The sequence below is a fragment of the Homo sapiens genome, chromosome 2, assembly GCF_000001405.40.
Source record: "Homo sapiens chromosome 2, GRCh38.p14 Primary Assembly".
Classification (NCBI taxonomy): domain Eukaryota; kingdom Metazoa; phylum Chordata; class Mammalia; order Primates; family Hominidae; genus Homo; species Homo sapiens.
The window spans coordinates 224,181,830-224,253,321 of NC_000002.12; the positions used below are offsets into that span (position 1 = coordinate 224,181,830).

The 71,492-nt window shown below is 40.5% G+C and overlaps 1 long non-coding RNA gene across 2 annotated transcripts, besides 9 other annotated features; it reads left to right on the forward strand.

The window, feature by feature from the left end:
* The first annotated feature begins 20,915 nt into the window (after positions 1-20,915).
* On the forward strand, positions 20,916-21,859 carry LOC105373908 (uncharacterized). Of its 2 annotated transcripts, XR_923954.2 has the most exons (4): positions 20,916-20,994; positions 21,133-21,189; positions 21,336-21,427; positions 21,692-21,859. It is a non-coding gene; the product is annotated as an uncharacterized LOC105373908 (long non-coding RNA). The 2 variants fall into 2 exon arrangements; XR_001739173.2 differs by lacking the exon at positions 21,133-21,189 and having other exon boundaries at positions 20,935-20,994.
* Positions 29,139-29,676: an enhancer, noted in NCBI's record as "NANOG-H3K27ac hESC enhancer chr2:225075685-225076222 (GRCh37/hg19 assembly coordinates)". NCBI's record gives its function as "activates a minimal SCP1, AML or CMV promoter by ChIP-STARR-seq in primed H9 embryonic stem cells {active_cell/tissue: H9 hESC(primed)}" and the evidence as "EXISTENCE:reporter gene assay evidence [ECO:0000049][PMID:30033119]".
* Positions 32,144-32,921: an enhancer, noted in NCBI's record as "H3K27ac hESC enhancer chr2:225078690-225079467 (GRCh37/hg19 assembly coordinates)". NCBI's record gives its function as "activates a minimal SCP1, AML or CMV promoter by ChIP-STARR-seq in naive H9 embryonic stem cells {active_cell/tissue: H9 hESC(naive)}" and the evidence as "EXISTENCE:reporter gene assay evidence [ECO:0000049][PMID:30033119]".
* Positions 32,922-33,698: an enhancer, noted in NCBI's record as "H3K27ac hESC enhancer chr2:225079468-225080244 (GRCh37/hg19 assembly coordinates)". NCBI's record gives its function as "activates a minimal SCP1, AML or CMV promoter by ChIP-STARR-seq in naive H9 embryonic stem cells {active_cell/tissue: H9 hESC(naive)}" and the evidence as "EXISTENCE:reporter gene assay evidence [ECO:0000049][PMID:30033119]".
* Positions 33,699-34,476: an enhancer, noted in NCBI's record as "NANOG-H3K27ac hESC enhancer chr2:225080245-225081022 (GRCh37/hg19 assembly coordinates)". NCBI's record gives its function as "activates a minimal SCP1, AML or CMV promoter by ChIP-STARR-seq in naive and primed H9 embryonic stem cells {active_cell/tissue: H9 hESC(naive and primed)}" and the evidence as "EXISTENCE:reporter gene assay evidence [ECO:0000049][PMID:30033119]".
* Positions 37,978-39,177: an enhancer, noted in NCBI's record as "MED14-independent group 3 enhancer chr2:225084524-225085723 (GRCh37/hg19 assembly coordinates)". NCBI's record gives its function as "activates an origin of replication core promoter dependent on BRD2, BRD4, P300/CBP and CDK7 cofactors, and independent of MED14, by STARR-seq in HCT116 cells {active_cell/tissue: HCT116}" and the evidence as "EXISTENCE:reporter gene assay evidence [ECO:0000049][PMID:35650434]".
* Positions 38,850-39,050: a silencer, noted in NCBI's record as "peak4049 fragment used in MPRA reporter construct". NCBI's record gives its function as "represses an SCP1 promoter by STARR-seq MPRAs in K562 erythroleukemia cells {active_cell/tissue: K562}" and the evidence as "EXISTENCE:reporter gene assay evidence [ECO:0000049][PMID:32103011]".
* Positions 43,363-43,985: an enhancer, noted in NCBI's record as "OCT4-NANOG-H3K27ac hESC enhancer chr2:225089909-225090531 (GRCh37/hg19 assembly coordinates)". NCBI's record gives its function as "activates a minimal SCP1, AML or CMV promoter by ChIP-STARR-seq in primed H9 embryonic stem cells {active_cell/tissue: H9 hESC(primed)}" and the evidence as "EXISTENCE:reporter gene assay evidence [ECO:0000049][PMID:30033119]".
* Positions 48,350-48,850: an enhancer, noted in NCBI's record as "OCT4-NANOG-H3K27ac-H3K4me1 hESC enhancer chr2:225094896-225095396 (GRCh37/hg19 assembly coordinates)". NCBI's record gives its function as "activates a minimal SCP1, AML or CMV promoter by ChIP-STARR-seq in primed H9 embryonic stem cells {active_cell/tissue: H9 hESC(primed)}" and the evidence as "EXISTENCE:reporter gene assay evidence [ECO:0000049][PMID:30033119]".
* Positions 48,851-49,351: an enhancer, noted in NCBI's record as "OCT4-NANOG-H3K27ac-H3K4me1 hESC enhancer chr2:225095397-225095897 (GRCh37/hg19 assembly coordinates)". NCBI's record gives its function as "activates a minimal SCP1, AML or CMV promoter by ChIP-STARR-seq in primed H9 embryonic stem cells {active_cell/tissue: H9 hESC(primed)}" and the evidence as "EXISTENCE:reporter gene assay evidence [ECO:0000049][PMID:30033119]".

A 71,492-nucleotide genomic window follows, 5' to 3' on the forward strand; every position in this document is an offset into this window, starting at 1 on the left:
AGTCTCACTGTGTCACTCAGGCTGGAGTGCAGTGGCATGATCACGGCTCACTACAGCCTCAACCTCCCAGGCTCAAGCAATACTCCCTCCTCCAGCCTCCCTTGTAGCTGGGACTACAGGCATGTACCATCATGCTCGGAAATATTTTTGTATGTTTTGTAGAGACAGGGTTTCGCCATGTAGCCCAGGCTTGTCTCTAACTCCTGGGCTCAAGGGATCACCTGCCTCAGCCTCCCGATGTGTAAAATTGTTTTCCGATGTTCATTGGGCATTTTGCCTACAAGAAGTGGTGCTGTCTTCCCTATTGAAGAATATTAGCCACTGCTTTCTATCTAAAAATCAGGAATCTGAATCTAGTTCTTGGTTCTAGTTGGGAGATAATAATTGAACACAATAAAAATAGCAACAGAAACTGCTAAAAAGAGACTGAGAAGGACCAGAGGAAGCTCTGTGGGCCCTTCTTGTCCTGTGTAGCCAGGACAAAAAGCATTCCATAGAATTCCTTGCACTGTAGTTCTTAACCCTGACCAAGCCCTCCCATCTGTCAGTCATCCTACAGAGGAGAAGGGAAGAGTACAGAGAGAAAAGGGGGAAAGAGAATTTGATGGGTTTGGTAGGTGGGCCATGGGGTGCCTAGATCTGGGGTCAGCCAGTCTGGGTTCAACTCCTGCTTTTGATATTCACCAAGATTGTGATCTCGGACAAATCATCTAACTGTTCTCATTTCCTCCTGTTCTGTATAATGTGACAATAATCAGACCTGCATCTTGACCTTGCAAGATTAAAGAGATAATATACCCAAAACAAATATAACAGTACCTGGAACACGCTAAGGACAAAGTAAATATTAGCCATTATAATGTGTCCATTCAGCACACATGGCCCCTTTCCTGGCAACAGACTCTGCCTTCCTGAACAGAGATGAGGGTTGGGGGATGAGACCACAGGATACCTTGGTGTCCCCTCCATCCCGCTCAGGGAGGGGCCTGTGACACAAATGGCCCAGAGTTTTTACTGGGGTTTTCCTGCTGGAGGTGAGCTCTTCTCTCAAACCTGGAATCAATGTCAGCCTGGGGTGGATAGCTGCTACGTCCCTGCCACATGGAGAAGGCCTATCTGTGTTGCCAAGGATGAAGCCTTGAAGAACACATAGAATAAAAGCAGTGCATGCTGGATGCAAACCGTGAGGTCCCCTAGTATTTCGTAGGTCCTCAGCTCTTCATTGCATTTGAGCTTCTATACCCTTCTTTCTTGTAATAAGCCCCATTTTTGCTTAAGCTAGTGTTGAACTGGGTTGTGGTCAGACCTAAAGAGTCCTAACTGGTGTGAAGGGGCAAAGGAAGGGCCCAAGAGAGATAGGAGATGCCCCCAAACAGCTCGGCTGTTAGAAGAGGGTCAGGAAGGTGAAGCCCATGTAAACGAGGAGTGAAGCAACGTGAAGCAACATTCCCCAACCTCCTGGGCTGATGACCAAGGAAAACAGGAGATTTAGGTTGATGGTTAGTATTTCATAAAGTGTTCACAATGCTGTTCTACTTAAGGTTTTTACAGTCACAGAGACCATTTTAAATCCTGGATTTGGAATTTCTATCTTAGCAAGTCTTCCCTTTTGGCATGTGGTCTGTGGACCACTTGTTCTGAGAATTTAGGTTGGTTATGCTTATGATGAAGTTTTCCCAATGTATCAGATATAGAATGATTATTTCATAAGCCCTATATTTTGGTTCCAGTTCAGTCAACACTTAACAGTCTATCTAGTTCATACTGTATATTAAACACATTATGCAAAAGTATAGCAAAGTATTAACAGAATAATTATTAGGCAACCTAATACCTTTATTATATTTTCTTTAAAAAATTATTAAAGATGTGATTCCATTGATGTTCATTGTTGATTTAGCTTCGTTTGCCTTTTGTCTTTTGAAACTAATAAATGCATTTGTAATAACAACAAGATTTGCTTTTGTAAGACTTTAGCTTCTCCTCTTTGCACAGTCTCGCTTAAGCCGAGAACCTTCTGACCACTATAAGGATAAATGACCTAAGCCCACTGGAGGCCTAATTAACTCTACCAAGTTACCAATGAGTGAAATGCCCTAAGGACATGCACTCAGGGGTGAGCAATGAGGCCTCAAAATGAAGACAATTCCAATCAATCCATGGGGTTAGTGAGTGGGTATACAGGAGCTGAGCCTCAGCACATCTGCCCACAAAGCTAGGCAAAATGAAATAGAAATTATTCTGACCATTCATAAATGCTATCAGTTTGATTTTTTTTGTTTGTTTGTTTGTTTTGAGACAGGGTCTCACTCTGTTGCCTAGGCTGGAGTACAGTGGTGCAATCACAGCTCACTGCAGGCTCAACCTCCTGAGCTGAAGTGATCCAACCACCTGAGCTGAAGTGAGCCTCCCCAGTAGCTGGGATTATAGGTGCATGCCACCACATCGGGGTAATTTTTGTATTTTTTGTAGACATAGGATTTTGCCATGTTGTCCAGGCTGGTCTTGAACTCCTGTGTCCAAATGATCTTCCCGCATTGGTCTCCCAAGTGCTGGGATTATAGGCGTGAGCTACCATGCCTGGCCTTCAGTTTGAATTTTTGAAAAGGCACGGCATGTGTGACCTTTTCCAAAATGTAATTTTTAAGATTTAAAACAGCTATCATTATAATGTCATTAGAACTACACACAAAAAAAAATAACAATATCTACTCATGTGTTGGCATCTTCTCATAAAAATGGGGACAATTAAATTGCTTCAGGACTAAAATTAATTACTTCAAGGCTAAAATTATTCATTTCATCCATGCAGAGAAGTCACCATGTAGAGATGGTTTTAATCTGATTAATGACTAATTTTCTAGTTCTAAAGATTAAAATAAAGCTAAGTTGTTGGAAAATATAAGACTTGAAAGGTCTGAGTAAAGCAAGAACAAGGTTTTTTCTTCTTTTTTTTTTTTTTTTTGAGACAGGGTCTTGCTTTGTTGCCCAGGCTGGAGTGCAGTAGCACAATCATAGCTGACTGCAACCCTGCCTCCCAGGCTCAATCAATCCTCCACCTCAGCCTCCCAAGTAACTGGGACTACAGGCATACACCACCACACCCAGCTAATTTTTGTATTTTTTGTAGAGATAGGAATTAGTCATGTTGCCCAGGCTGGGCTTGAACTCCTGGGCTCAAGCCATCCACCCTCCTCTGCCTCACAAAGTGTTGGATTAAAGTGTGAGCCACCAAGCCCAGCCAAGAACAAGTTTTCTTACTGCTTCTGTTGCCCTGGGTACTGTCTAGGAGGAAGGCTCTGCCACTATCACAAGCAGGCTGCACTGAATGCTGAAACCAAGGGAGGGATTTAGAGTGGCGAATATCTTAGTCCATTTAGTGCTGATATAACAAAATACCTAAAGCTAGGTAGTTTATAAAGAAAAGAGGTTTACTTGGCTCATGATATATGGTGGCTGGAAAATTCACAATTGGGCTTCTGCATCTGGTGAGGGCCTCAGGCTGCTTCAACTCACAGTGGAAAATGAAAGGGGAGCCGACATGCACAGAGATCACATGGCCAGAAAGGAAGCAAGAGAGAGAGAAGGGGGAGGTGCCAGGCTCTTTATAACAACCAGCTCTCAGGAGAACTGATGGAGTGGTGACTCCCCTCACCCCCAAAGGAGGGCATTAATTCATTCATGAGGGAGCCACTTCCATGGCCCAAACACCTCGTGGTGGGCCTCTCCTTCAACATTGCGGATCAAATTTCAACATGAGATTTGGAGAGGACAAACATCCAAACCATAGCAGGGGAGAAGGAGTTATCTGGGCAACTCATGGGTCCCTTAAGAATAATGATTTTGCCTTGTCCAATTAAAGGAGAGGCACCAATTTCATTATTGTACAGATAGGATTTTGCCATGTTGGTTAGGTATTTTATTACAGCAACCTGAACAGCCTAACAAAGCATGCTTGGGGTTACTTGCTCTAGGTTACTCTTTGGGGTTTCATTTCATCAGGCTGTCCAGAGAAATAACTAAGGGCCTCCTCCTTGGTGACTGACTCTCTCCATCTGCTGAGATTTGAAGGGTTCCTAGGATGTGAAACTTTTGGTGATAAAACCAGGACAGTATCTGTGACAGTTGTCCATGCTAGTTCCTCTTTTGACCTTTGCCAGGGATAACCAGATATTCTCTTATTTCTGAATCCAAAAGGTCAGACTTTCATAAGTGAGGACTTACTTCACAATAACCCATACATTGGCTTACACTGCATTTAAGAAAATTCTAACCACATTCTTAAAACTCAACATGGTGTTTGAATCCACATACAAATTACTGATTGTCCCAAAGTCACACCAGCATGTTCATGCCTGGGGTTCTATCCGAAAGGGCAGAGGGTTATATTAGAGAGGAAAGAAATTATGCAGGATGGTGAGAGGAAGGGGCAAGAGAGAAAAGGCAACATGGCTTGGGATTTGGGAGATGGGGATGGTAGGAGTTTTGAGAGAGGAAAGAGGACATTAGGGGCTGCTGTTCTGATGTGAGAGAAAAATTGGAGATGATGTTAAGTCGTTTTTCCATGTGTACTGAGTGGAATTTTTCCTGGTGTCTCTTTGAGAGACTTCTTTAAAGATATTGTCTGCTTGTCAGTATTCTGTTGGGTACCAACATGGGCCTTGAAGGGTTGGTGACACTTTCATTTCCTCATATCATGATCCACTGCAGTAGGTATTTGAATTTCCTATTCTTCAATTGTCATTATTAGTTGTTTCCCAGAGTACATCTGCATAATGTTGTAATGAACATGGTGCATCAGATACATTTAAAAAATGTATGACAACCTCATTTCAAATATTGCCTGCCCTGACCAAGAAAACCAGACTGAAAACTCAAACCTGCTTTGTTCTACTCTATGTAATCTCTGTGAGCTAATTAACAGTGCCTTGCTGAAACACCAAGTGGAATTTCCAGCTGAGAGTTTGCTTTAAAGTGATAGAGACTGCTTCGATTGTTCAAAGAAAGGAAACACTCTCATACAAAAATGTGAGAAAGGAAAGAAAATTTCCCCAGCAAAGGAAGAAGGCCAGAGGGGGCTAGAAATGAAAGAAAATAACATTTTTTAAAAGACCAAATCTATATCCAAAATAACTTATAAATGCCCAGGCTGCTGCTTTTTTATTAAATTTATTTCCTTGAAACTCATGACCATCTATGTTGAGGTTTAGAATTTACTCTGACCTTATCTTTTATGCAAGTCATATATTTTTAATCCCTAAGCATATCAAACACACTGAGGAAAGCCAAGAAAGAATTTTTAAACTTTATGATTTTTAAAGTTAACAGAATTATCCTATTATATTGAAAGTACCACAGAGTTATAATGAGAGTTAGTGTGAGGAGATTTTAACAATTTCAAACTCACAGTTGATGAGATTCAAACAACATTAATAATGTAAAATGCACTGTGTAAACTGCATTTCAGTCTATGGCGCATATGAACAAGCATGCTTTGTTAGACTGTTCAGGCTGCTATAATACAATACCATAAACTGGGTAGCTTATAAACAACAGAAATGTATTTCTCATGGTTCTGGAGGCTGGGAAGTCCAAGGTCAAGGCACCTGCAGATTTGGTGTCTGCTTCCTGGTTCATAGACTGATATGGTTTGATCTGTGTCCCTACCCAAATCTCATGTCTACCTGTAATACCCAATGTTGGAGGTGGGGCCTGGTGGGAGGTTATTTGATCATAGGAGTGGTTTCTTATGATTTAACACCATCCCCCTTGGTGTTGTCATGGCAATAGTGAGTGAGTTATTGCAAGATCTGGTTGTTTAAAAGTGTATAGCATCTCCTGCTCTCTTTCTTCCTCCTGCTCCAGCCATGTAAGACATTCCTGCTTCCCCTTTGCCATCCACCATGACTGTGAGTTCCTGAGGCCTCCCCAATCATGGTTCCTGTACAGCCTATGGAATCATGAGACAATTAAACCTCTTTTCTTTACAAATTACCCAGTGTCAGCTAGTTCTTTATAGCAGTGCGAGAACAGACTAATACACAGAACTCACCTCCTCACTGTATCCTCATGTGATATAGGGATGAGGCAGCTCTCTAGCGCCTCTTTCATACAGGCTCTTCTTCATGATCTAATCACCTCCCCAAAGGCCTCACCTCACCTTGTGATTAGGTTTCCATTTGTGAATTTGGAGGCGGGGACATAAACATTCAGACCATAGCCCACGCCTTGGACTGAGAACCTCAGATGTTTAGGAGAAAGGGGTGAAGAGGCCAAAGAGTACTTGAGTGTGAGCTGTATTCCATTTTCAACAAATGTAAACCTTTGGAGACAATGCATGTTTATAATAAAAAAACAAGGGGTAACCCATGGCTTGATGAGTCTGAGCCAAACTGCTAATTTTATCAACTAAGGATAGTACCTGTCACACTTTGAGATATCAAAACTAGGTGTGCATAAGCATAACCTGAGCAATGTAAACTGTGAAAATGTGGATTCCCAGGCAGCATGCACAGGGATTCTAATCCAGTACATCATAGGTGGCTCCAGGCAAGCTGCATTCAAAACAAGTGCCAACTCCCTCCAGTTAAATGAGGTAAGGCAGGGGATCTGAGGCTGAACTTTGGGAGACATTTAATTCTTTCATAAAGGCCACACAATGGGACCAACATTCAGAATATTAATATAAAATGGATTACTTTATGATTACATTTATTTGCCATTCTAAAATAATGAGTTAGATCCTACACACTTGATCAGAGGATGCTAGTGTGGGAAGAAGAGGGAATATGAGGGGGGAGCCATGACACAGGCCTCCCAAGTATTTGTATCATTGGCCCTGAAATATCTTTAGGGGCTCTTGAGTGCAGCTCATGGCTTGATTTTCCACAACAGATTTATTTTTTCATTTCTCTTTCTAATGCTGAAAGAGGTTCATGGAGCCCTCTTTCTACAAGTCCTGATCTCCCCTCAGTCTGCCGATCATCTTCCTCATTCATTTTCCTAGTCTGCTCTGAGAACATGTGTGACCTTGCTTCAAACACCAACTTTCCTGACTCTTATATGTGTTCTTTACCTCAAATAAAAACTGGTTTCCATGGCTCACTAACCTCTTCCCCCGAATTGTCATTTCCACAAGACACACCAGCACTGCCCTCTTACCTAATTATTCTGAACAACATTCTCTTGACATCAAAGGGATTCTCTGAACGTCCCTGTGAGACTTAAAACTCACTAACCATGAATTTAAGACTCACTTTTGGCTTATTGCACTCAATGAAGGAAATAAAGACAGTGGTGAGGTAGCATTGAGCTACTATGATCAATTCTTTTGTTTGTTACTTAAAAGCAGTTCTTAGTGTAAAAGGGCTGTGGGGACTTATAAGATGGAAGACGTTGAATCCTCTTGGCATTCTGGCCCAGCACCACTATTCTTATCATCTATTTCTATCAAAGTGAGTTAAAGAATCTCTTCTTTAATGTGTAAATAACTGGCTAAGGCTTCTGAGCTCCCACTGCTCACTCTGGAGCTAGCAGAAGCTAGATGACGTAACTCAGGGTGTCCTGAATCTCTAACTTCCTGATAGCTGGGACATGAATTCATATCATCTTCTCATCCTAGAGAATCATACAGAGATGTTTCCTGGAGGATCTCTGAAGTATAATAAAAATTGATTACGATTAAGAGTTTAAAACATTGCCCATATAATCACTGAGAAAACCCCTCTCTGTCCCATATGGAAATAAGTTTCTGTGTTGGCAGATTATTAAGTTAGCTTCTTTCCACAGTAATAGAACATAACAGAAAATTAAAACCAAACCTTAAATCTGATGAGTGAGCGGTCAGGTAGGGGGATGGCCATACTTTAAGAGAAAGCTTGTTTCAAAATTTTACAATTTATCTAGAAATCAGACAGAAATGGGAAAATACCCAATTTCAGCAACCCATTTAAGAACTTTATAACTGGACTTCCTCTCCGGTCTTCCTAATATCGATTTTACTGTGACATTAAGAAACTGAGTCATTTAAGATGATGGATATGCTAATCACCCTGATATGATCACTACACATTACATGTATTGCAACATCACTATGTGCCCCATAAATATTTATAATTATTTTGTATCAATTAAAAATTTTTTTAAAGAAACTGAAGTTTTTAAACTGATCTATAGGTATATTTCATATATAGTCTATAGCCTTTTGTTCAGACTTCCTGGATTGAGATCCTGTATCCACCCTAATGGCTGTACATTACTAGGGCAAATTACTTGGCTGTGCATATGGACAAATTACTTTTCTCTTTCCCTCACTTTTCTTCCTAACTCTGTAAGGTACTCATCTTACAGAAACGTTGTGAGGAATGAATGAATAACTGTAGTTTATTTAAAATGCCTGGTTATCTAGTAGGCTTTCAATAGTTAACCGAGATTATTGTGTGCAAATGTGGATATACAATGCAGAGGGAGACAGAGGCTCTGCCCTTGGAGATTACAATCCAAATGAGGAGATGTGTGTTAAACAGTCACTCAGTGATAATTTCCTTACAATGTTCATTTGTGCTGTGAAAGAGGACTGCAGAGAGAGTGCTGTGAATCTGGTCAACAAGGGGGCCCTTAGGAGACAGGAAGGATTTTCCCCAATGAAGAGATTTTAGACTGAGGCTTGAAGAAAGGGGAGAAGATTCACCCAAGGAGAAGGCAGACCCTGAGTGGAAGGGTTTGGGGAATATAAGAAAAACTTATACTCACAGGAGAAATATAAATAGATAAATCAATAAGGTTTTAAGGAATGACATTAATCTTCATTGGGCAAAATGCTTTCTGGTTTTTTTTTTTTTTTTTTTGGCTTATTTTTGGGTTTCTGTTTGTTTTATAGATTTATGGAGAAAGCTACAAAATGTAATCCAGATGTTTTTCCTCTCCAACTCTGAGGACCTGAACCTGACCTTTCCCCACCCCCAGGAACAGAAAAGACAATGGTCTTGACTTTCTGCAGACCTTGGAAGTTTCAAAAACAGAATCACACAGAGACCTAAGACTCACTGACTTCTGAAGGAAGACAGTGTACCGAGGAAAGTGGGGAAGCAGAGATTTCCAGAAAAAGGAGAAAGGTGAAACCAGAAAGGCAGAAAGACAGATGGAAAAGGAGGAACAATGTTAGAGGGTGTATTCGGGACTACACTCTGAAGTCTGGGTGGGGAGTGCCCTGGCTCTTTGATTGGGCTAAGGGGGTGAGGTGCCTGGGATAGGAGAATAACTCAGCACTCAAAATTCCAGTCTTCCCCACTGTCAGCTATCTTTGGAGTTATTACTGAAGTCCTTGAGTGAAGAATGACTCAGACTTACCCTGGGTTCCTCTGTGCGTTTGCCTCTAAAATAAAGGCCAAGGTGATGTCCAGAATAGAGAAAGAAATAGTCACTGCAAGTACAAGACACACCTCTGTTAGGAGCTATATTATGGGCAAAGTGTCCCCCTGTGGACATATCTGGCTGGAGGAACCATAAGTTAATGCCCCAAATGTCCCCTTTCCTAAAAGTTTAGCTAGAGACATTGTTTTGCCTTCCACCCTCACCCTACTGTGAGACAAAGGAAGAGAGCTCTGACTGCTGTGCAATGGGTTGGCTGAAAAATGATGGTGGTTTGGACCAGGCTGATGGCAGCGGAAATGTGGAGATATAGATGGACTTGTGTATGTTTAGGAATCAAATAAACAGCTTGGTAACTGCATGTGGAGGAAGCTGTGGTGTGCACATCATGACAGCATCCACTTGGTGATACAGGTTGTCATGGAGCAACCACAAGAATTGATTGGGGATGTCGTTTACTGAAACAAGAACCACTGTAGGAGGAGCAGAGTTCTGGGAAGATGACAGGAGCAGTTTAGAAGGTGTGGAACAGATGTGCTGATGGGCCAGCCCACAGCATGTAGAGTAGGCAGTTAAATACAAGCATCTAGAACTTGCTAGAGAGGTCTGATCTGGGCATATAAATGAGGCTTGCCGGCATATAAGTTGATGCCCAAGAACAATGTAAAGGTGAAAAGAAGATGGCCCAGCAGTGATCCTCTGCAGGCAACACAACATTTGAAGGTTGAATGGAGTAAAATGAATCAGCAAGGGATTGGAGGAATGGCCAGAGAAATAGTATAAAGACCAGGAGATTGGGATGACACTTTTATCAAGGGAAGAGAAGGTTTCAAGAATTTCCAGCATACTGCCATACACGTAGCAGATCTTCCATAAATCTTTGTTGAATGAAAGAAGAAAGGAAGGAGGGTCGATATATCAAAAGTCAATGAGAGGCCAATGTTTATAGCGTTCATTCACCTTAAACTCATTAGAGAGCAGTTGGGTGGCTTGGTGGCTCTGAAAACCAGGCTGTAAGTAGGTGTGGAGAGAACAGGAAGTAAGCCTGTGAAGACAAGAGTGTATAGACATCACCATGGCAAAGTTTGGGTGTGACTTGGAAGAACGAGGGAAACATCTCCATGGGGTCTATTTTTCTCTTAGTTTGCTTGTGTAGGTTGGGAGACTTTTGCACCTATGTGAACAGGATCAGTAGAGAGGTAGAGGTCAAAAGAGAATTGAAAGCAAAGATGGTGGTCCTAAGAAGAGAGGGGCTAGTGTTCAGAAGTGTGGGGTTTGGCCTCTGATTGAAAGGTTAGCAGGCCCCCATTGACATGGGAGGAGATGGAGATGGGAGCAGATGCTGATGCTTTGAGGTTCTTTATGCTGGTATCTCAGGGTTTCTTGTTTCTCTGTGGAGTTTGAGGCAAGCCCATCCACTAAGAATGAAAGTCATAGAGAGAAGTTCACAAGCTAAGGAAAGATGTTTTGAAAATGGTATGAAATGATGTTTTTGGAGAGTGGGAGATGATGATAAACAGAAAATCATAATGAGATTATCTATGCTATTGGATGTCCATTGATCATCTATTCAGAAGGATGTGGATCTGTTCAGGTAATTTTCTCCAGTGGTTCTCTCTCTCTCTCTCTTTTTTTTCTGGGACTAATACAAAGAAAAGGGACAATTGGCTTCATTAAGAGTGAAGGTTTCATCAGATGACTAGAACAAAGTGTGCCTCTGAATAGCAGAGACTTAACACCAACTCTTCCTCCCATGGATATTTTTGTGGTATCTTCGGGGACTTTGTCACTAAGTCCCTCCAACTGTAATCCCTTCCAGCTTAGGCTCAGATTTCTGGGGGGGATCCATTCCATACAGAATCCTTCCCAGGTGGTTTACTCAGGCAGGTGACATGGTTTGGCTGTATCCCCACCCAAATCTCATCTTGAATTGTAATGTCCACAATTCTCATGTGTCATGGGAGGAACCTGGTGAGAGGTGATTGAATTACGGGGGCGAGTCTTTTCTGCACTCTTCTCATGATAGTGAATGAGTCTTGTGATATCTGATGGTTTTAAAAAGCGGAGTTTCCCTGCACAAGCTCTTTTTTTGTTTGCTGCCATCCTTGTAAGATGTGACTTGCTCCTCCTTGCCTTCCACCATGATTGTGAGGTCTCCCCAGCCAGGTGGAACTGTAAGTCCATTCAACCTCTTTTTTTGTAAATTGCCCAGTCTTGGGTATTGTATTGGTTCATTTTCATGCTGCTGTTAAAGACATACCCACGACTGGGCAATTTACAAAAGAAAGAAGTTTAATTGGGCTCACAGTTCCATATGGCTGGGGAAGCCTCACAATCATGGCAGAAGGGGAGGGGAAGCAAGTCATGTCTTACATGGATGACAGCAGGCAAAGAGAGAGCTTGTGCAGGGAAACTCTCATTTTTAAAATCATCAGATCTCATGAGACCCATTCACCATCATGAGAACAGCATGGGAAAGGCCTGCTCCCATGATCCAATCATCTCCCACTGGGTACCTTCCATAACACATGGAAATTATGGGAGTACAAGATGAGATTTGGGTGGGCACACAGAACTAAACCATATCAGGTATGTCTTTATCAACAGTGTGAAAATGGACTAATACAGCAGGTGGTAAATGGCTCTTGCACTCCTTTTTCACTTTCATGGCTCATATTCAACCCACAGAAAACTCACCAGGTGATTGCTTTTGTGCTAAAATGTTCCAGAAGTGTAGGCTGATCCTAGCATGGTGCCATTGAAGGGGAGTGCTATTCTTTTCTAAAGGCAGCCCTCTTCCTTGCTTCCTTTAGTTTTCCTGTAAGTAATACAGTTACTATCTTCTATATTTTCCAATGGCAAGAAATACACTTCAAGTTCTCTTCATGGCATTCTAGAAGCACCCCTCACTAGGCTTAAGGTGATGAAGGTAACATTCCTGTACCCTGTCTAGATTGGGGGTACTCAGCATAGCAACTACTCCTTCCAAAAAGCCACCCCACACAATATTCTCTTCTCATTTTCAGTTCTTCCTTGGAGGGTATATGGGACTTTAAAAGTCATGCAATCAGTTCTTGAAGAGTCCTACAATGTTGTCTGTCTTACTCTTTTTGCCTCATACTATGACTGGATGCCTCCCTGGGAGCATCTGATTCAATGTCCTGCCCACAGGGATGGATTGTGAAATCCAGTCCTGATAAAGAGCATAGTGAAGACTGGCAGAGACCTAGGGAGAAAGAAAGAAGTCACGCCAATGGCTCAGCAGTCACAATGTGGTCAAAGAATGGCCCCAGTGGGGCTATTTGAACAAGCACTAAGAAATGATACAGGGTGGGATTGAAAAGGTGTCTGCTGCTGACACAATCTGGTTTTGACTTTAAGAGCAGGTGGCTGAGGTAGAGTAGTGAAAAAAAGATCACTGATGTAGATGAAGATGAGTGTCTTGGCTGGATCTTCCAAGAGGATGTTGGAGATAAGAAGGAGTGACCTGGAGCTTGGTAGTTGACTCCCTGGTGAAGGGAAAAAGTGCTTAAGCAAGATTATTTGCATTTCAAAGGAAGAGGGGATTGAACAAGAAGGGACTGGGAACAAGCAGCTGGAAGTAGTAGCATTTGCAGGTAAGGAAGAGTTCCATCCTGCCTTCCTGCACTTGTGATATGTGGGGCTGGAAGAGATAAAAGGACATCAGCCTGAGGCAGCCACATTGGAAGCTGTGTCCTCAAAGGATACCCAGGCTTCATTTACAGGCAAGAAGCCAGAGGGAATCTTTGGGGAAGAGATTAGGATTAGAAGGAGCTGGCTGATCAGCATATTGGTTTAGACAAAAGGGTTTGGGAGCGGAGAAGAAAGAGAAGGGTCAGGAAGTAATGGAAGACAAGGGAGACACAGTAGGTACTTGAGTCCTACAAGGTTCTTTGTGGCTGGAAATTGATGCCTATGGTCAAAGCATGGGGCTCAACTTCCTCACGGTCAACTGATACCAGCTGCTCCACTGGGTCTAGCAAGCAAGTCACCTGGTTTTTCAAACCCTAATCTGACTATGTCATATATGCTACTTCCCCTAGCTTGAAGTCATAAAGACAGGACTGGTTAGTGTGATTTAGAGGGTTCTACACAGTCATCTCCATGCCTGCTATTCCACACCACCCTTTCTGGCCATCTTCTATCCCTTAAACTTTCATCCCTCTCATGTTCTGTCTGTTGCTGCAGGGCCTTTGCATATGCTGTTTGTCTGGCTGGAATACTACCCCCTCCACTTATCATTTAGTTAAACACTATTCAGCTTATCTGAAAGCTCAGCTCAAATTTCTCTTACTCCAAGCTGACTCACCTGCCCTCACTGACTGGTCAAATCCCCTTTATACAGTTGGTCATTTAGTGTCTTTTTAACACTTATCACAGTTACAACTATATGTTGTTTAAGGGATTGTTTGATTAATATTTCTCTCTTCCAAAAGACTGTAAGTACCATGAGGGCAGGAACCATGTGTCTTCTTTATACTAACTCTATTCCCCAGAGCATAGCACAATGTCTGGCATCTAGTCCTGCTTTTGGTGAATATTTACTTGCCGAAAGGATGAAGAATGGTTTTCACTGGCTGGCATTGGGGGGCTGGTGTGCAACTGGCCCCTGAAAGACCCAGCTGGTGAGCTCAGAATCACAGCACTGGTGCCTCCCAGGTCCTCTATTGGCAATGGATGTCCCGGCAGAAATGGGAGCTGAGCTCTAAAAACTCCAATGTCTCTTGAATTGCATTTACTTATTTTTTTAAAAAAAGATTTTTCTGAGGCTATTTTAGCAGTTGATTTTTGTAGTTTGGCTATGATTCAGTAATTTCCCTGAAAGACAGGGGCCCTGGACTGTTTCCCTGAAAAGAGGCAATCTCATCCCTCTTGGATAAGAGCACATTGTCTGTTCACAAGGGACCTTCAGAGCTCTGCTTCTTGGGGGAGAGCCCAGGAGATGCAGCAGCTGCAGACTCAGTATTCCCAGGGGGTCAAAGGTCAAAAGGTCAAGGGTGTCTTTCTGCAGGATACCCCAATCAACGAAGTCTAGCCAAAGAACTGTTTGCCTCCCAGTTCCTAAATTCAACTTCCTGCCCTAGGCTATGGGCACTGCCATTCTGAAGTTTCACTGTATTATGATTTGTAATATGAATAAACATGAGTTTTGATGTTGACTTGGGAGAAGGGCTCTCCTAGCTTAATGACCAGTGAGTGGTTTTGTGTTTGTTTTTTTTTTTTTTTTAATGTGCTGTTCAATCTCCAAAGGACCAATTGACTTGGAGAAACAGAATCCAAAAGTAGTTTGTTCTTTTACTGGGAACGTAAGTTCCCCATAAGCAGGACTCTTGTCATTTCCAGCCCTCTGTGTTGAATACACATAAATATGACACGAACAAATACCATATACTTCCCTCGTTGGGTCACTTTCAGCTCTTCCATCCAAATAACTGGACTCCAAAGTGGTACAAAACAATCATGAAAAGTGAATTTACTCACAGGAAAAAAAGTGAGCCATTTCTTGTCTGAATTATCATGTGGCCAGCAGGACCTCCAGAGAAGAGGCAGCACCGAAAAGGAAATATGGTACATGATATGGAGAAGGGCGGCTTCCAGGAAGAGCCATTTTCTTTGTAAGAGATGGAGTTCTGGCAGAGACAGGCATTCTGATCTTCATAAAGCCATGCCACAGAGTCATGGATTCTGAGACAAATACATGTTTACTAGTTGCCACCCCAGGGGTCATCTGTCAAAAGGCCAGATGAATCATCAAAAGCGTCAGATGAATTAATTGTGAAAAATAGAGTAGATAAAGTGAATCACACACAGAACTACTGAGTTGCAAAACTCTCAGTTTACTTAGAGAAGACCTTTCACTTATTCATTCACTGTTTTGTTTGTTTATTCAATGATAATTCATTGAGTACCTAAAATTGTGTTGAACCCTATGCTGGGGCTACAAGACAAATTAGGTAGACCGTTTCCATTTCTTCATATTTGCTCTTCCCAGCCATTTCAGATTTGTTTACATTATTGATGGATTCAAGGATAACATTAATAAATTTTCTAATTTATTCTAAGAGCAGCCAAGGTTAATTAAAGAAAAAAGTCATGAAAGAGAAAGAGGGAATCCTGGATGGCTGCTTGGCTCTTTAAACCTCAGTTTTCTTATCTGTGAAATATGGGGATCCATTACATGACATTACATAAAGTCTGTTCTGTTTTATAAACATACAGTGAAACCAACATTTTCTTAGAGATCTGATTGGACACTGATCCAGTCTTTACTGTTTTGTAATAAATTACCTTAAAACGTAGTGAGTTAAAACAACCTCCATTTTATTATATCTCATACCTTTTATCAATGGAGAATTCAGCCGAGACTTACAGGGGTGTATGGCCTATTCCACGTGGTGTCTAAGTTCACTGTGACATATTCAACTGACAGATGGGCTGGTCTGGAAGTACCGAGATAAAATCCCATGTTCAGAGGCTTGTTTGGGACGCCTGGGACACTGGGCTCAGCTGAACGGTCATTGTGGTATCTAGAGGTGGCTTTTCCAGCATGACAATCTCAGGGTAGCTGGAGTTCTTACACAGTAGGTAGCTCAGAGCTCCCAGAGTGTTCCAGGAGAATTAGGCAAGAGATGCAAGATTTCTTTTGAACTAGCCTTCAAATTCCCAGAACACCACTTCTGCCACATTCCATTGGTCAAACCAGCCCAGATTCAAGGGAAGGGGAGAAATAGACTCAACCTCACAATGGAAGAATTGCATGGGCCACAAGGAAGAAAGTCATTGATGGCAGCCAGCTTGGAGGTAAGCTACCATAGTCACCAGGAGCGTTTAAATGCTACAGTGCCTGAGCCCTGGCAATTAAAAATATAAGTCTCTCTGTGATCTTTGATTTCTCCTTCTCTTCCTATAAGCTAAATCATGGAAAGTTCGGTAAAATACCTCGTGATTACAAGTGATTCCTGAGCATGGATGGAATCTGATATGAAAATACTTAGATGCGCTTTACATTGATGAGAAAGATCTGGGAAAATTTTAAAAAGTGCAGAAGGCACGTAAGACATTAGGTCTCTTAGCGGTTGCATGGATCAGCTCACAGCCCCTTCTCTCCATTTTGAAACCTCTAGTGAAAGGGATTTCTCTCCTAGACCCTGTCCTTGTACTTCCCATGGTGTTTATCAGGTGTCTGAGGATACATGTCGCTTTTCAATCACAGATTTCCAAAAACCTGAAGCTTTGATTCCTCTGCTTCTCCCACAAGGCATTAACAGGTTCTCAATCACTCTCTGCTTAATACACACAATCACTGTGATGGGGTTCACAGGAGGCTGGGAATAACATAAAGAGTAGTTTGAGATCAACCCCTGCTTTCAGAAAAAGGTGATTTCATTATCTGTGTTGGCTAATGTTCAACAGCTCACCGATGCTCACTAATAGGCAATAAAAGTGAAAACATCCACTGGGGGTTTGATGTCTGGTCTATGTCTTGGTAAATTAAATAGTGCACACTTTGTGGCAAGAGGCAGAAAAGATTTGTACGCTAAGTTTTCACGAGGAGACAATCTTTTTACCCATGAACTCGCTGTCTCTGTACACGCACACTTTTGGTCCAGGCTTTTCCTTTGAAAGATAATCTTTGCACAGTGTTGTAAAATGTAAAATAGAGGTTCCTCTTCAAAGACTTTCCTCCCCCATCTAATTAGGAATAAATAATAACTTCTCTTAAAAGCAAAATTTATTCAAAGACCTGTGCTAACATTCTTAAATCTCTGCTAGCCATAATAAAGAAATCAATGTACTTTATGTCCTTAGCTCCCACAATTTAGCCTAAATATTTGCCCTGGCGTGCTTATACTGGTCCAAGCAAGCATTCGGTTATAGCCTGTTTCTCTTCCTTATTGAAAAGCGTTTTTATCTTTCTCAGCATTCCACAAGTTACTTCCTCCTTCCTTTGTTCTCCTCTACCTTTGCCTCTTTTAAAAAGTTCTAAGTTGCTAGCCAATCAGGATGAATACAGAATGTGAGGTCCCGTTCCAGCCAATGGAAACCGGACACAGCAGTAAGGTAGACCCGTCAGGTTATAAATGACCCTATCTCCTTTGCTCGCTGTACTCTCGTGGCAAAACTGCTGGTGAGTGTACACTTTCTGCAGGAAGTAAAAATGGCTTACTAAATAAATTAAGTTTATGTTCAAGTGCTATTTCTTTACAGCACCAGAGAATGAGCATTTCAAACAGTGTGGAAATTCTGCTCAACACAGATGGGGGCAGGGTAGTTGGTGGTTGAGAAAGATTAATCATTACCCTTATGGCAAGTTTAATTAGTAAGAAAATGGAGGAAAACTGAGAAAAAGGAAAGCCTCCTTATTTACATTGTACTAGAGAATCAATTTCAACGTCATAAAAAAAAGTAAGACATGAGTTACAGACCCAGAAAATGTAAGGGCTCCTTGTTTTTCCATAAAATGTGAATACCACATAAGCAAGAGCCTACTTTTATTGTGTCTTCTGATTCTAACTATACTCTTTCATTCTCTTTCCATCCTAAAAGAAATTTTTTAAAGATAATGCTTTCAGAACCCTCCTACAAGAAAGCACAACATTTCTTATGATTATATAATAACTGTATAATACATATAACTGAATAACAATGAATGTTCTCATTTTTTATTACTTATTTTCTACTTACTTTCATATTTCAAACCCTGGCTCAATATCTCACTTGCTGTGTGTCTTTGGGCAATTTACTTAGTGTCTCTCTACTCTGTGGTTCCCTCAACATTAATAATTATACATATCCATATGACAGTTTTGAAAATTAAATGAGCTAAAATAGGTTCAGAACAATGCCTGATACACAGTAGATGCTCAATATGTATAACATGAAATTAACAAACACCTTCGCAATATTTTCTCATTTAATCCTCAAAACAAGCCAAGCAACATTAGGGAAACAGGATCACATTAGGAGTTACAGGTCTATATTCTGCAGCCAGACTCTGCGTGTTCGAATCCTGGATCTTTGTCTCACTAGCTATATAATCTTGGCAAGTTACTAAATCTATCTGTGCCTTAGTTTCCTTATTTGCAAAATGAGAATAAGAAGAGTACTTATTTCACAAGTTAAATGTGATATTATACACAAAGCACTTAGAGAAATGCCTGGCACGTGGTAGGTGCCGCCATTTTATTTGCTGCTGTTGAATGGTAATGTCTTGTGTTGGCTTAGTGTGCGCAGATGTGTTACTGTATAGTAGGCCCCCATGCAGGGCTGGTTTCACCGGTCACCCCGGGACCCATGCTTAGACTCTTTTAACTTGTTTTCGTGTTCAATTGTCACTGTCTTGAAATCCTTAATAAGTATTTGAAGAAACAGGACAGCATTTTCATTTTGCACTGGGGGCCTGAAAATTATGTAGCCAGGCCTGCCCCTGGTTTTTGGAATTGATTCAAGAGCACAGTTGCTTATAGGCCACTCATGCTGACTCATGTGAGGTATGTGCATTTATTTTGGGGCATCCCCAAAGCTCAACATTTCTGCACATTGAGCTTTGCCCCTATTTGTCAGAGTAAAGGGGCTGGGGGCCAGCTGGGTTCTGTTCCGGGTTTGGTACTTTTCAGTTCCACGGGTGTAATGTGAGATGAAATTATCACAAAGTATGGAAAATCCACACTCACAGCTCACATTGTACTGAATTGGTAACGTATCAGAAACGTGTTTACTATTATGTGAGAGCCATTGTGTTAATACAAAAGAAATGCATAAAGAGTGTTATAAAATGTATCAGAACTTGGCCAGGCATGGTGGCTCACGCCTGTAATCCCAGCACTTTGGGAGGCCGAGGCAGGTGGATCACCTGAAGTCAGGAGTTCGAGACCAGCCTGGCCAACATGGTGAAACCCCATCTCTACTAACAATACAAAAATTAGCCGAGTGTGGTGGCGGGCACCTGTAATCCCAGCTACTTGGGAGACTGAGGAAGGAGAATCGCTTGAACCCGGGAGGCGGAGGTTGTGGTGAGCCAAGATTATACAATTGCACTCCAGCCTTGGCGACAAGAGCAAAACTCCATTTCATTGAAAAAAAAATGCATAAGAATTTCTTGTCATTATGTAGTTCTTCAATGAATGAATATTAAAGATCATATAATATTATTAGGCAGCAGATAGAGAATTTTTATGGTAATGGAGGTCATTATACTTAAAACAATTGGGAAACCCCATATTACACTGTAAGTTCCTGAACTGCCAGATCCATTTCAATTCACATTTGAGCCCTCTTATTTCCTTGTTCAAAACCTCGCACACAGCAAGCGTACAATTAGCATGTTTGCAGTGAGTGATATAAGCCTAATGGATTGATCAGATTTCCATCTTAATAGGTCAGATGTGGGAAATATATTAGGTTGAGCTAACAGAAATAACAAGGGACAGTGAATACAAAGGGGATCCTGGAAGACATGTGAGATGGAGAAGGGGAGAGCACAGACTGCTTAAGTTCTTGGAATCATAAGAACTGATGAGTCAAGATGAAGCAAGTACACAGTTGGAGGACAGCTTGACAGAACAGAAGTGGGTTTTCCATGGAAGTAGGCAGACACCACGCCAGTGTGTTCCAGAACGGCATGCCTTCTCACTCGAGTTACATTCATGTCACTCCCCTGTTCAGAATATTCCAGTGACTTCCCAGCCTGCAAAGCCCCCAATCCCTATCTGGTCTAATTACTTCCTACTCTCTCTCTCCCCACCTCCTTCTGTTCCAGCCACATTGTTCTTCAAGCTCCTCCTTAAACATGCCTTGTATATCCCTGGGTCATCAATGTTCCCTTTGCCGGGAACACTTTGCTATCATTTTCTTCATTCCTCACTTATTCAGGTCTTTTCTCCAAGGTCGTATCCTCAGAGTGAACTTCTCCAACCACCATGTGTAAGATAGACAGCACCCCAGTCATTCTCAAGCACTTTATCTTTTTAAAACATTGTATTATGTATTTATTTTTTCCATTGCCTATCAGTTTCATTTCTCATCAGAAAAACACATCTTTCTCTTTTGTTCACAGCAGTATCCATAGAGCTTAAAACATTTCCCAGCAGAGTCAATACTCAAATCAATATTTGTTGAATGGATAAGTGAATGAATGGGTAAATGATTTAAAAACCCATGTGCAAATGAAGAAAGCAGTCCATTAGAAGAAGAGCAATGTATCGTCTACTAGTTCTGCCTTGGGAGATGGTCTGCGGAAGTGTTGGGGATCTGACAGAGAATGAGATCACAAGGGGCTGGACTTGGATTTGGAATTTAAAGATTACATTGAGCCTGCAAACTTACAAACATCCTGTATACTACAAACTTGTTATGTCTTCTTCTTATACAGTTATAGTCAGTGCCAGTAGACTGAGAGTTTTGGCAAATCCACAGTGACTCGCCTATTCTCTGTGGTGGACACTGTTGCATGGAAGGAGCTCCCAGGATTCCCCAGGCGTGTTCTTCTGGTATGGTGGCTTCTGACTTGGCTTGGGTTACTGAGCCAACTTGATACCTTCGGTGCTCTGTCTGCTTTTTGCTGTTACCAAGGATAGTGGACTCCACCCGAGGAAGTTACAACAGGTAGGAGGAGGAGGGAGAATCATCCTGAAGAAAAGGATGAATTCGCTGTCTGAGAAAATATTACCCTAACCAAGCCCATGGAGTTCTAAGTATTTGTGTAGACTGTATGACTGTTCCAAACACTTCACTCTCTCCCAGGAACACATGATACATCTGTACTCTTTGCCATGTGACTGTATGACGCCTCCTAGTAAGGTAGGTGGGGAAAACCTTCCCGCCTCACTGACTTTCAGGTTGGCCATGTTACTTGCTTTGGCCAATGAAATGTTAGTGCAAATACCATGAACAGAACTTTCAGTGTGCTTGTTTTGTTTGGCTTGCCCTCTTGTACCATCTTCCAGGAGAGCTTCCTAGGGTGGCAGATACATGCAGCCAATTTAAGCCCAACCTGTAGGCAGAAGCAGAGCTACCCAGCTAATCTGCAGACATGCGGGTAAGAATCATAAATGTATGCTATTGTAAACCGCAGATATTGGAGTTGTGTTTTTATGCCATAAAAACTTGATTAAGACAGTTGTTGGAACATTTTCAGTGATATTTCTGATAATCGTGCCCTATATATCAAGCAAAGTTGCTATAGCTTAGTTATGTTGTGTTACACACCCATTTTGCCTAAATTCTACGTCAAACTATGAGAGTCAGATTTTTCACCTCTAGGATGGCTAGGGGGTAAGCTATCCTTCTTGTTCTGTTCCAGGGAACTTGTCTGCTTTAGAAATGCTGCCTGATGGACCAGCACCAAGGACGTTTCTTCAGAAGAAAAGCTGTCTCTTTCCCCTGTTCTCTTACATTCTTTTGCATAAGGCAGGTACTCGATAAATTGAACTGATTAGTTGCACTGCCCAATAAGGTAGTCATTATCACCTCTGGCTATTTAAATTTAAATTATTCACAATTAAACAAAATAAAAATTCAAGTTCTCAATAGCCACATGTGGCTAGAGGCCACCATATTAGACAGCACAGATGTGGACCATTTCCATCATCACAAAGTTCTGTTGGACAGTGGCTACGTCTAGATTCCAGAGGTTGGGTAATTTATTAATTCTGAAGGCTGGGAGAAGTAAATTCTTTGTGGTTTGATGATATGAGTGCTGCGACGATAGGATGGAGAGAGGAGAAAGGGAATAAAAGAAAAAAATGAGCTCTATAATCTCCTTTTACCTTTGGTTTAGACATAAATAATCTTTATGAAATACCACCTGGTGTGTTGGTTATACTCATTTTGCTGATTTTTCTAGAAACATTCTAGGGCATACAGTTCACCAGTCACATTTACTGATAAATGGGTATGTGTGTATGGTTCTTCCAGAGGGTATCTCAACAGAACAACCATATTTCAATTCATCTCCCAATGCAGGGAATGTGTCAAGGTTTGTAATCATAACCTCCAACACCTCCAAAACTAGAGACAAAAAGAACACAGAAAAAATGAGAAAATGTGTTCAGTGCTGAAACTAGCACTCCCAGCCCCAGGTCAGTTACAGCAGTGGCAGGCATTATGTTTGTCTCCACAAGATTCATCAAGCTATATGGGCAAAGACTCAGCAAGTAGAAGGCAACGGAGCATGGGCTAAGATCAGCAATTTATCTGAGGCCAAATACCACAAAACAAAGGGAGACTCATTATGTAAGCTAGCTACAGGTGTATTAGTTCCGTTTCAGAGACTTCCAACAGGTTTTCATATATTTCACATTTAACATCAGTATCAACCTTAATGTAAGAGACACTGCAATCATTTTTTATAGTACTTGGAAATGAAAATTCTCAGGAGGAACTTTTCAAAGGATTTTTCAGTTCCATTTTTCTTATAGGAAAAGTTTTATATCTAAGGTAATACAATCTGCTCTTAAAATAGACTGAAGTGTCTCTATTCCTTTCTGAACTTTTGGGTCATCTTTGGTCATTGATCCCAAAGAGTGGATTTCTAAGTACTTAGGTTTTCTTCACTAGCAACAGTCCCTGGACTCTGTCATCCCTAGTAGCTGTCTTACACAGTATCCAGCACTCTTCAGCTAACACTTTCCACCCTTCCAACCCATTTTGCCTAAATCTTATCAAACTGTGAAGGCCAGATTTTTCTAGACCTTCTAGAACTTCCACTGCAATGTATTTTGAGACTCATCAAGACCACCAATCCAAGGACCCCATAACTTTCTTATTATTTTGTCTTATTTTCTTAGTGTCTATTACACAGTCCATTATCACAACTACTATCTTATAAACACCCTTAGATTCCATGCCACTGTCTCTGATGTACCTTCCAGGGAAGACTCTGAACCTGATTTTGCCCAATTTTTGCTTCTTTTTACACTGCCAACTGAATGGCTGAGCTGGCCAACCTCTACTGTGCACTCAACATAGTCCAGAATTTATGCCACATTTCTACATTTTAAGATAATAATTTCAACCACCCCCATCTCTCCTCACATCAACCCTCCAGCCCCCTTAAATACCAGCAACAATGTTGCCCTATTCTTCATTAAGAAGGTAGAAACTGTTGAATGCTGCTGGACTGAACTATGTTCCTCCAAAATTGATATGTTGAATACCCTCACCCCCACCCCCAGGGTGACTATAGCTGGAGATGGGGCCCTTAGAAAGAAGTTAAGGTTACACGGGGTCATTAGGGTGGGGCCCTAAGTCAATGGGGCTGGTAGTCTTATAAGAAGAGGAAGAGACCCCAGAGTGTTCACTCTATCATGTGAGGACAAAGCAAGAAGGCAGCCATCTGCAACCCAAGGAGATAGCCCTCGCCAGATATCAATGCCACTGGCACCTTGGTTTGGACTTCCTGTCTCCACAACTGGGAGAAAATTAATTTCTCTTATTTAAGCTACCAAGTCTATAGTATTTTGTTACGGCAGCCCAAGCAGACTAGTACAGATGGAAACCATCACCTTCTCACCAACAAATCTACAAACCTCCACACACACCCATCTTCCTTTCCTTCTCACCTAGTGTAAGGGGAAGTCAATTTCATGACTGCTTCTCAAGAAGTCTTAAAGCTTCTCGAAGACTTTGTTCATTTGATCTATTCTTTTTGCTCTTATAAATTAATATCTACTTCTCTGCAGAATTATTTGCAATATCCTGCAAACATGCTTCAATATCTCCCATGTTAGAAAAAAAATTATGTCCTCATCTTTCTCATATTGCCACCACAGTTATTGATTTCCATTCCCAACTCAATCTCTTGAAAGAGATGACCACACATTGTTTTCATCTGCCCACCTCTCACTCACTTTTCCCCTACTGCAACTCATACTAATTGCTACATTTCCTTGATAAGTTCACTGTTGCAATTATCTAATGTTGCATATCAAAGCACGCTAACTTTGTGGCTTAAAACAATAACAGCTCACAAACCACTCATGGGACAGGGTTCAGTAGAACCATCTGGGTGGCTTAAGGCTGTAGACAAGAATCATCTAAAGGCTCTGCCATTTCCATGTCTGGCAGTAGAGGCTGAGGAGCTCAAAACACATCAGACTCCAACAGCGGAGGCTCTTCCAGCATCTTTCTATGGCTCTATGTGGTCTCCATGTGAAATCTCCAGTATGGCAGCTTCACTGTAGTCAGACTTTTTCCAAGTTATCTCTAGAATATGAAGGAGCATGCCCCAAAAGAGAAGTGCCAGTAACTATGTGTGTAAAAAATTAAACTAAAATTCAGCGGTGTAAAACTACCATTTCTTATGCTAACTAATTCTGTGGGTCAGGAATTCAAACAGGACAGAAGAGGGATGCCCCATCTCCTTGCCATGTCTGGGGCCTCCTCTGGAAGATTCAAAGACTGGGAACTGGAGTAGTTGAAGCTCACTGTAAGCCAAAACCTCAGTCGGAATATCCACACAAAGCCTCTCCATATGTCCCCACCCAAAAGTCATCTTGAATTGTAGTTTCCATAATCCCCACTTGTGTGAGGGAACTGATGGGAGGTAATTGAATCATGGGGATGGTTACCCTCATGCTGCTGTTCTCCTGATAGTGAGTGAGTTCTCATGAGATCTGATGGTTTTATAGGGGCTTTCTCCCTTTGTTTGGCACTTCTCTCTCCTGCTGCCATGTGAAGATTACCATGATGGTAAGTTTCATGAGGCCTCCCCAGCCATGTGGAACTGTGAGTCAACTAAACCTCTTTCCTTTATAAATCACCCAGCCTCGGGCAGTTCTTTGCAGCAGCATGAGAACGGACTAATACACCTGAGCTTCCTCAAGATGTGATGACCGGGTTTCAAGCATGAGCCCTGAGAAAGAAAGAAAGAGAGAGAGAGAGAGAGAGAGAGAGAGAGGATTGAGACCAACTCAGGCTAAGTCATTTTATAACCTAGCTTTGGAAGGCTGTACATCAAGGTTTTATCTTGGGGCTGCAGCCTTTATAGGGCTTAAATATTATATTTATCCTAATGAGTCCAAAATTTATTCCAGTTTCAGAGATTTACCCTAAGCTTTGATGTCTCCACTTACAACTGATAGGTTTTTCAAACTTATCAAACCTAAAAAAGGTAACTAGATTTCCCCTATCATCCTCTAGTCTTATATATTTCAGTAACTATCATGATCAAGCCAAAATCCTGAGAATTGTCTTTGTATTTTCCATTTCCCTCTGTTCCTTCCCTCCAATTCATCAGTAAACCTGGATTCTATCTACAAAATACACTTCAAATACATTCTCTTTATTTTTTTCATCATCACCTTATTCTGAGACACCAATATCTTTTTCCTGGATGACTAAGTTAGCCTCCTAACTTGTAGAAAGCATCAGGAACATGTTTGTGAACATCTAAGCTTTTAATACCCTTTGATCAGCCTTCCCTCAATATTATCTAAATAAAACACCCAGGACTGTGTTGGAGTGAAAGCTCCTTGTCTCTGAACACCACTGGCTTCCACCTTGCAATGCCTCTCTGTTGATAGGAGCCCAGAGAAATGGCTCCCTATTATGTTTGTCTCGATGGAATTATGTTGTACTATTAGTGAAAAAATATTCACCTTGCCTAGAAAAGCATGGTGAATGTAAAAAAGTATTACATCTTTTTCTCTGTTCACCTGACAACATTCTTCAAGATACACAGATCTTGTTAATTAGGTACATTTCTCTTGATTTAATAATTTATCAAAAATTGCTTACTGAATGCCTTTTGTATGCCAGGCCTTGTTCTCTAGTTGCTGGGGAAATGGGAAAACAAAACAGAGCTTCAAATAAGGAAAGGGCAGACAACAAAAATCAAATGTGAAACGTGTCAAGAGGCAATAAGAGCTGTGCAGAAAAATAAAGCAGAGAAAGGGAGGTGGAAAGTGACAGGACAGGCACAGGGTATGCACTGGTTTCCATCTGTTGGTGAGGAAATGCATCCTTTCAAGACGACGTTTGAGCAGAGAACTGGATGATGTAAAGGAGCAGCTATGTGGGTATCTCAGGACAAGTGTTCCAGGCAGAGGGAATAACAAGTCCAAGGGCCCTGAAGCTGATGTGTGCTTGGCATATTCAAGGAACCACAAGGAGGCCAATGCTGCTGGAGCAGTGTGAGCAAGGAGAGGTTGGTGAAGGATGAGGCTGGAGAGGTAGAGCAGGAGTACACTGAAGGTTCATTGAGCAGACTGTGTAATAAGGCTGAGAGTGTTTTAGTGGAAGTGGTGCTCTTGTTTTCTAACCTTTGGTGCATGCCAGAGGTAGAGAGGGTGTGTTATCAGCCACAAACAAACCTCCAGGGTAGTAGACATATGTGTGACATTGGTTTCCCTTATGAACCCCAACATCTATTCAATATATGCAAAGCACCAGATACAATACCTGGACATAGCAGTTTCGCAATAAATGACAACTGCTATTGTTTCTTATCAAGTTTGGGGTTGATTGGGAAGCCTAGGTTCAAGTCCCAAATCCAGCACTTACATCTTATCTGTGTGACCTCCAGCAAATCACCTAACTTCTCTGGTCCTCTCTGACTATGGTGTCAATAAATGGATTGATTGACAAAATACATGGCATAGCACAGTGCTTGGTACATATTCAGGGCTCAATAACTTTCTTATTGTTATCATCAGGGAGCTTCTAATCTCCTCCCTTTGTTGCAACAGCATGGAGATGAGAGATATCCTATAGACATAGTGGATATTTTTATGGGCATTTCTAGACCCTCTTCCCCACAGCTGTTTTCCTTGTTTTATTCATGTCTCTGTTCACTGGGCCACCGTCACTCTGTATTCCTTGTCCTGCTTTATTTGTCCTCCATCACAGTGATTGACGTAAAATCTGCTAGACATCTACTTTAGTACTGTCTGTCTCTTTCAACTAAAATATAAACTCCATGAGGGCAAAAGGAGCCTTTTCTTCTTTAGTTCATTGATGTAGCTCCAATGCATAGAATAGTGCCTGGAGGATAGTAAGCTCACGAGTAACATTTGTTCATTTGTTGAATAAATAAACAACAACAAAAAACAAATTTCAGGGGGGCTCTTCCATCAGCAAGAATGGGTAACACCCTAAGTCACATACCTTGGCCTAGGCATTTAGCACTCTGATTTTCCTAATACAGAGCAATGTTCCTTTACATCACTATCATGAACATTAGGGCACTGAACACGTTGGATTTCAAGCCTGACAATTTGGAGAGCTCTAGAGTTAGACCAATTTACTTACCAGAACAAGCAGCCAGCCCTATCTCTACACCAGCCTCATGTGGGCCATTGGGGCCTCACTCTGCCAACCACCCTGTGAGCTGAGAGCAGGTAGTGAGTGCTGTAAATTTCTTCCATTAGTGACTGCCAAACAGTCCTTTCCCCCACAGCATTGGCTTCTCACTTAAGTCACATATTTCTATTTGTAATTTCTCCAAAGGGTCATTTCAGATATTTCACTTCCTGAAATTATAGTGATTGTATATTTTAGGCTATTTGCAGCCCTGCCTTATCCACCAGAGACTGGGCGTAGAAAGATGGAAGAGACATAAGATTTCCTTTGGCTACATTTGGTCTAATCAGTATGAACTTCACAAAGAACCATCTCGCTCATTTCCCCAGAGCCAAGAGAGACTTATGGAAGCTGTTCTACAAAATAGCAATTGTATTTTATTTTTCATCACTGTATTTTCTTGGGGAAGTGTGGCCTGGGGTTATTTTTGCACTGGGTGGCAGGTTTGACTTCAATCTTCACACATGCTGCCTGGGGGTAGGGATTTATTCCGGCAAATAGCAAAGAGCAGGTCTCTAACAATTCTTGTAACAAAAACTTTCACATTGGAGCTGTAACGTTTTGGGTTCTTCTGGTTAACTTGAATACGTCTGTGTGACCCAGCTGGTCACCTTGTTTTTCCTCTAAGGTCCGTAAGTCAACCACTGAAACCACTGAGAGTCATCGATGGAAATTGCCAGTGTTTGCAAAATGTCTCTGAGAAAGAAATCTTACCTTTTAACTCTTCCTAAAGTAAAACGAATGAGCTTCATTCCGTTCCCACCTTGTCTGAGTATGAAAATTCAGCTTAGCAAAATGCTAACCCTCACCTTGGTGGGATCAGACACTTTGTGCCCCAGGAGGTATCACAGGAAAGCTGCTTTTGGGGGAGCTCTGGCTGGCAAAGCATGGAAGAGCATGCAGGACACTGCTCCCTTCTTCCAGGCAGGCAGGGTGTGAGGGATGAGATCAGCTTTCCTGACTAGAGATCTAATTTAAATAATGGCGGATTTATATAATAGCAGATTCATTTGCTGTCTCTAGATCAAGATTGCCAGAAACTGTAAGGGTAAGGTTTGCATTCATAATAAAGCTGGGGGCGGGGGTGGGGGTGGTGGTGGTTGTTTCCACTAAAAGAACTGTCACTCATCCTGGGACAGGAAACGTGGGCATCCCTTCGGAACTGAAATGGAGAGGGACTTCCTACACTCTTTATCCCAGGGCAAGAGGTCATGGGCGGGGTAGGAACAGTCCTGACTGGTAAGTGTGATCAGAGAAACCTCTGAGTGCACTGGGGATGTGCCCTGGGGACAATGGGGGTGTGTTGATTTCAAAAAGTTATGTAAGTAAAACACTACAATGCAGGCCCAGGCCCAAGGTGGTGGAAAGCAAGCCCAGGTGAGTGCAGCAATGAGGTGGTCTTCCTCCACCACCCTACCGCTACATGATCCAGGGAAGTCAGGAAGGGGTGGAGAGATGGGAGCCATCAATGAGTCCCTCCCATCTCTACTGGAAGTAAATCTTTCCCTTTCTTGATCCTCATAGTGGATGGTGGCCCAAGGGTAACAAATGTCCAGGATAATTCACTCAGATTAAGTTGACAGACAGGAAATGATAAAAAGAGATTAAATTAGCTGTAAAGTTGTGAGTGTGTGTATCTGTGTGACAGATAAGGTGGTCAAGACAGTGCTATGGGGTAGCTGAGAAGGTTGACTGTGCTGACACTCTGGAAAGATGAGTTCACCTTCAGAGAATCCCAGATATTCATGAGGTTCTTCCTAAATGGAAAGCATGCAGGACAAAATGCAGAAATGGCCTTAGTTCTCATAACAGATGCCTCCCCTAGGCTGAAACCCAGCCTGGTGCCCTGCAGCTGATACTGGATCTTTTATGTTGTTCTAAATTAAATTCAGAGCAATTCAGCCTCTGCCACAAGTACTATTATGTGGGCTTACTTTCACTAAATCTATGTTTATGGGAACATAAAATACATGTTGTTCCTATCATCAGATTTTATTATTGATGATGATCTCTGATTCGTGCCCATCAACTGCCCTTTTAATCACTGTCAGTCATTTAAAATAAGGTCCTTCCTCCACTCAACTGTATTTAGGGCTAATTAAGAGTAAATAACTATTCCCAGCAAGGAAGGCAGAATCCAAGCAAATCTTTGACAAATGCAGCCTTCCCTTTGGAGAAACATATTCTTGTCTGCTGCCAGTAAATATTTCCATACAACCAAAAGAAACTCTGTATTTTCCCCCTATAGAGAATGTCACGCTGCTTTAATACAAGTAGGGAAAAATAAGTACCATTGAAGGCCAGGAAGGAAAACACAAGAAGCATTTAATTAAGAAAAAATATGTAATTCTCCATCTCTTTCAGTGTATCCCAGCTCCATTTGCTTGCCGTCCTCAGCTGTATGAAGCAAATGAATGCAATCACAGGCTTTTAGCTCCCACTCAAGTCTGACATTTCCCCTAAATCTTCCCTCCTCCCTCCACTCCCACCCTCTCTGTGATGCAACACAATTCATTCATTATACTTTGAAGGTTACAGTCGATTGCTCCAAGACAAGAATGCAAAATGGATAGGACCAGACTTCCTGCATTTCAAAGGTTCATCTTGATTTCGGTTCCGCAGGCTCTCTGCAATGTATTACCCAAAAGACTGCTAAATTTTGCTTTGACTGGGCCTTTGAATTTCCTCCTTTCATTTAAAGATGAGAGTTGTGGTTACTTTGCGAATTATAGATTTTAATATTTCTTATATTTCCATTTTCCACTGGACTCTTACAGCTATTTTTGTGTATTTCTTCTAACTTTTAAAAGTTAAAATGTAATGTCTTCCCACCCAGGAGACGAAGAAGAAAGGAGTGCATTAAAAGACACATAAGCTCAGAAAAATTGGGCTGACTGAAGAAAAAAAAAGTACACTTTGAGCTATCCATATGGAAATATAAGAAATATTTCTTATATTTATCCCTATTTATGGAAATGTAAGAAAGCTCTATTATAAAATGTGGAGTTGGAACAAATTAACATAATGAAGAAACAAGCAAGGGTTTTTTTAAATGCAAACACGTTTAAATAAGAAATTTTATATGCATTCAACAGAGTGATTGGACATCAACAATGTAATGCTCTGTTCAGTCCTTCTTACTCATTTCTCCAACTAGTTTCTTTTTTTATTAAACTTTTAAGTTCACGAGTACATGTGCAGGTTTGTTATACAGGTAAACTGCATGTCAAGGGGGTTCGTTGTACAGATTATTTCATCACCCAGGTACTAAGCATAGTACCCATTATTTTCCCTGATCCTGTCCCTCCTCCCACCCTCTACCCTCAGGGAGGCCCCAGTGTCTATTGTTCCCCCCTTAGTGTCCATGTGTTCTCATAATTTAGTTCCCACTTGTGAGTGAGAACATGTAGTATTTCGTTTTCCATCCATGTGCTAGTTTGCTAAGGATAATGTCCTCCAGCTCCATCCATGTTTCTGCAAAGGACATGATCTCATTCTTTTTTTTATGGCTTCATAGTATTCCATGGTGTGTATACATCACATTTTCTTTATTCAATCTGTCATTGATGGGCATTTAGGTTGATTCCACGTCTTTACTATTGTGAATAATGCTGCAATGAACATACATATGCATGTGTGTTTATGATAGAACAATTTATATTTCTTTGGGTATATCCCCAGTAATGGGATCGCTGGGTTGAATAGTAGTTCTGTTTTTCCAGCTAAAGTTTCTTAACTCTTGTTTTTGTTGATTCTCCAAGGAGGCTAGAAACATTAATAATCTTTAGAATTATTTTTACTTGATTCACTTAAAAATCATAGGCAGATTCCAGCTTACTAAGTGCTAGTTGGCACCAATGTGCTAAGTTTTGCTGCATATTGATTATGGAATCCTGGTTCAATTATTCTTTCCACAACTCTTTGTTAAGAATGTATCATCTGTCAGGTAGAGCTCCAAATGCTGAGAATACGGAAGCAAAAGAAATGCGAAATGCAGACTTAGCCTGCAGAGCTTACATTCTGATAAGGAAGATATCCAATAACAAATGGGCACATCACATTTCACGAGTCATTTGTGCTATGAATAAAGGCATAGATCTTATCAGGTGAGGCCGGCTATTTTAGAGAAGGTCACTAGGAAAGGCCTTATCCAGTAGGTGACTTTTGAGCAAAGACTGTAATAGGCAAGGCAGAGAGTGGTAAGAGATAGGTTGGGGGGATGAGCATGACCAGCCTTGCAGACCATGGCAAAGATTTGGACCTTGAATTTGAGGGAGAATGAAAGGCTTGGCTCTTCGAAGTTGCATGATTTCATGAAGATTTCTCTGGCTATGTGGAGAATCAGCTCTTGGGTAAGATTGCCATGTAAAACTTAGGATGCTCAGTTAAATTTGAATTTCAGATGAACAACAAATAATTTTAGTATAAGCATGTCCCAAATATATCATGGGGCATACTTATACTAAAAACAATTTATTGTGAGGCCAGGACGCCTAAAATAAAATGCTGCAGTCACTAACCAACCTGAGAATAATCCTTGCATGGTTCGCTATTCTCTTGTTTTTCCAATCCGTTTTCTTCCCACTCTCCAGGTAAACTCTTCCAGCCTGATGCTCATGGATTTCTAGTGAAGGTAAGGCTGTGACTTTGGCCAATGACTTTTTCCCCATCTATCTCTCTCTCTTTTTTCTTTTTTTTTAGATGGAGTCTCCCTCTGTTGCCCAGGCTGGAGTGCAGTGGTGCGATCTCAGCTCACTGCAACCTCCACATCCCAGGTTCACGCAATTCTCCAGCCTCAGCCTCCTGAGTAGCTGGGACTACAGGTGTGTGCCACCATACCTGGCTAATTTTTGTATTTTTGGTAAAGACAGGGTTTCACCATGTTGGCCAGACTGGTCTCGAACTCCTGACCTTGAGTGGTCCGCCTGCTTCCCCAAAGTGCTGGAATTACAGGCGTGAGACACCACGCCCAGCCCCATCTATCTCTTTAACAAGCCCCTGTTTACTTCCTCTTTGCACAGTCTCTATCTAGGCTTCTGACTAGTGGCTCTGTCCTTCCTTCATGACATGCTAGCATCTCAGAGTATTGCGATTGTACTCCTATCCCCAAGGCAATGCTGCTGGAACTTTGTGAGGACACACACACACGCACAGACACACACAGAGAGAGAGAGAGGGAGACTGAAAGAGAAATTGGGCTGCTAGTCATTGTTTCCTAAGCACCCAGGACTAAGGACTAACCTGCTAAGTGTACTTGGGTACACTTAGTCAGACCATGACTCTCTCCCTGATCAGTATTAGCTATGAGAGCAAGATGATCCTCTACCCAATAGCAACATGCATTGATAAATCAGGTATCACAAACACTTGCAGACAATGAAGGCTCATTCTTGACACTACACGTCAAAGATGGAGAGCCAAGCAGTAGTTTTTAATGAGAAATGTGAGAGGCAATTTTCTGTTTCTTAGCATTTAAGAAAACCAGAAATTACAGACAGTTGAAGAACTAAAGCTGGTTTCCTAGTATAATGTATTAGTAGGCTCAGGCCACCGTAATGAATTCTCACAGATGGAGTGATTTAAACACCAAAAATTTGTTTTCTCAGTTCTGGAGGCTGAAGCCCAAGATCAAGGTGTGGGAAGGACTGGTTTCTTCTAAGGCCTGTCTCCCTGACTTGCAGATGTTTCTCTCTTTCCTCATGTGGTCTTTCCTCTTTGTGCACGCATCCCTGTTGGTCCCTGGTGTCCAAATTGCCTTTTCTTATAGGGACACCAGCCATATCAGATTAGGGCCTACCCTAATGGGATCATCTTAATAATCTCTTTAAAGACCCATTTCTAATACACAGGAGTCACACTCGGAGGCACTGGAGGCTAGGGCTTCAATACATGTATCTTGAAGGGACACAATTCAACTCATAACAAGTGAGGATACACTTATAATGACAGTTGGAGTCCCCAGCAGCTGAGGGACTGAAAAACCAAATTGGATTCCCGGAACAGCAGAATAACAGGGCTCTCTACTAGTGGTCAGGATGAGAAACAAATGAATGGAACACAGGGTCAGATACTCACCTGGGCCTAGCAGCCCTCCGGTCTCAAATGTGAAATATCTGTTTTCTCAGTGGATGAGCAGTCACCTGCTCTTTTCTCATGGGGAGTCAACTAGTCCATTTCCGTGTGATGAGACCACCAGACAGGCTTTGTGTGAGCAATAAAGCTTTTGAATCACCTGGGTGCAGGCAGGCTGAGTCTGAAAAGAGAGTCAGCGAAGGGAGATAGGGGCAGGGCTGTTTTATAAGATTTGGGTGGGTAGTGGAAGATTACAGTCAAAGGGGGTTGTTCTCTGGCTAGCAGGGGTGGGGGGTCACAAGGTGCTCAGTGGGGGAGCTTTTGAGCCAGGATGAGCCAGGAGAAGGAATTTCACAAGGTAATGTCATCAGTTAAGGCAGGGACTGGCCATTTTCACTTCTTTTGTGGTGGAATGTCATCAGTTAAGGCAGGAACAGACTATTTTCACTTCTTTTGTGATTCTTCAGTTACTTCAGGCCATCTGGATGTATACGTGCAGGTCACAGGGGATATGATGGCTTAGATTGGGCTCAGAGGCCTGACAGTCCATAAGGAATATAGAAAGATTAGGAAAGCGTGTATAACACATAATTCAAAATTTAATTCTAAAAACCCCCCGATCTGTAAAGTTTGACAATCATCAACCATAGACTATGTTAAAAGGGTTTGAAGTGGTTTTATGACATGGCAAGGGGCATAATAAGCCTTTTGATAATGGGAGAGTAGTAAGCACAGAAGAAAAATTTGGAAACCACTATCCAGACTAGTGATTTTAAAACTGTTCAAATGATATTAATCTGATGGCAGAGGAGAGCAAACCCTGGCTGAGATAAGAATGCCTCAGTCAGCTTGGGCTGCCACAGCAAAATACCATCAACTGGGTTGGTGCAGACATTTATTTCTCACTGTTATGGAGCTGGAAGTCCAAGATCAAGGTGCCTGGTCAGGTCCTGGTGATGGACCTCTTCCAGGTAGCAGTCAGCTGACTTCTTGCTGGTTCCTCCCATGCTGGAGAGATAGAAAGCTCCAGACTCTTCCTCTTCTTTATTTTATTTTATTTATTTATTATTATTATTTTTTATTTTAGACAGAGTCTTGTTCTATTGCCCAGGCTGAAGTGCAGTGGCATGATCTCAGCTCATTGCAACCTCTGTCTCCCAAGTTCAAGTGATTCTCCTGCCTCAGCCTCCCGAGTAGCTGGGATTACAGGCACACACCATCACGCCCAGCTAATTTTTGTATTTTTAGTAGAGACGGGGTTTCACCATCTTGGCCAGGCTAGTCTTGAACTCCTGACTTCAGGTGATCCACCCACCTCGGCCTCCCAAAGTGCTGGGATTACAGGTGTGAGCCACGGCACCCAGCCTCTTCCTCTTCTTACAAGGACACTAATCCCATTAAGGGGGCTTCCCCCTCATGACTTCATCTAAACCTAGGCACCTCCCCAAAGCCCCACCTCCAAATACCATCATATTGGCCGTTTGGGCTTCTATATGTGAATGTGAGGAAGGGAACACAAAATTTAGTTCATAATAAGAAGAGAGAATGGGTGATTGCGCCTTACCATAAAAATATTTTTAAGCTCTACATTTGGTTCTATAACAGTTTTTCTTTTTTAATTTTGATAAAAAACCTGTGTTACTTTTGTCCCTCAAATCCCTCAAGAAAGTTCATGCTCCAACAAGGGGCATCGTGTTTATCATGGAACCAAGACAGCTGGGTGGGAAGGGCTCCCTGTCAAAACTCCAACCAGCCTGTGCACTGGGAGGAATGAACAGTGGGATGGAGCCACAGAAGTCTGCACCATTTGCAGCAGGGAAGGGTCTGGCCCCTCCTCTTCCTGTGTGCAACCTGAGATTCAAACTACGAGGTGAGAATTGCACCAGCAGGGACTCCGGCTTTATGGAGGGTCCCTGTTTCCCTTTTTACCCAATAACACACTGCCTTACTCACCCTTCAAATTGTCTGCAAGCCTAAATTTTCGTAGCCCTGTGACAAGGACCCTGTATTTAGCTGAACTAAGGAAAAGTCCCACAACAGAACTTTGCCTGACCTCTGGCATCATCTTCTCAGCTCCCTGCTTATCTGTGCCTCAGCTGGAGAATCGACCTCAGAGGCTTATGTGTCCTCAAATAGCAAGGAGTAAGACCCTTCAGACAAAAAGTCTTACTCATAACCTCATTAAGCCTTGGCCATAGGACTTGCTCCAGGCATTCTATGAGTACATGAAGGTCTAGATTCTAGTGCAGACAAAGACTGAATTCCTCCTTTCTCATCCCAAGGCAGCTGCTCTACAAATCTCCCTGACTACCCCAGGAGCTCCCACCATTTCTTTGTTAGTTAACGTTATCAGTTGTCTGTGTACAATTAGGATGCATAACAAGCAACCACAAAACCTCTGTGGTATAAAACAATATACTTTTTAAAAAATTTTTTTTGCTTATGACTCTATGACTTGGCTGGACAGTTCTGCCGATCTTGGCTGGGCTTAGATAAGCAGTTCTTCTTCTCTTGGCTGGGAGTGACTCATAAGTCTGACCGTGCACTGGCTTTTACTTCACGTGGAAGGGTCTTGGCTGAGATAACTGGCTTTGCTCCACATGGTCTCTCATCCTCCAGCCAGCTAGGCCAGGCTTGTTCTCATGATGGAGAGAATAGAGAGCAGAGGTGTTACAAGCCCTCAGAAGGCCTGGTTCAGAGGCAAGGCCACCTTCTATTGACCAAAGTAAATCAAAAGTCCAACCCAGATTGAAGGAACAGGAAAACAGACTATACTCTTGATGGAAGAAGCAGCAAAATCACACTGCAAAGGGCACAGATTCAGGGATGGGTAGAGAACTGAGGTTGTTTTCTCAGTCAAAAGTAGGCACTCTGAGCTGCCTATTTTAGGAGCAAAATTCTATGCTCATTTTATCTTTTTCCATATTGGTTACTTATGAAGGCCAAGGAATCTCATTGGAACTCAGGATAGAGTATTGCTGTGGGAAGATTTTAAGCCCTCTTTGGACATGCACTTTAGCAACTTATACACAGTGGTTGGGAGGAGGAGGGGAAGTACAGATCTTCTCTAATAATGACTGCCTTGAAGTCTGGTGGTTGACTGCTGACGAATTTGCTCTGTTAGACTGAGCCGAATCCTGGATAGAAGTGAGATAGATTTGTGAGAAATTTATTAGAGTTGTGACAATTTGGCATCTGCTAGGGCAAAGATTTCAATCATGTGGAGAAAGAAAAGATTGTCAAAAATGTGGAGGAAAAAGATTATGTAAGTCAGTGATGCTTAGATATATAGTAGGAAAATACATCATATTTTGGAAGCTAGTTTAAGAAACTTCAGTAATTATGAGTCAGATTTATAGCTCATAAAATGTAGTTTTTTTCTGGAGATCACATCTCACAGTTAAAAGAGAATATACTAAAGAAGCTTATCCCTTCATTTTAAACTAGATGTCATTACCCTAGTCAGATGTTTACTTCTCTTTATCTGCAACTCAAGATTAACACTGGGGAAAGGAGAAGAAGGACTTCCACCGTTTTAGGAATAGGCATGCAAAGTAAATTTCAGAATCTAAAAGGAAGGGACACAGAGAACTATGTTGATTGGACGTAACATTTCATATGTGAGGCACTGTGACGGGCACATTATGTCATTTAATCTCCACCATAATATTGTGGGATAGGCACTACTAGTCCCTGATTTTACAGGTGAGGAAGCAGAGACTCAGAGAGGACAACTGGCTTGCCTCAATTCCTACCACAAGTGAGATCCGAAGACACGAATTCAGCTCTAATCTCCTGTTGTCCTTTTTTTTTTTTTCTGGCTGCAATTATTCCACTGTAACAGACCACTCCTGAGACAGCCAGGTGGGAAGGTGGTCCCTGGAAAAACTCCAACCAGCATGCGCACTGAGAAGGCGCACTGAGGTGGAGTCACAGAAGTTCCCGCCATTTGCAATGGGGAGGAGCCTGACTCCTCCTCTTCCTGTGTGGAACCTGGGATTCAAACTGCGAGACAGTCCTGCAATACTACCATCTTGGATAACCTCTTTCAAATCTTTGTAATTTGAAAATTTTAAAAGTTATTGAATTCATTTTGTTCTTTGTTTGTGTGTTTGTTTCCTCAGAGAAAGGAAGCCTATTTAATGCCATGTGAAGGCCTCACTCTTTCTTCCTAGTCTTGCTCTGGAATGATCTTTGTTAAACTAAAGACAGAGACCTTCCCTCATGGGCAAAAGCCAGCAGGAATGATGAATACCAATGATGCTGTGACTCCATAGTTTACAAATTTGAGGAAGAGCTTTGGTCCAGGGCAGGCTTGGGGAAGAAAAGTGACAACCACTCATCTAGGCAGATGCCCTGGGGTGCCGCTGGGGTGGCATGCCAGCATCCATGGTAAGGTAATTCCGAAGAACAGCAGGACTCATTCATTCATCCCACAGGCCTTCCCAGTCAGGGGAAACGACTTTCAGATGCATTTCCTGTTAGCCAAAAAAAAATCCCGTAGGGGCATTACCCAAATAGTATTTTTAAAATTCCTTTTTGTGTTTCCTCTAAAAGTACTTTCTTTTGCAAGAGATTTTCCGGATATGATATCATCCTAAATATTGTTTGACCAATTTCATCACCAATTACTTCAAATCTAGACAGTTTGTCCAGCTTTTACAAGGTAGTTAAGGTCACCCCAGGAACCAAAATAGTGATGACAGGAACACTTCGATTCCATGGCCAGTGGGAGTCATGTGCAACCTGTCTGCTGGATGAACATTTACTACATAACTCAGAGATAGAATTAACTGGCTCCGGAGTCATGAGGAACATGTATAAATAAAGCAGTTAAGAAAATTACAACTGGAAACTTGAAATAATGACTTGACTCACTAGTTCTTCCTGAGTTCTTAACAGTAAACTGCCCAGAATTGTTGCAGAGTTGACACCTCCAAAATTGTCATTTGGTTTCCTGAACACAGTTCAGAGTTCAGTACTTCCTACTTCCCTGTCTCAGTTTTTCCTCAATGATTCTCAACCAGAGGAAGCAATACCTCCTCAATCCCTGCTCCCGGGTTCCCCAAGGCGGGGTGTAGGTGCAGAAAAAAGTTAAATCCAGCTTTACACAGATTTGCTCTTCTATGAGATTCTTGCCTCAAAGATGAGAGAAAATGAGAGAGAATGTTGGCATCTTGTTGATGAGTCATTTGAGACAATGCTAAGTCATTCTTAGAAAAGCATAAGGAAATAGACATTCAATATTGAAGTTTGGAGTTGGAGACAGTTCCAGAACTTATTATGGAAATGGCATTTGCCGTAGATAAAATCTAATTGAGAAAGACAAGTCTCTAGAGAATCTTTTTGGTCCTGAGAAATTTGGGAGCTTCTATCAAAAGAGCAGGAGGTAGAGACTAGCACCTTTGGCCAGAGTGGCTGGTAATTGATGTCTGTGTCCCTGGTTTGAGAATCCCAGCTTTGTTCAAAGGAAACCCTGGCTGGCTCTGCCCACTCACTGGACTCAAGAGCCCTCAGCAGTCCATGGAGATGCCAGTTACAACCTTAACAGCATGAGGAGGAAGAGAAAAACCCCACTATCCACGGATAGTGAGGGAGTGGCTGCTGGAGACTTTGGGACCACCCAGCCTGGGAAACCTGGGAATCTGCCCTCTCCTGACCAGACCTAGACAACGTGGGCAAGATTATAAATGGCATAAGCATTTCACAGACCCAAGAAAAGCTGGGGAGGGGAACAATGAGTGAGATCTTGGCAATATTTTGGGTAAAACTGGGGCTAGCTCTACAGCTGCCAAGTGACCGTGATTGTGTGCATCAGAAGAATCCCACCCCACTGTGGATGAGAAGTTGATCTGGCTTTGGCAGCAGTCTCTTCATTGATCATCAGGACTGACCTGACCCACATGGCTGGCTCAGAGGAGGCCCTTTCCCTCCTAGACCAGCAGCCTCTCTTCTTTGACACTTTGTTCCCAACAGATACAACTTCTGTTACTAAACCTCCTGGGATATGAGGCCGTTCCTCCCACCTCCCCGCACCCACTTCCTACAGAAAACGGATCAGGATCAACCAGGCCTTTGAGCCACATTTCAACTCTAAACAGTGATTTGTTTTTACAATAAGGAGTGAGCCAGCACACGCTCCTTTGGAATTTGAAAGGAATTCCTTTGCCCAGAGGGGTGATGACTTGGGCATCAATTCGCACTTTCCTGGTAAATGCTCTCCTTAGGAAGTAACCCAGAAAAACCATGCTTAGTCATCAGCAATCACATGTATAAAAATCATGAACTTGTCTGAATCACCTTTCTGGTAAGGAAATAATCAACTAGAAGTCAGTTTGAGACAGTTGTTGAAGAATAGTAAGCAACCCTCACCTTCAAGTCAGCTGCTTCTTTTAATTAGTGACAGTAGAAAAGCATTAACAATTAAGGCTTAACTAAGAAAAACAAAAGAAAAAATAATAATGCAGTATCAGGGGGAGATGCAGAAAAAAAGGAAAAATGAACAAGATTATGAAAGCCTGCTGTTATTCATATATTTAAAAAATTCCACATTTTTATAAAGTTCAGTTTAGTAGTTTTTTTTTTTTTTTTTTTTGGAGTGTTTACTGTGTGCTAGACAATCTGCTAAGTTCAGGAGGTAGAAAGATGAATAAGACCAAGTATTTCTCCTAGAAAAACTGTGCTAAGCACATGGTAGACATTCAATAAATGTCAATTCTCTTTTTTCTGCTAGTGAGAAAAATTCCGTATTCATGAATATTTATTGTGATTGCTTAGCGATTTTTTAAAACAATCTGCTGTGGCAGAGAAGGCTAACTATCCTCCTAAATACATTCTCATCTTATTTGGGCACAGTAATAGACTACATTTCCCAGCCTCCTTTGCAAATAAATGTGACCGTGTGATTAAATTCTAGCCACTGCCGTGTGATCAGAAGTAATGAGTTGCTTCTGTGCTTAGGATTTGTAATATATGGTCATAGCTTCACCATGTTCACACTTTGGGCTACCATGGCATAAAAATAGATTGTTCTTTATCCTGAGGCCCTTCTCTGAAGAATTCTTAAACAGGGAGATAGGCATGATCAAATTCACTATGAGTAAAATCCTTCTGGTAGCTGGTAGGAGATGAGTTGCAGGACTGGCAAAGCCACAGGGCAAGCAGAGCAGTTTGCTGGCTATTGCAGGAATTCAGGGGGAAAATAACGGGGGCCTGAAGTAAACTGCCTCTGGGTATGAAGAAGAGAAAGCTAATTAAATATATTATTGTCAGTCCTCAGTTGCTAAAAGTTATTTGAAGGCAGATGGGGATGGGAAATGTAGTAGCTTTGTCTCGATCCCATAACTCACTGGACACAGCCAGGGAGAAAGACTCCCACCACTTTTTCCACTTCCTCCTCTTTCTCCAGCTTCTTCCTCCTCCCCAGCTCTGTTAATTTTCTATTTTTCAAACATCAGGATACACCCTTGAGTGCACATACAAGGAAGACAATGTTAGTGGAAACTCCAAATTATATGATCGCCCTCCACAGCTAAACCATAGTCCAATACCACTGCAAATTATTTATAAAAATGCCTTTAGTCAGCAATTCTATGATTAGCCTTTGGAAGGAATCTTGCTGGAGAAAAATACTTATCAACAGAAAGCTTGCAAAAGGAATACTTAGCAGAATGCTTTACACTAGATTGGTTAGACTAGAAGGCAGGAAAAAAGATGAGAAAAGTATTTTAACATAGAATTTATAACAATTTTTGTAATAAGAGGAAGATGTGCAATTTTCAATAAAGAACAAATTGCAAAAAGCTTACGCATCAGATTAATCAGGCACCAGAAAACTGCAAAAGTCTTGATGGTCTAAACCATTGCCAGGATACCGTAGAGATGCATTTACATACTTGATCTTAATTAGGTAACTTATATCTTCTCAATAGTCCACCATAGCAAAGCATGCTAACATTGTCAGTCTGAACCTCAGAATTTGAAATATCTTTTGACTTTGATTTTATAGATATATTTTTCCTTAATGAAACTGGGGAGGGAGAAGCTTTGCAAAAGTTCAGAAATATCTTGTTTCCCATTATTTAGCTTCAATGTCTTTCCTTTGACCTCACTTTCAGCTGTAAGATTACGGTACACCTTTAGCTACATATGAATATTCCTGGCACTTAATATTTGATTGATTTGTAAATCCTAAATTAACTATCTAAACTTTTAGGAAAAACTACAAGTCTTACTTTTTGACAAATTTGACTTGGGAAAGAGGAAACCATTTTGGCAGTCTGAGAGGTTCTAGCTTTGACTATAAGGAAAGGAAATTTTTTAAAAAATGCTTTTCTGTCTCTTGATGTTCTTAGTAGAGAGAAGAATGTTTATTCTTTGAAGATAAAATGTAGAGTCAGATTAAGAAGGGAAACATCTGCCAATAGAAACAGCAATGAGAATTAGTTATGTGTCGTGGAAAAAAATAAGATTTAGCCCAACTATGTTGATATTACTTAGTAAGATTGGACAACAGAATTGGCAACAATATTTCTTATTGAACTATTTTAAGGAAATCCTATGAAAGTAATTAAAAATAAAAACATTGAATTGCTTCAGCAGAGAGAGTGTGTATTTCTTTTCTTCTACCCTCAACATTTTGCAAATCTATAGTAAGAGCTTGGAAGAAGAATACAAAAAAAAAAAAAGCACCTCAATATGTGGAACAGATATGGAAGTTAACTGTGAAGCAAGGTTTTATATAGCAAACTTTTTCCCACTGACTTTCTTCTTAAAATGGAATATATTCTACTGCTTCAAAACAAAAATGACTTCCAGATGGAAATAAAAATTGAACCCAAGAATGCAACATCTTTTCTATAGCGTACATTTAAAGTAAATTAAATTGGCTATGTTACTCATATTAACACAAAAAATACACATGCCAAAAGTGAAAATTATAGAAATGTCAAGCCATTGTGAAAGGGAATAATGCCTTAATATGTGGCATTTCCAAGTATCTAAGTCTTCACAATATGCTCATAATTCCTACAGATTCAAGTCTATTCCACTTCAAGTTTCTTCTTTATGGTTTGTTTTTAAGCTTAGTGTCACTTACTAATCTCTATCAATTCAGTTTACACTGAATTTAGGAGTCATTGATCAGTAAATTACTTGAGATCAGTTATAACCACTAGGGGAACAATCCACTGTGCCATGATGGTTGTTCATACTTAAGTTGTGGTCGGCAAACCGTTTATTACCAGTCTTAGTAAAGAAACTAAGACTAGGCATCAAGAAACTTTTATCGCAATTTAATATTGCTATGATATCTAAGCATCCACTCTAAATAGGAATGTTTCATTCAGTTACAAATAGACCAAAATAATAAGCTGAAGATAGACGGGACTTCTTTTAAGTCTTTTACCACAAATAGATTGAGAAGTATTGGTCTACATTGATTTAGGAGATATAATCATCATCCAAGTGTGGGGACAGGAAGATGCCAGATGGGTAAAAGAGAAATATTTTGATCATCCCAAAGTTTATTTTTTAAAAAACTAAAAGTTTTCCAAAGAGCAAAGGGCACCACTAAAAGCATAATCCACCTTCTAAATATATAACTTGGGGTATAGTCAGGGGAAAGCCAGAGCCAAATTGTCAGTCTGGCAGATAATTTTCAAAATTTATTATTAATAATGAATAACACAATACATAGTCAATAAAATCACTCAAAATTATATTATCCAGAGATAATCCCTGTCAGGCCTCTGAGCCCAAGCTAAGCCATCATATCCCCTATGACCTGCACGTACACATCCAGGTCGCTGGTTCCTGCCTTAACTGATGACATTCCACCACAAAAGAAGTGAAAATGGCCTGTTCCTGCCTTAACTGATGACATTGTCTTGTGAAATTCCTTTTCCTGGCTCATCCTGGCTCAAAAGCTCCCCCACTGAGTACCTTGTGACCCCCACTCCTGCCCGCCAGAGAACAACCCCTTTTCCTTTACCTACCCAAATCCTATAAAATGGCTCCACCCCATCTCCCTTCGCTGACTCTCTTTTCAGACTCAGCCCACCTGCACCCAGGTGAAATAAACAGCTTTATTGCTCACACAAAGCCTGTTTGGTGGTCTCTTCACACGGACGCTCATGAAATTTGGTGCCGTGACTCAGATCGGGGGACCTCCCTTGGGAGATCAATCCCCTGTCCTCCTGTTCTTTGCTCCGTGAGAAAGATCCACCTACGACCTCAGGTCCTCAGACCAACCAGCCCAAGAAACATCTCACCAATTTCAAATCCAGTAAGCGGCCTCTTTTTACTCTCTTCTCCAACCTCCCTCACTATCCCTCAACCTCTTTCTCCTTTCAATCTTGGCACCACACTTCAACCTCTCCTTTCTCTTAATTTCAATTCCTTTCATTTTCTGGTAGAGACAAAGGAGACACGTTTTATCCCTGGACCCAAAACTCCAGCGCCGGTCACGGACTGGGGAAGGCAGCCTTCCCTTGGTGTTTAATCATTACAGGGACACCTCTCTGATTATTCACCCAGGTTTCAGTGGTGTCAGACCACGCAGGGACGCCTGCCTTGGTTCTTCACCATTAGCATCAAGTCCTGCTTTTCTGGGGAAGAGGCAAGTACCCCAACCCCTTCTCTCCGTGTCTCTACCCCTTCTCCACCTTTCTGGGGGGCAAGAAACCCCCATCCCCTTCTCCTTCACCCTTAGGGGCAAGTCCCACTTTTCTGGTGGAGGGACAAGTACCCCAACCCCTTATATCTCTGTGCCCCATCCCTTATTTCCATGCCCCAACCTCTTATATTTCTGTGCCCCGATCCCTCATTTCCATGCCCCGAACTTGTATCTCTGTGTCTCAACCCCTTTCGTGCTTTTCTGGAGGGTAAGAACCCCCAAACGCCTTCCCTCCGTGTCTCTACTCTCTTTTCTCTGGGCTTGCCTCCTTCACTACTGGCAACCTTCCACCCTCCATTCCTCCTTCTTCTCCCTTAGCCTGTGTTCTTAAGAACTTAAAACCTCTTCAACTCTCACCTGACCTAAAATCTAAGCATCTTATTTTCTTCTGCAATGCCGCTTGACCCCAGTACAAATGCGACAGTAGTTCCAAATAGCCAGAAAACAGCACTTTCAATTTTTCCATCCTGCAAGATCTAAATAATTCTTGTCGTAAAATAGGCAAACAGTCTGAGGTGCCTGATGTCCAGGCATTCTTTTACACATCGGTCCCTCCCTAGTCTCTGTGCCCAGTGCAACTCGTCCCAAATCTTCCTTCTTTCCCTCCCGCCTGTCCCCTCAGTCCCAATCCCAAGAGTCGCTGAGTCTTTCTAATCTTCCTTTTCTACAGACCCATCTGACCTCTCCCCTCCTCCCCAGGCTGCTCCTCGCCAGGCTGAGCTAGGTCCCAATTCTTCCTCAGCCTCCGCTCCTCCACCCTATAATCCTTTTATCACCTCCCCTCCTCACACCGGGTCCCACTTACAGTTTCATTCCATGACTAGCCCTCCCCCACCTGCCCAGCAATTTACTCTTAAAAGGGTGGCTGAAGCTAAAGGCATAGTCAAGGTTAATGCTCCTTTTTCTTTATCCCAAGTCAGATAGCATTTAGGCTCTTTTTCATCAAATATAAAAATCCAGCCCAATTCATGATTCCTTTGGCAGCAACCCTGAGACAATGCTTTACAGCCCTAGACCCTAAAAGGTCAAAAGGGTGTCTTATTCTCAAAATACATTTTATTACCCAATCTGCTCCCGACATTAAATAAAACTCCAAAAATTAAATTCCGGCCCTCAAACCCCACAACAGGATTTAATTAACCTCGCCTTCAAGATGTACAATAATAGAAAAAAGTTGCAATTCCTTGCCTCCACTGTGAGACAAACCCCAGCCACATCTCCAGCACACAAGAACTTCCAAACGCCTGAACCGCAGTGGCCAGGTATTCCTCCAGAGCCTCCTCTCCCAGGAGCTTGCTACAAGTGCCAGAAATCTGGCCACCAGGCCAAGGAATGCCTGCAGCCCAGGATTCCTCCTAAGCCATGTCCCATCTGTGCAGGACCCCATTGGAAATCGGACTGTCCAACTCACCTGGCAGCCACTCCCAGAGCCCCTGGAACTCTGGCCCAAGGCTCTCTGACTCCTTCCCAGATCTTCTTGGCTTAGCGGCTGAAGACTGACGCTGCCCGATCACCTCGGAAGCCCCCTAGACCATCACGGACGCTGAGCTTTGGGTAACTCTCACAGTGGAAGGTAAGTCCGTCCCCTTCTTAGTCAATACGGAGGCTACTCACTCCACATTACCTTCTTTTCAAGGGCCTGTTTCCCTTGCCTCCATAACTGTTGTGGGTATTGACAGCCAGGCTTCTAAACCTCTTAAAACTCCCCAACTCTGGTGCCAACTTAGACAATACTCTTTTAAGCACTCCTTTCAGTTATTCCCACCTGCCCAGTTCCCTTATTAGGCTGAGACACTTTAACTAAATTATCTGCTTCCCTGACTATTCCTGGATTACAGCTACATCTCATTGCTGCCCTTCTTCCCAATCCAAAGCCTCCTTTGTGTCTTCCTCTTCTATCCCCCCACCTTAACCCACAAGTATAAGATATCTCTACTCCCTCCTTGGCGACCGATAATGCACCCCTTACCATCTCATTAAAATCTAATCACCCTTACTCCGCCCAATGCCAAGATCCCATTCCACAGCATGCTTTAAAAGGATTAAAACCTGCTATCACTTGCCTGCTACAGCATGGCCTTTTAAAGCCTATAAACTCTCCTTACAATTCCCCCATTTTACCTTTCCTAGAACCAGAGAAGATTTACAGGTTAGTTCAGGATCTGCGCCTTATCAACCAAATTGTTTTGCCTATCCACCCCGTGGTGCCAAACCCATATACTCTCCTATCCTCAATACCTCCCTCTACAACCCATTATTCTGTTCTGGATCTCAAACATGCTTTCTTTACTATTCCTTTGCACCCTTCATCCCAGCCTCTCTTCGCTTTCACTTAGACTGACCCTGACACCCATTAGGCTCAGCAAATTACCTGGGCTGTACTGTTGCAAGGCTTCACAGACAGCCCCCATTACTTCAGTCAAGCCCAAATTTCATCCTCATCTGTTACCTATCTTGGCATAATTCTCATAAAAACACACCTGCTTTCCCTGCTGATCATGTCCGATTACTCTCCCAAACCTCAATCCCTTACAAAACAACAACTCCTTTCCTTCCTAGGCATGGTTAGTGCGGTCAGAATTTTTACACAAGAGCCAGGACCGCACCCTGTAGCCTTTCTGTCCAAACAACTTGACCTTACTGTTTTAGCCTAGCCCTCATGTCTCCGTGCAGCAGCTGCTGCCGCCCTAATACTTTTAGAGGCCCTCAAACTCACAAACTATGCTCAACTTACTCTCTACATTTCTCATAACTTCCAAAATCTATTTTCTTCCTCATACCTGATGCATATACATTCTGAGCCCCGGCTCCTTCAGCTGTACTCACTCTTTGTTAAGTCCCACAATTACCATTGTTCCTGGCCCGGACTTCAATCCGGCCTCCCACATTATTCCTGATACCACACCTGACCCCCATGACTGTATCTCTCTGATCCACCTGACGTTCACCCCATTTCCCCATATTTCCTTCTTTCCTGTTCCTCACCCTGATCACGCTTGATTTATTGATGGCGGTTCCACCAGGCCTAATCACCACACACCAGCAAAGGCAGGCTATGCTATAGTACAAGCCACTAGCCCGCCTCTTAGAACCTCTCATTTCCTTTCCATCGTGGAAATCTATCCTCAAGGAAATAACTTCTCAGTGTTCCATCTGCTATTCTACTACTCCTCAGGGATTATTCAGCCCCTTCCCTTCTCTACGCATCAAACTCGAGGATTTGCCCCCACCCAGGACTGGCAAATGAGCTTTACTCAACATGCCCCGAGTCAGATAACTAAAATACCTCTTAATCTAGGTAGACACTTTCACTGGATAGGTACAGGCCTTTCCTACAGGGTCTGAGAAGGCCACCACAGTCATTTCTTCCCTCCTGTCAGACATAATTCCTCAGTTTGGCCTTCCCACCTCTATACAGTCTGATAACAGACCAGCCTTTATTAGTCAAATCAGCCAGCAGTTTTTCAGGCTCTTAGTATTCAGTGAAACCTTTATATCCCTTATGGTCCTCCATCTTCAGGAAAAATAGAACAGACTAAAGGTCTTTTAAAAACGCACCTCACCAAGCTCAGCCACCAATGTAAAAAGGACTGGGCAATACTTTTACCACTTTCCCTTCTCAGAGTTCAGGCCTGTCCTCAGAATGCTACAAGGTACAGCCCATTTGAGCTCCTGTATAGACGCTCCTTTTTATTAGGCCCCAGTCTCATTCCAGACACCAGACCAACTTAGGCTGTGCCCCAGAAAAACTTGTCATCCCTACTATCTTCTATCTAGTCATACTCCTATTCACCGTTCTCAACTACTCATACAAGCCCTGCTCTTGTTTACACTGCCAGTTTACACTGTTTCTCCAAGCCATCACAGCTGATATCTCCAGGTGCTATCCCCAAACTGCCACTCTTAACTCTTGAAGTAAATAAATAATCTTTGCTGGCAGGACTATGCTGAATCTCCTTAGGCACTCTCTAATCAGATATCCTGAGTCGTCCCAATTCTTAGACCTTTTATACCTGTTTTTCTCCTTCTCTTATTCCATTTAGTTTTTCAATTCATACAAAACTGCATCCAGGCCATCACCAATAATTCTAAATGACAAATGTTCCATCTAACAACACCACAATATCACCCCTTACCACAAAATCTTCCTTCAGCTTAATCTCTCCCACTCTAGGTTGCCATGCCACCCCTAATCCCGCTCAAAGCAGCCCTGAGAAACAGCGCCCATTATCTCTCCATCCCATCCCCCAAAATTTTCACTGTCCCAACACTTTACCACTATTTCATTTTATTTTTGTTGTTAATATAAGAAGACAGGAATGTCAGGCCTCTGAGCCCAAGCTAAGCCATCATATCCCCTGTGACCTGCACGTACACATCCAGATCGCTGGTTCCTGCCTTAACTGATGACATTCCACCACAAAAGAAGTGAAAATGGCCTGTTCCTGCCTTAACTGATGATGTTGTCTTGTGAAATTCCTTCTCCTGGCTCATCCTGGCTCAAAAGCTCCCCCACTGAGTACCTTGTGACCCCCCACTCCTGCCCGCCAGAGAACAACCCCCCTTATTCCTTTACCTACCCAAATCCTATAAAACGGCCCTACCCCATCTCCCTTCGCTGACTTTCTTTTCGGACTCAGCCCGCCTGCACCCAGGTGATTAAAAGCTTTATTGCTCACACAAAGCCTGTTTGGTGGTCTCTTCACACAGATGTGCATGAAAATCCCACAATATTTTGGGAATACTTTCCTCAATTATTTCTCATATCACACAGTTCACTTAATTGATCATAATTATTCTCAAATTCAATAAATATACTTCTCCATCAACATTGTTAATAACTGCAGAATATTCCATTTTATTAATATTCTATAATTATTTAAACAATCTGCTATTTTTAAGTATTTAGATTATTTAGGTTAATTATATATAACACCATATATCTTTTTCCATTCTTTACTTTTAACCTATTTGTGTCCTTATATTTAAAGTATGTTTCACATATGCAGCACATAGTTGGGTCTTACTTTTTTTTTCTACTTTTATTTTAGGTTTGGGGGTACATCTGCAGATTTGCTATATAGGTAAATTGCATATCGCTAAGGCTTGATGTACAAATGATCCCATCACTAATGTAGTAAGCATAGTACCTGGTAGGTAGTTTTCAAATTCATGTCTTCTTCCCACCCTCCACCCACAAGCAGTCCTCAATGCCTATTGTTCCCATCTTTGTGCCCGTGTGTATTCAATATTTACCTCTCACTTGTAAGTGAGAACATTGCAGTATTTGGCTTTCTGTTCCTGCATTTGTTTGCTTAGGATAATGGCCTCCAGCTGCATCCAAGTTGCTGCAAAGGGCATGATTTTATTCTTTTTTATGGCTGCATAGTATTCCATGGTGTTTATGTACCAAATTATCTTTATTCTGTCCACCATTGATGGGCATCTTGCTTGATTTCATGTTCAATGAACATGCAAGTGCATGTGTCTTTCTGGTATTAATTTTCCTTTGGGTATGTACCAATAGTGAGATTGCTAGGTCAAGTGGTAGTTCTAAGTTCTTTGAGAAATCTCCATTCTGCTTTCCACAGTGGCTAAACTCATTTACATTCCCAACAGTAGCGTATACGTGTTCCCTTTTCTTTGCAGCTTCACCAGCATTTGTTGTTTTTTGAATTTTTAATAATAGCCTTTCAATTGATGTGAGATGGCATCCCATTGTGGTTTTTATCTGCATTTCTCTAATAAGTAGGGATGATGAGCATTTTTCATATATTTTTTGGCAGCATGTATCTCTTCTTTGAGAAATGTCTGTTTATGCTCTTTGCCCATTTTTTAAATGGAGTTATTTGGTTTTTGCTTGCTGATTTAAGGTTCTTTTAGATTGTGGATATTACATCTTTGATGAATGTATAGTTTGCAAATATTTACTCCCATTCTGTAGGTTGTCTGTCTGCTCTCTTGATAGTTTATTTTTCTATGCAGAAGTTCTCTAGTTTAATTATGTCCCACTTGTCAATTTTTGTTTTTGTTGCAGTTGCTTTTGGGGACTTAGTCATAAATTATTTACCAAGGCCAATGTCCAGAATGGTATTTCCTAGGTTTTCTTCTAGGGTTTTTATTGTTTTACATCTTACATTTAAGTCTTTAATCCATCTTGAGTTAATTTTTTTATACGGTGTAGGGAAGGGGTCCAGTTTCAATCTTCTGTATACGACTAGCCAGTTATCCTAGCACCATTTATTGAATCCTTTCCCCAATGCTTGTTATTGTTGACTTTGTCAAAGATCAGCCAGTTAGAGGTGTGTGACTTTCTGTTTTCTCTGTCTTGTTCTATTGGTCTGTTTTTGTACTAGTACCATGATGTTTTGGTTATTGTAGCCTTGTAGTATAGTTTGAAATCAGGTAGTGTGGTGGCTCCAAATTTTTTATTTTTGCTTAGGATTGCCTTGGATATTTGGGCTTTTTTGGTTCCATTAAAATTTTAGAATAGTTTTATCTAATTCTATGAATATGTCATTGGTAGTTTGATGGGAATAGCATTGAATCTTTAAATTGCTTTGAGTAGTATGGCCATTTTAACAACATTGATTTTTTCGATGAATGAACATGGAATATTTTTCCATTTATTCATGTCATCCCAGATTTCTTTCAGTATGTTTTATAATTCTCATTGTAGAGATCTTTCACCTCCTTGGTAAGCTGTATTCCTAGGTATTTTATATTTTTGTGGCTACTGTGAATGGGTTAGCATTCTTGATTTGGCTCTGAGCTTGAATGTCATTGGTGTATAGAAATCCTACTGATTGGGCCGGGCACAGTGGCTCATACCTATAATCCCAGCACTTTGGGAGGCCAAAGGGGGCAGATCACCTGAGGTCAGAAGTTCGAGACCAGCCTGACCAACATGGAGAAACCCCGTCTCTACTAAAAAGACAGAAAAAAAATAGCCAGGCATGGTGGCACATGCCTGTAATCCCACCTACTTGGGAGGATGAAGCAGAAGAATCCCTTGAACCCAGGAGGCGGAGGTTGCAGTGAGCCGAGATCTCGCCATTGCACTCCAGCCTGGGCAACAGAGTGAAACTCCATCTCAAAAAAGAAAGAAAAGAAAAGAAAAAAAAGAAATCCTACTGATTTTTACATATTGATTGTGTATCCAGAAATTTTACTGAAGTTGTTTATCAGTTTTATAAGCTTTCTGGTGGAGTCTGCAGGGTTTTCTAGGTATAGAATCATATCATCTGCAAAGATAGTTTGACTTCCTCTCTTCCTACTTGGATGCCTTTCATTTCTTTCTTTTGTCTGTTCTGGCTAGGACTTTCAAGTACTATGTTGAATAGGAGTGGTGAGAAAGGGCATCCTTGTCTTGTTCCAGTTCTCAAAGGGAATGCTTCCAGCTTTTGCCATTCCCCCAGTATTATTTTACATCTCATAATAGTCTCTGAGTATGATGTTAGCTGTGGGTTTGTCATAGATGGCTCTTACTATTTTGAGGTATGTTCCTTTGATGCCTAATTTGTTGAGGGTTTTTAACATAAATGGATGTTGAATTTTATTGAAAGCCTTTTTGCATCTTTTGAGATGATCATGTGATCTTTGTTTTTAATTCTCTTTATATGGTGAATCACACTGGTTTGTGTGTGTCGAACCAACCTTGCATCCCAGGGATAAAGCCTACTTGATTGTGGTGAATTAACTATTTGATATGCTGCTGGATTTGGTTTGCTAGTATTTTGTTAAAGATTTTTGCATCTATGTTCATCAGAGATATTGGCCTGAAGGTTTCTTTTTTCGTTATGTCTCTACCAAGCTTTGGTATTAGAATGATGCTGGCTTCATAGAATAAGTTAGGGAAGAGTTCTTCCCCCTCAATTTTTTTGAATAGTTTTAGTAGGATTGGTACTAGCTCCTTGTATGTCTGGCAGAATTCAGTTGTGAATCCGTCTGGCTCAGGGCTTTTTTGTTTGGTAGGCCTTTTATTACAGATTCAGTTTCAAAATTTACTATTGATCTGTTCAGGATTTTAATTTCTTCCTGGTTCGATCTTGGGAGACTGTGTGTTTACAGAAATTTGTCCATTTCTTTTAGGTGTTCTAGTTTGTGTGCATAGGGGTGTTTATAATAATCTCTGAGGATCTTTTGTATTTTTGGGGGGTCAGTTGTAAAGTTGTCTTTGCCATTTCTGATAGTGTTTATGTAGATCTCCTCTGTTTTTTCTTTATTAATATAGCTAGTGGTCTATCAATGTTGTTTACTCTTTTGAATGGCTAACTTTTGGTTTTGTTGAGCTTTTGTATCTATTTTTACATCTCAGTTTCATTCAGTTTAGTTATGATTTTTTTTTTTCTGCTGCTAGTTTTGGGATTGGTTTGCTCTTGGTTTGCTAGTTACTCTAGGTGTGATGTTAGGTTGCTAATTTGAGATCTTTCTAACTTCTTGATGTAAGTGTTTAGCACTATAAACTTTCCTCTTAGCACCATTTTAGTCGTGTCCCAAAGATTCTGGTATGTTGTGTGTCTGTTTTCATTAGATTCAAAGAATTTTTTAAAATTCTGCCTTAATTGTATTCTGAAAAGTCATTCAGGAGCAAGTTGTTTAACTTCCATGTTATTGTATGGTTTTGATGGATCTTCTTGCTATTGATTTCTATTTTTCTTGTGCCATGGTCTGAGAGTGTGTTTGATACGATTTCTGTTTTTTTGAATTTGTTTAGACTTGCTTTGTAAACAAACTTGTGGTCAGTCTTAGAGTATGTGCTGTGTGCAAATGAGGAGGATGTATATTTTGTTGTGGGGTGGAGTGCTCTGTAGATGTCTATTAGGTTCAATTGGTCATGTCAACTTTAAGCTTAGAATATCTTTGTTAGTTTTCTGCCTCAATGGTCTGTCTAACACTGTCAGTGCAGTGTCAAAGTCCTGCAGTATTATTGTGCGGTTGACTAAATCTCTTCATAAATCTCTAAGAACTTGTTTTATAAATCTGGGTGCTGCAATGTTGGGTACATATATATTTAGAATCATTAAGTGTTCTTGTTGGACTAAGTTGGGCCTTACTTTTTAATCCTATCTGACAATCTCTGCCTCTTCATTCTGGTGCTATACCACCTACATTTAATATTATGATTGATATAGTTGAGGTTTGAATCTACCATCTTGCACTTGTTTTCTATTTTTTCCTTCTGTCATTTTTCCTCTTTTTCCTCTCTTCTATTGCACTCATTATTTCTAACGATTCAATTTAATCCCCTTTGTTGGCTTATTAGCTGTAACTTTCTTGTGTTGTTACAGTAATTGTTTTAAGATTTATAGTATACGTCCTTTACTTCACATATTGTATGAGAAATTTAGAATATTTCTCCCCTCCTGGCCTTTGTGCTATCTTTGTCATACATTTTTCTCCTATGTATATAACATATAACAGCTTCACATATATTGTTATTATTTTATTATTTTTTCTCTAGACAGTTATTTTTATTTATTTTTTATTTTTTGAGATGGAGTCTCGCTCCCTCCCCAGGCTGGAGTGCAGTGGCGCCATCTTGTCTCACTGCAACCTCCGCCTCCCGGGTTCAAGCGATTCTCCTGCCTCAGCCTCTCAAGTAGCTGGAATTATAGGCAGGCGCCACCATGCCTGGCTAATTTTTGTATTTTTAGTAGAGATGGGGTTTCACCATGTTGGCCAGGATGGTCTCAATCTCTTGATCTTGTGATCCATCCGCCTCGGCCTCCCAAAGCTCTGGGATTATAGGCATGAGCCATGCGCCCAGCCAACAATTATCTTTTAAAAAGTCTTCAATAATTTAAAAATGACTTTCATCTTCATTCTCATAAATATTGGATTTAGTGTTCTTTTGTTACCATTTTTAGTGTTCTTTGTTTACATTTTTTTATTCAGATCAGATTTTCATTTGGTATCATTTTTATTCTGCGTGAAGGATTGCTTCAACATTTATTTATTGTTGGTCTGCTGGTGATTACTTCTTTCAGTTTTTGTGTCTTAAGATGTTTTTGTTTTGCCTTGATTTTTGGAAGATAATTTCACTGGGTACAGAATTCTAAGTTGACATACTTTTTTCTTTCAGTACATTAAACAAAGTGCACTGTCTTCTGGTTTGAATTGTTTCTGGTGAGAATTTGCCATCATCCTTAACCTTGTTTCTGTTTCTGTTATGTATCTTTTTTCCTCTGGCTGCTGTTAAGATTTATCTTTCTCACTAGTGTTCAGCAATATGGTTATGATGTACCTTACATTTTTCTTCAAGTTATTTTCCTGGGGTTTGCTGAACTTCTCAAATATACATATTTATGGTTTATAACAAATTTGAAAAGTTTTCAGCCATTACTTTTCAAATATTTTTTCTGTGCTCCTCTGTCTCCCACACGGACTCTAATTGTATGTGTGTGTGTATATATATATGTATACACATATGTATATATACACACATATGTATATATATACACACATGTGTATATATACATATGTGTATATATACACATGTGTGTATATATATACATATGTATATATGTATGTATGTGTATATATATACACACACACTTAAACATGTCCCATAGTTCACTTAGACTCTCTTTCATTACATTTTTTTTTCTTATCTCTGTGTTTCATTTGGATAGTTTCTTTGCTATGTTTTCAAATTTACTAATTATTTTAGTCAGCCCAGGTTACTAGGTGGCTTAAACCACAGACATGTATTTCTCACAGTTTTGGAGGCTGGGAAGCCAACTCAGTTCCTGATGGAGGCCCTCTTCCTGGCTTGCAAACAGCTATCTTCTCACTGTATCCACACATGGCAAAGAGCAAGTAATCGCCCTCTCTTCCTCTTCTCATAAGGGTACTAATCACATCATGAAGCCCCAATCCTCATGACTTTATTTAACTCTAATTATCTTCCAAAGGCCTCTTCTCTAAATACCATTACATTCTGGGTGAGCGTTTTGATATATGAATTGAGGTGGAAGGACACAATTCAGTTTATAGCAGTAATCTTTTCTTGGGCAATATCTAATCTGCTATGAACCCCATCTAGTAGGCTTTTTACCCCAGATATTGTAGTTTCCATTTCTAGAAGTTTGATTTTTATGTTTTTCATATCCATGTCTTTATATCTTTCAGGACCAGCCTTTTTTCTTGCTTCTTGAACATATGAAATACAGTCATAATAACTTTTAATGTCCTTGTCTACTATATTCTATCATGTGTGTCATTTCTAGACTGGTGTCAATTGATTTCTTTTTATCATTACAGGTCATGTTTTCCTGCTTCTTAGCATGCCTTAATTAAACAGCAGTCTTTTTGATTTTTAACTTCTTGGGTGCTGGATATTTTTGTATTCCTATAAATATCCTTGAGCTTTGGTCTGAAGCATAAATTACTTGAAAACAGTTTTTAATCATTTCAGATCTTGCTTTTAAGGTTTGTCAGAAAGTTCCAAGTAGTCTTGGTCTAATTTTTGCCAACTGCTGAGGTCTATTTTTAGTAATTTTAATTTAGTAATTTAGTAATTTTACTGAAGCAAAAGCCTTCTGAGTACTCTATGTAAATCTCCATGAATTCTTAGGATTTCCACTTTGAGTCATTGGAACATGAACTATTCCCAGCTGTATGAAAACAGGCAGTGTTTCCTCTATATCCTGTCAGGTGGCTCTTTTCCTGATTTCAGGTAATTTCCTCACATATAGGCCCTGCTCTGTATTCTGAAGAGAGACCCTCTGGAGATCGTTCAGTTTCTCTCCCTGTGCTGCTCTCTCTTTTCTGGTACTCTGCCCTGGAATTTCAGGCCAAGACCTACCCAGGCTCTTGTCTGTAATTCCTCAACTCAGGTGGACCCAGGTAAGACCTCTGGGCTCTCTTTCAGTTTCCCCTCCCTGTGCTGATTCCTGAAATCTCCATCTAGGCGGTAAGCTGGGGTTATCATGGGTCTCACCTCAATTGTTTCCTGTTTTTCAAGGACCACTGTCCTTTGTTGCTTGATGTCTAAAGTCTTTAAAAGCTTTGTTTCATTTATTTTTTTCCGGCATTTTGGTTATTTCAGGCTGGAAGGTAAATCCAGTCTATGTCACTCCATCTTGACCAGAAGTGCCTTTTTATTGATTTTTAAATTACTTTATATATTAAGAATCTTAAACTTTCATCTCTCTTATATATTGAAAATTGGAAGCTATGTTTAACTCAGTCTCTATGGAGTTAGTGCTGAAGTCCAGGTCAAAAGGAAAAGAATTTAAAAAGTACAAAACTCATAGGGTTACAAACTCTGAGCTAAACACAAGCTAAATTGGTTCTATAATTTGGAAGTTGTATATTGGTGATATGACATGTACTCAATTGGGTTGCCCTTTGTGGGACTTTGATAAATATACAGTGAGGAATAAACTTTCCTGTAAATAAACTAGGTCTATATCCTCAAGTAAATTTTGTTTGAAAGAAGCTAAATATGAAAACATTAAATGTAACTATTTAATTTATTTCTTCATATAATAAATATATATTAGCATTTACTATGTGCCAAGGGCTTTTCTAGACACAATGTCATTTGATATTAAATATGAATTATAAAATAAATCTTAACACATATCCAAAGGAAGAGAAAGCACTGACACTTCCTAGGTTTCTCTACAATATTTGGCAAAGAGGTAGTTAGAACTAGCAGATATTTCAACCCATTAAAGCACATATCTTCTTAACCATTTTTTGCACAGAGAAGTTGAAGAAAAACAAAGCAAAAAATTTTTTAAATGACAACAAATAAGAGTTTATTGCAAACATGTCATTCAAATATCAAATGGGATTGACTTAATAAAAGAATATGAAAATATTTGGCCTCCAGTAAATTATGTACAACATCAGTGTATCAGACATTCAAAGAAATTTAGTGCATCACAGATAGCTAATGCTGTCATTTAAATCTCTACAGTGGTTTGTTCAAAATGAAAGTTATGACATTTCTAGAGTTATAGATGATGCACATAGAGGGTAAAAATGGTTCAAAAACTGTAGGTTTGGATTATTCATTAGAATATGCTTAAAATTCAGCATGAAATCGCAGTCAGATTCCCAAAATTTCACCGTTATTTCCATTGCCAATTTAACATAATCGATATAACAATTATCAGTGTCCACTATAATAAATTCATCTACTACAAGTTAATGACCACACCTTACTCACTAATAGACTCTACTTTGGAATATTAGGTTGGTGCAAAAGTAATTTCGGTTCTTGCCATTACTTTCAATGGCAAAAACCTCAATTACTTTTGCACCAACCTAATAATTTTATGTTTACAGAAAAATTGCAAAGGCAATACAGACATTTCCCATCTACTCCTCACATACTTTCTCCTAATGCTAACATCTTAACACTAATAACTATGGTACATTTGTCAAAACTAAAAAACAGTACCAATGTTGTTTAATTGTATGAAATCACTCAAACGCTATTTGAATAATGAGTTTTAACATGTCTTCTTAAGAAAAAAACACTACCATTTTTAATTAAGTTTTAAAGATGCAGCCCTACCTTGGGTCTCTTCAGGAGAACTGGAAATAAGTTTAGTTGAACGGAATTTATAATGAAATCTTCTTGGATGAGAACTGATGCATCTCACATGTTGGGCTTAACTTTAACTCATATCAGGCACAGCAGCCCTGTGCTTTAAGTGCCAGAAGACTCCAGAAAAGTTTATTTTTCTAGTTTCTCCGACAGAATTTCAAAATGTCTTAGATCTTTGAAAAACTAATTCACTTGGGCCGGGTGCGGTGGCTCACGCCTGTAATCCCAGCACTTTGGGAGATGGGTGGATCACAAGGTCAGGAGATCGAGACCATCCTGGCTAACCCGGTGAAACCCCATCTCTACTAAAAATACAAAATTAGCTGGGCATGGTGGCGGGCACCTGTAATCCCAGCTACTCAGGAGGCTGAGGCAGGAGCATGGTGTGAAGCTGGGAGGCAGAGCTTGCAGTGAGCCAAGATTGCATCATTGCACTCCAGCCTGGGTGACAGAGCAAGACTCCGTCTCAAAAAAAAAAAAAAACCACTAATTCACTCAAGTTGTATCTAGTCTTAAGTTTTCTTTACAAATATGAGGGCTTATTATTTGGCAATGTATTTTTTCCTGTTTATGTACTAATGCATATGTAAGAGTAATCAAATCACACTTACATTTATATTTTTATGAATGGCCCTTATGAAAAGAATAAGATTTCATGAAATAAGAAACTATCCTGAAAAGTCCAAGATGTATAGCTTCTGTCCCCATAGCAACCAACTAACTGGTTGCACCTGGCCCTCCAGGGTAATTAATTTCTTGTGTGCTGGGATGGTCGGCTGCTTCCCAAGGCCAGCAAAAAAAAAAAAAAAAAAAAAAAAAAAAAAGAGGAGGAACAAAATGACCTTTCTTTAAAACAAAACAAACTTAAATCTCACAGAGAGGAGTTAGACATTTGGATTTCCTCTCATTTTACTCTTGCAGTAGATTTTACATTTGAGGAATAAAATGCGAGGTCAGATTTTGAGTTCCGTTGAATTTATTTTTCAGAGAGATCAATCATATTAGCTATGTTTTTATAATCTTGAAGATTTTTTGTTGCACTTGAGTTAGTTTAGCTGAATCGTATCTGTATGGGAACACGTATCTGCACAGTGTCCTTCACTTAAAAAGAGAAAGAAAGGCAAGTATCAGAAGACCTATATACCAAGTATCCAAAGGCCAGTTGTCCTTAACGCTGGGGGCACATTAGAATCACCTGGAACACTTTTAAAACAAACCAGTGTCTGAGCCCCACTCTTCTGAAATTCTGCTTTATTAGTCTGGGGTGGGGCCTGGCTGGCAGTAAGTGTCAAAAGCTGATTAAAATGTACAGCAATAGTTAAGACTCAGGATTAAATAGTATACTAATACAACAAACTTTGACCCAATGAAGTAAATTTCTTTGTAGATAAAGATTGGGTAATATATTATAGTTATTAAAGTGAATTACTGTTTGTTCCTAAGGACTCCTATGCTACAAATTAATGAAAACTTCAGGAAATGTTTAAGATAGTAGACTTAGAGGATAATGTTCTTTAGTTTTCTTTTATTTTTTCTAAGTGTGATAAGTGTGTAGGATATACCTTTTATCTGAGGAGGTTACAATGTCTGAATGTCAGTGAGCCTCATTTTAGGACATTTTTTCCAATTGTTAAATTTTTGGAAATTTTGAAAACTATTAAATTGTTAGTGGCTTGAGATTTTGGTCATGCTGACAGTATTCACACCATGAAAGTCAGCAAACATTACAGATCAGGTCTTTGTTTCTTCTGGAAAGTGGGTTGTTAAACATCTACCTGCTATGAGAGTAAGATCAAAAGGATGAAATTTGACTAGGCTTCCAATATTTGTCAACCCTGTATTTTTACAGATGTAAAACTGAGGCTCAGAAACTTTAAGCAACTTGTCAAGGAAATTGCTGGTGGAACCAAGAATACAAGCCAGCTTGCTAGAGTGTCACATCTGTCCTGACTCCGGTCTACATTGCAAATGCTTGTCAAATGTAAGCTCAGCATTTTACACATAAGAATCTATCCATGCTGTTATTTTAGAGGTACAAGTGAGGTAGGAGGCAGGACTCAACTCCAGAGGCAGGCTTCAGACACCACACCAGACTGAGGACTAACTAAAACAGGGAAGAGGCAAAAGCACCTCTTCCTAAGACATGTGCGCCAAGTGTGCCCTGTCAGTTTACCATTGTCATGGCAACACCTGGAAGTTACCACCCCTTACCATGGCAACGACCTGATAACCCAGAAGTTACGACAATGTACCTTTTTCTAGAAATTTCTTAATAATTTATCCTTTAATTTGCATATAATTAAAAATGGGTATAAATATGACTGCAGAACTGCCTCTGAGCTGTTCCTCTGGGCACACTGCCTATGGGGTAGCCCTGCACTGCAGGAAATAATACCTCTGCTCCTGCTATACACTGCTACTTCAATAAAAGTTGCAAACACCGCCAGTTTTCTCTTGAATTCTTTCCTGGGCAAAGCCAAGAACTCTCTCCAGCTAAGCATCAACTCTGGGGCTTGCCTGTCCTGAATCAGAAGGTATTTGCTGTTAAGGTGCCAAAATTCTGTAATAACTATGATGCACCCAGACAATGGAGTACTATGCACCCATAAAAAAAGTAGGGTGAGAATTTTGTGTACGGATACAGAAAGATCTCTAGCTTATATTCTAAAGAAAAACAAGCAAGTTGTAGAACACTGTATGTAGTATGCTACCTTTTGTTTATAATGGGAGAAATAAGAACATACATGACTGTATTTGAAAAAAAAAAAAAAAGAAATACTGGAAGGATAAACAAGAACCTAATGAAAATGACTCCCTGACAGGGTGGAGGCGTCTACTGAAGATAAACAAAGGCTCTGAAAACTGACAGCTGGTAATGACCCACAGTGTTCCCTATAAACATAAACAATTTCACAGAATTTCAACATCACATGAGGTCATACCATGACTGTGATAAAACCAAGCCCAAATAAGACCACTCTCTAATCATATCTGAACATGGACAGAATCAAGGAAGCCATGCAATCACAAAAGTAACAAAATATTTTTCTCTCCCTGATGAGTAACTACTGCTTCTTTACCATTGCAACTCCAGCTTCACTTTGTTCCTCTTGGCCCCTAGACAAAAATTAAGATCCTCAATCACTGAATTGCCCTTACCACCTAATAGCACCTAATTGGTCCAATGGGTGAGTTTAAACATCCAAAATAAAATACTGAAATATACTGCAATTATGAATATCCAAGAATATACAATAAACTCATAAGAGAGGAAGAAGTTTATTATTCTAATTTTATTATTGTTTAATATAATGAGCCAGATAACTGTATTCTCAATGAGCATCAAAAAACTAATTGAATGCAAGACCAATCGCAAATGGAACAAGAAAGATGGACTGAAATGGAAGCGATGTAAATAAGACTTATTTATCCACAAAAGTTGGCTGAGGGCTTGACATTTTCTCTAGTTAGAAATAAGTCGTCTTTGTCTTCAGCCAACATGAATAATCTCAAATAAGTCTTTGACCTTCTTGCCAAGTTCTTTTAACTTTGTTTCTATAATGAGTTGATTAGCATTTTTCCTTCGTACTCAGTCTCTGAACATCAACAATGTACCAGGCACCAGGGAGTCAACAATGAGTAAGATTTGGTCCCAGTGATGAAGGAGTTTGCTTCCTAAAGGACGAGGCTAACCTGCTCCCCTCCTTCTCAATTCTGTTTAGACATATGTTACCCAGGAAAGTGTCTGTGTGGTTATTTGATCAATGTCTGTCTCCTGTCTCCACACATGACTGCTCCTGGAGGGCAGGGACTGTGCACATCTCCATTACCTGTACACTCCTAGTGCCCAGGAGAGCATCTGATAAAAGTAGACACTTGTACTGGGTTGAATAGCATCCCCCCAAACTTCACATCTACCTGAAACCTCAGAATGTGAATTTATTTGGCAACGAGGTCTTTGCAGACATAATTATTTAAGATGAGGTCACGCTGGAGTAGAGTGAGCCTTAAATCCAGTATGGCTGATGTCTTTATAAGTAGACACACAGAGGCTCACACAGAGGGAAGGGGGACCAGTGAGGACAGAGGCCGAGCATCGAGTGTTGCAGCTGCCAGCCAAGGAAGGCTGAGAATTCCAGCAACCAGAGGCTAGGAAGAGGAAAAGAAAGAAAGAAAAGGAATGCCTTCTCATATTTTCAAGATCTTTTTGAAAGTATAAGAATCCATGTCTCTAAACAACTTGAAGGCATATGGCATGGTGTTTAAAGAACAGGACTTCCAGTGAGACTATCTGGGTTTGGGTTTTAATCCTACCGCTTACTATATGGTGATTCTTAGATCAGTAGAATTAACTTTATGATCACTTTCTGCATCTGTAAAATGGGAAAAGTATAACTACCCTTGACTGAGCAGAGGATTAAATGAGATTATACACATGAAGTTGTAAGCCAGCATATTGGATAAGGTAACCACGTGCCCCAAGTGGCAATGAAGCACTTGGAATATGGCTCTTACAAATTGAGATGTGCTGTAAGTAAAAATGCACCAGATTTTGGATACTTAGCATGAAAAAAGATATAAATATCTTGTTAATAAGCCTTTTATATTAATTACATGTTAAAATGAGGACAATTTTAATATATTGGGTCCAATGAAAATATATTATTAAAGTTAACTTCACCTGTTTTGTGTGTGTCACCTGTTTTGTGTGACTACCAGAAAAATTTAAATTATATATGTCATTCAAATATATAGCACCCACATTATACTTTTATTGGCAGTGCAGGAATAAATGATGCCTGGATACAAAATTACCTCCATCTAAAAATATGTGCAGTCATTAAAACTGAGTGTTAGACACTGATTCTGAAGCAGGATATTAAAAGTTCCATAGTGTTGTTGGTTCACCTTGATGGCTCTTCAAGCCATTTGACTTTCCTTCTTCAGGATCACCATTTAGTGAGCACTTACTATGAGCCAGGCTTCATACTAAGTATTGTGCACTCACCATTTTAACATAATCCTATAGTTTGTGAATAACATATACAATTTATAATACATAATGTGCGCTATTTTGAGCTGACATCAAGACTTCTATTATGTTAATATGCATCACTTGCTCTTGAACTATGATAATCTTTCTGGAGTGAGACAGAAATGGTAGTCACAGCAAAGGTGCAGGACTTACATGAGTCCACGTCACAGCCATAGTGAATACACCTGACCAGGGTATGTCCCTAAGAGTGTGACGCACATCTGAACATTATATAACGCATCTTGGTGGGAAAAGTGCAAGAAGAAGAGAGAGCAGACAACTGGAAAATCTATTCAAGCCTGGAATTTCCAGGAAGCCCCAGTAACCCCTTTAAACCTTAAAGCTTCCTGCCCTCCAGACATGAAATATGAACCTATTTAAATAACATTTCTTCTCTTTTGAGTTGAGGTGCTGAAAAAACCCTCCCCACCCAGCTCTTTGACATTTCAATTGAATTAATCCCTAAAGGAATTGTAATTTTCCATTATGAAGTGATCTAATCCTTGGCATCTATGAAGAGGAAAGAAAAAGGGAGAACAAAGTGTCAGTCTTGTTACTGTTGGGTTTACATTTATGTTGTGTGCTCTGCAAAAACAAGAAGGGGCATGAGATTTTTCTTGGCACTGACTTGTAGTCCCTGAGCCAAAAGGAGGAAAACCATTATGAGCTTTGGATAAGGCCTTAACCTTCCCCACCAAGAATTTATGTTAGGACCTCGTCTGTGGAAGATACAAGCATGATACTGCCTCTTTTTCTTTTCATTAGGCAACCAAATGACTTCTTCCTTTTTATAAAAGTGAGAGGGAGAGAACTTGTTGAGTCAGGTGCAGTAAGAGGTAAGAGTGGGTGAGGGATACTGGTTAGCTGTCTGTGCATTGTCCAAAGATAAGATATAGGCAAGTTTAAGGACTATGTAACAGGAATTTGAGAGAGTTTTGCATTTTGGCTGCATATTTGTAAGAATGATATTTCCAACCTAGAAACTTTCTCAAATTTCTGTGGCCAAGTCTATACACCTGCTTCATTTTCCCTCATCCTCATCCTCATTCTCCCCTTCTGTATAATAGGAATGTGTCTCTCCAACCACGAAGACTCTGGTGTCCCATGTGCAGGCACATCCTCTACAGCGGGGTCTTCCTCCTTAACTCAACTTCCTTCTCCAATAGTTGTTCTTCCCCTCTCTACCCCTCATGGTTGAGGTGTCTATGAAAGCTGTTTCTGTTTCCTCAACTTCTACATCTCAGTGTACTTAACCACATTTCCACTGACTCCACCTGAATCATTCTCACTGAGAAGGACCGGGTCAGCAAATCCAACGGCTGTTTTGCCATTCTCATGTCATTTGGAATCCCAGTAACCTTCCACTCAATCCATTCCCACCGTCCTGTAATATTCTCTTTCCTGGTGACACAGCACTGTCTTGGCTCTCCAGCAAACTCCCCGCCCACCCTCAGTCTGTTATGCTGGACTTTTAATGTTGGAGTAATACAAGGCTCACTGCTAGGCCCAATTGTCTTCTTCTTTGATAACCATTTCCAAGACTATCTCATCCATGCCTGGGCATCCAATTGTCCAATTAGACACCTCAAATTTTATCCCCATCTTAGGTCTTGTCTCTCTTCTAAATCTAGGCAAATGATCTACCCGATTGCCAACCCAGCTCTTCCACCGGAATATCTCACAGGCACCTCAGGCTCAATGTATTCAGAACTGGGTTCCTAAGCTCTCTCCCCTGCCCTGCTCCCCATCACAGCCCTGATCTTGGCCTTCCTAAATCTGGTTTTCTTCCAGTGTACGCCATCCCAGGACAATGGCGGCACTATCCACCCAGCTGGCTGCGCAAGTAGGAACCCAAGCCTCTTATTTTGTACTTCTTTCTTCCTCGCTCCTCTATCTAGTCAATCACCAGTTTCTAATTATTATTTCATCTCTACTGCAGCCACCCTACTGGGTTCCTGCAAAAGCCTTACTGCTTCCCACACCCATACTCACTTTCCTCCAAATGAAATTCCACGATGCAGTCAGAAGGCATATCAACATGCTCGTCACATTAATTCACTGTTACTTCAAGCTCTAAAATCACCTTCTATTTCTGTCTGAATATTTCCCCAAATCCTTAGGACAGCCCACAAAAATCCTATGTTATCTGGCCTGCCGTCATCCAGCCTCATTCCCACCCAGATCACCCCCAGTTCCTCTCTCTCCAACCACACCAGTCCTGTTAGATCCTCCACAGACACAAGGTCATTCCTGCTCAGAATCCCCACTCATGTTTCCTCCTCTGTCCTCCCATCTTCCTCCCCATGCCTTTGCACCCTTTAGATCTCAGCAGGATTTTTTCTCCATAAAGTAGGTTCTCCTTGTCCTCCAGCAATGCTGGTTCCGAATGATACATGCTGATAAAAGAAAAACTTCAGCCGAATTAAATTTAAAGGAGTTTAATTGAGCAATGAATGATTCGCCAATCAGGCAGCCCCCAGAATCACAGCAGATTCAAAGAGACTCCAACGCAGCGATGTGGTGGAAGAAGATTTATAGACTAAAAAAAAAAAGAAAGAAAAGAAAATGACACACAGAAATCGGAAGTGAGGTACAGAACAGCTGGATTGATTACAGCTTGGCATATGCCTTATTTGAACACAGTTTGAACACTCAGCACTGTATGAATGGTTGAAGTACGGCCGCTAGGACTGGCCAAGACTCAGCTATTGTTACAGGTGCATACTCCTAAATTAGATTTTCAGTTTTGTCTGCCTATTAAGTTAGGTGGCAGTTTGTCCACAAGGACTCAGATATAGAAGTACGGAGTCCTTCTCAGGCCATATTTAGTTTGCTTTAACAATGCTCTTCCATATAACGTATTTGAGTTTTCACTCTTGCATCGTTATAAGCATTATAAGAATTGTAATTAAATTACTAATTTTAGTAATTAGCACTTTAAAGCTCATTTCACCTCTTCATGAGGGCAGGGGGGAAACTGCTGAACCTCTGTACATTGCATGTAATCATTGCCTAAGAAATACCTGTTAAATAACTAACATCCAGATGGCATAGGGAGAATATGAGAATTTTATTAAATATATTTCTATAATACTACATGTTTTATTATCTGTTAAAATGAGTTTAAATAAAGTTACAAATATTTGACTTTAAAAGTTGAGTGATTAAAGTATCTCTGAAGTCAATTCATGATTATGTAAGTTTACAGCAAGCTAATTTGACCTATTGCTATCTATCACATGACGCTAAGCAGTGGAAGCCAACCTAGCAGAATAGGGACCAAAGAAAGAATTAAAGAAACCCAATAATAGAAGCAGTTGCCACACTGAAACACTATTGACAACTTTGCAATTATGGTTATCTTCCTGAGGGGTACAAATATAGATATTGTCAATCAATCCCTTTGAATGAAACTGGAGCTGTGTTTTTTTTCATTATTGCCCACTTAAAGAGACATTTTTAGACATTTTCCTACCCACTGCCCCTCCCATGAAATTCTTATACCACAGATATATTGTATATCTGTGCTTTACACATTTAAAAATTGAAAATTTTTCATTCCCCAAGGACAAATTCATTCCCCAAGGACAAATTTGTCCCCAAGGACAAATTGAAGGTGATATTGTCCCTGCTGACAATGTATGAACTAGACCGATTATTTTAAGATAACAATGCATAATCAACAAATTAATAGGCACCTTTAAAATGACTGTCAGATGACTGAAATGAAGACCCTGTGTTTGCTACCCTCTCACTGCTGGATATTGGGCTCTGGTTAACTGGCCTGTGCTATGGAGTAAATTACCTCTCGTTACAGTTCTACTCTGCTCCATTTGGGCACTGTGGCTCAACCCTTTTGCTTTCAGGGACAGCATTTTGTCCAGAACCAATTGTTCTATATAGGATCCCCAAATGACTGCAAACTTTAGACAGCCTAGACTGTTATTGAACAAAAGCAATCTTGAGAATACAATAATAATATCACAAAGAAAAGAATTTCTGGGTAGAAAGTAGTGGAAAGTTTTTGCTTAGCTTGGTGTTAGTTATAAAATAAACTATGGAGGACATATCAAACATTTTAAGTAAATATACTTTTCCATGTAAAACACTCTATTACTCACCAATGATCAAATTACTAAATATATAGAAATCAAACATAGTTATCATTTGAGTCTCTCTCTGCAAGTGATACATTTGCTACATTTCCACTGCCAAAAATATTTCTCCTTGGGGTTTTCTTTTATTTTTTAAGGAAGTCTTTTCAAAAATTAAGAGTTGCATGCTTATGAGTCTCACTTTTCATTGACCAAGTCTTAAGGCTTTGAGGGACTTTGAACTGGAAACCATGGTGATGACTCATAAATGTCACATTAGCATGATAAGCAGCAGATTTTGATTTTGTGGTGAGATTATACATTTTATCCATTACTAAAATAGATTATTGAGATTATATGGAAACTAACTTCAGTAATCGCAATCTATAAAATGGATCTTTTGGAAAGATCTTGTGTTCCAAAGTTGTTTACTGTTCTAAGAACCAAGCCAGTGTACTGTTGGACACCTCATTTGACTAGTATTCAGATCCCCTACATAAAAGAGCTTTTTTTAATGAATAAAAAAATCCACAAAAGAAAATAATGTCATCTCACTTGATTAGCTGAAACAACATAAACTTCTTGGAAAAAAACCAATAATGACAACAGTAAACAAATGGTACATTTTATATGCATCATTTATTTTTTCTGTGCTGACAAGTACCTTTTTAAGGTGTTCTGTTTTAGGGGAAAGCACCAATGATTGAATACTAGTGAAGATTAAGTTGCTTACCTATCACCTGCTTAGTGGTATTTTGTGTTTCTTGTCAGTAACAATATCAAAAGCAGTTTATTAGTTTGTTTTTCTCTTTTTTTTTGTAGGTCTTGGGTCTTGGACAAGTCACAACTGTGTTACCTTCAATGAAAACAGCAGACAAATCTTATTTGTAATATTTTTTGTGATTCTCAGAATTTGCCAAGGATCAATGGAAGCATTTGCCTCTTGTCACATTCAGGCCACTGAACAGGTGGCCTGAACAGCTTGGGCTACTGAAGTGGCATTGAACTCAGAGCCAAGATATCTGAACATTGCCGAAGAAAAATACTGCAAAGAAAATGAGATAAAAGTGTAGGTGATCGAGAGCAGGACTGAGAAGTGTAGGAAAGATATTAAAAGAAAGATTGTGGGCAGGGCACAGTGGCTCATGCCTGTAATCTCAGCACCTGGGGAGGCCGAAGCAGGCAGATCACTTGAGGTCAGGAGTTCAAGACCACCCCGGCCAACATGGTGAAACCCCATCACTACTAAAAATACAAAAATTAGCTGGGCGTCGTGGTGGACACCTGTAATCCCAGCTACTCAGGAGGCTGAGGCAGGAGAATCACTTGAACCTGGGAGGTGGAGGCTGCAGTGAGCCGAGATCATGCCACTGCACTCCAGCCTGGGTGACAAAGCAAGACTCTGCCTCAAAAAAAAAAAAAAAGAAATATAGTGGTTGTTGGTGGTGTCTTTAAACTTGCTTTGTTTTCCCCTGAGAATCTGAATTCCTTAAAATAGCTAAAAGAATGTCTCCAGTCTAACAAGGGAATTATTGAAAACATTATTCACATACCATATTTCTAAGAAATTAATTTTCATGCAAATCTATTTGATCTGCTGAAGTTTTCAGTTCCTTGACATAGACCTAATTTTTTTCTGACACAGCAAAATAGCATCTTCATTTGGTCTCTGTACATGATAGACTTCCTAACTTAGCTAAACAAATGCGTGTTCTCTAGAACTAGCCTCCAATGAACATAATCAAAATTGCATAAAGAATAGATTTTCAATGTTTTCACCACAAAAAAGATAAGTTGCTGAGGTGATGGATATAAATTACTTAGTTTGACTAAATCTCTCTACAATACATAAATAGATCAAAACATCACATTGTATTCTATAAATATATGCAATTATTATTGGTCAATTAAAAATAAATTTGTAAAAAATCTTGAATAGAATGTAAGCAGAGAAAAGAAAGAAATCCTTTCCTGAATCAAAAATGTCAGTTTCCAAATGTGTGAATCATTAATACTGAATAAGAAGCACAGTACTATCTCATTTCAGCCATTTCTTCTTTCTCTATCTCACTTCTTTACTTAAAAAATTAAAATGGGCTTCCTAACCTTTCCCATTATACCCCTCAATATTAACAGTAATTTTAGCTTATTTGATATTTTTCTTAAAAATACAACTATTTGAACAGTATTGCGTTATTTAAGACAAGTAAAATTCCAAATATTTTCAAGACAAAATAACAAGCTGTATTGCAGCAGGTTTTCAAGTAGAATAATAAAGTTTACGTGCAAGAAAAATAAAACTTTTGGCTTGGTTTGTAAATATGTGTCAAACTAATGTATTCTTGCCCACAATATTTCCTATAATATCCCATTCTGTTGGGCTTAACTCAAAGTTATTCATCTGTTTTTAAAACTTAGATTCTCCCACGCATTGGAAATTGTTAGAGATGTATTATGGGGAGCTTTGGGCAGAGGTCCCAGGAATACCCACACTCATCCTAGCCCAGCTACTCTTCCGATGAGATCCTATGGTAAGTAGGTAAGCAGGGAGGAATGGAGCCAGCAAAATATCTTTCCTAGTGGACCCTGGGGCGTAAACCTCAAAGAAGAGTATTAATGAGAGAGGCAATAGACAATCATCAGTTGCCTTTGTCTGACAGCTACCTATGGCCTCAAAATAAGGAAATTGGAGAGGCCTATTCTTGCCTTCCTACCAAGCCCACACTTGCAACTTGCCTGTAGACACAGTGGGAGGACGAAACCTCAGTGCAGAGCATGCCAGCCTCCGCAAGGAGGAAGAGAGTAGTGGGAGCAATGAGAGAGGCTGCCTCCAGTGTCCGGAGATGCCCACCCAGAGCTATTCAAATCTACCCAGTCCAGGTTGGTCTAACCCAGAAGATCTGAAAGCCCCATAAAACACTGAAGAAGGGAGCTGAGGAAGAAGCAAGATTTCTCCTTCCTCTATCCTAGGAGCAAAAATATAGCCACAGGAAACGAAGAGTGGAAGAAACAGATTGGCCTTCTCCCAACTCTGGTGGAAGAGACACAGAAAGAAGTGTGACTACAGTGGGCGTTAGTCCCAATACTGTGTCTTCACCATAGACACCACCTTAAAAAAATGTGGCCCAATTAATATCCTAGACTTTTGGCCTGGTGTGGTGGCTCATGACTGTAATCTCAACACTTTGGGAGGCTGAGACAGGAGGATCACTTGAGGCCAGGAGTTTGAGACCAGCCTGGGCAACATAGTGAGACCCTGACTCTACAGAAAATTTAAAAATAAGCCAGGTGTGGTGGCATGCACCTGTAGTCCCAGCTACTTGGGAGGCTAAGGCAGGAGGATCACTTGAGCCTACTAGGAGTTCAAGGTTGCACTGAGCTATGACCTCACCACTACACTCCAGCCTGGGTGACAGCAAGATTCTGTCTCTAAAAAAACTAAAAATAAAAAATAAATCCTAGACTTTGACTAAGTCATAGCCACATTTCTCATTAGGATATTTGAGGGTTTAAGGACTTTGATAGGAAAAACTATGGACTTCAAATCTAAATTTTTGTCACAATTTTACTCTAAAAGGTATTTTTACATACTACATGTAATAACTTTGCATCTTCATGTACGATATACCTGTGTACACACACACACACACACACACACAGATGAATAATCCTCCTCCCCCAGTTTTGGGTAGGAAACTACCTTTAAAGTTATTCAAATTTATTAGCTTCTGCTTACAGTGAACATTGAGGTTAGAAACCATATCTTGCACTACCAACCCAGTAAATATGCACAAAGGATTATGAACCAATAAGAATGAAGTTGACTCAGGGTGATCTGTCCTGCTTCATATATCCAGCAAATCTTGGCTAATCTAAAATTCAAAACAGATGGACAACTGAAATTCTTTCTTTTTTCTATCTTTGCTACATTCCTTGTTTCCATGTTTCCAACTATGTCCATTTTTCCAACTATATTCCTTAATTAAATTTTTCAAAAAACATATCAAGTACCTTCTTTGGAAAAAAGTATTAAATAAAGTAACCTAGTAATGCCAAAATGTAAGAAGGAGGCTACTAGTGTATTTATTTTTATATATTCTCTAGAACAATAAGTATTTCCTGGCAGATGCTAAATGAGGTAGTCCCAGCAATCTAAGGTTTTTATCCTACATATATTATTGGAATATTTTGAATTCTCAAACTTCCATCCAGAAGATTTCTCCCTTAATTTTTCACCAGTTTAGGGGTGGCCAATCTGGTGACTATAATCCCCCCTTAAAAACAGAAACAACTTACAATCACGAATTCTAGCCACAAACAGAACCCAAGGCAGATCCTTTACCTCACAGGGAATCCAGA